The sequence below is a fragment of the Labeo rohita genome, unplaced genomic scaffold (genome assembly GCF_022985175.1).
Source record: "Labeo rohita strain BAU-BD-2019 unplaced genomic scaffold, IGBB_LRoh.1.0 scaffold_103, whole genome shotgun sequence".
In the NCBI taxonomy this organism is placed as follows: Eukaryota; Metazoa; Chordata; class Actinopteri; order Cypriniformes; family Cyprinidae; genus Labeo; species Labeo rohita.
The window spans coordinates 210,638-282,726 of NW_026127153.1; the positions used below are offsets into that span (position 1 = coordinate 210,638).

Consider the following 72,089-nt stretch of genomic DNA (forward strand, 5'->3'; position numbering starts at 1 on the left):
AGCCCCAGACCATGATGCTACCACCACCATGCTTGACTGTAGGAGAGACACAATTATCTTGATACTCCTCACCAGGGCATCACCACACATGCTGGACACCAACTGAGCCAAACAAGTTTATTTTACTCTCATCAGCCCATAGGACATGGTTCCAGTAATTCATGCTCTTGGACAAGTTGTCTTCAGCAAGCTGTTTGCGGGCTTTCTTGTAAGCCAGCTTCAGAAGAGGCTTCCTTCTCGGATGACACCAATGCAAACCGACTTGTTGCAGTGTGCAGCGTATGGTCTGAGCACTAACAAGCGGACCTTCTGCTTCTGCAACCTCTAAAGCAATGCTGGCAGCACTCATGCATCTGTTTTTTGAAGCCAGGTTCTGCACCTGATGCACAGAATGAGCACTCAACTTCGTAGATCGACCCTTGCAAGGCCTATTCTGAATGAAAACCGTCTTGGAAAACTTCTGTATGACCCTGGCCACAGTCCTGTAACTCAGTTTCAGGTTGTTACTGAACCTCTTATAGCCTAGGCAATCTTTGTGGAGAGCAACAATTCTAATTCTCAAATCTTCAGAGAGTTCTTTGCCATGAGGTGCTTTGTTGAACATCCAGTGGTCAGTATGAGAGAACTGTACTCACAGCACCAAATTTTAACTGCTCTAATTCAAGATACACAATTTTGTATGGTCCTGTCAAGCAGACAAAAACAATAACATGATGAATAGGACATGGGGCTTTGCATGGTTAAATGACATAGTGCTGTTATCACTTAGGGTGTACTCACTTTTGTTGCCAGCTATTCTGACAATAATGGTTGTATGTTGAGTTATTTTTAAAGAGGGAAGAACCGCAGCGCGGGCTTCCGAGTCCCGAGAGAGAGCCGCGGGGAGCTGATGAGGGAGTGTGCGAGAGTGTGGGCTGTCAGCTCCCTCGAGAGTGTAGGGTTAGGGGTTACTGTCCCCTAAAAATAACTCAACATACAGCCATTATTGTCAAAACAGCTGGCAACAAAAGTGAGTACACCCTAAGTGAACTTGTCAAAACTGTGTCCAAAGTGTCAATATTTTGTGTTAGGACCATTGTTATCTAGCACTACCTTAATCATTCTGGGCATGGAATTCACCAGAACTGCACAGGTTCTTGCTAGGATCCTCTTCAAATCCTCTATAATGTCCTCTATAATGGATGTTAGACACATGGTACTTCTCCACCTTCGACCGTTGCAAGGCCTATTCCGAATGAAACCCATCTTGGAAAACTTCTGTATGAAACATTTTCATAAACTTAAACCTCTATTACTTTTTTATATTGACAAATGGTTAGGTTTAGGGGCAGGGGTTGGGTTATGTGCTCATAAATGTGTAAATAATGTTATGTAAATGAAACTATTGCGAGTGTGCACATTGAAAAATCACATATATGCAATAATGGCAACATTACTACCCAATTTTTAATTGAATCATGATGACAACATTGCCAATGCCTTTCGCATCAGCATATTGACGCCAAAGCTTTCTTATTTAACACTCTGGTTGTGTTCGGATTCCTGTCACACTTGTGGTGTCCCCAGTCAAAAATGATTGGACTCCAAACAATTGCTTATAAATCTCTCATTATGCTATATTTTCACCAAATATTGGATTCATTCTTTTTGTCACTTGTTTTCTTTCATTTAGGACTGGTTTTGTGTTTCTATTTGCATCTGATTAATCGTAGGCCTCATTTATCTGAGAGTAGGAATCTCGTTTGGAGTCCGGTCATTTTTGACCGGGAACACCACAAGTGTGAATTTGTGCAATTTTGTACAGTTTTGCCTACTTTCTGATAAATGAGGCCTACGATTAATTGGATGCAAATAGAAACACAAAACCAGTCCTAAATGAAGGAAAACAAATTGACAAAAAGATTGAACCCAATATTTGGTGAAAACATAGCATAATTACAGATTTATGAGCAGTTGTTTTCGAGTCTGGTCATTTTTGACTGGGAACGCCACAAGTGTGACTTTTTGCAATTTTGTAGAAAATAAAAGCATTTAAAAGCAAACTTCTTTATTAAACATTAAAGCACACTAGAGTGATACACAGTGCAAATTTCATAATTTTTTATGTCATATTGTGAAAATTATTCATAAAAAACTACTATTTTTTTTTCACTCAAAAAAACAAGGTACCTTCTCTCCGAAAAATGAGGTCTATGATTAATCAGATGCAAATAGAAACACAGAACCAGTCCTAAATGAAAGAAAACAAGTTGACAAAAAGAATGAATCCAATATTTGGTGATAATATAGCATAATTAGAGATTTATAAGCAGTTGTTTGGAGTCTGGTCATTTTTGACCGGGAACACCACAAGTGTGACTAGGTGAAATAAAACACAAAAAATTACGAAAATTCGAAAAAAAATCCAGAGAAGTACTTATACCCAGTGTGAACAAAATCAGTAAGTTTGAGTCCAATGTGATAACATTAACCAGTATTTTCGGGAAAAGAAAATCTTTTCCGGGTCAATTTGACCCGAACACAACCAGAGGGTTAAAGCAGAGGAGGACGCTGCACATCGAAAAATGATGCTGAAGGGGTACCCTGTGCCTCAAAAAGTGACATTACGGGTTACAAGGCCGACTCTCTATCCATTAGGCCACCACTGCTTAATGGTTAGAAAAGTAACTTCTTTTAGCCACCCTGATCTCGTTTGTCAGTATGTTTCTTGCCTGGCTGTACAGGATTTTGTTCCACAGACATGCAAGCAACCTCTTTGGCAAAACAAGGCTGTTTGAGTTTAGCTGTAAACCATGGTTTATTGTTTTTGAGTGCTGATAGTGTCCTATTAGAGATGTACATGCTGTAGCTTTAAAAACATAGCATTCGAAACAGGCTTGTAAATCCTGTGCATAATTAGTCCATCTTTTTACAGTAGTTATTACAGGTTTAGCTGATTTCTGCTTGCATGTCAGTATAAGACAAACTAGATAGTGTCCAGAGAGCCCTAAAGCTGGCAATCTTTGCATCATTTATTGTGCTGTAACACTGGTCCAGTATATTACTGTCTCTGGTAGGACATGTAATGTGCTGTCTGTATTTTGGCAGTTTTTTTTTTTTTTTTTTTTTTTTCACAGCCAGTTCAATCAATTTAAAGAAATTACTCAATATTTCACCAAAGGATGCTGAAACATGTCCAAAAACAGCATTACCCTGTTTACTTGCCAACCAGTTCAGCTTTTCCCCTTTCATATAGCACATATACTTTATAACAAATGTTGATGTTATTTTTAAGTCACTAGCATAGTAATTTAGTGTTCAGTTAAGTTGAGTACTTGGCCCTTGACGTGAAGCTTAATACATATTTACAGCACAATAATACTAATTATTTAAAGCCTGACCAAATAAGAAGATTAAACCTATTAAAGCCATAAGATTACACTTTTTTTTTTTTAAAAAAAATTACAAACATAAATGGGTGGGTTTATTTTCTTGCTGTTCATTTTATTTTTGTTGTTTTGTTTTCAAATGCTGGTGTATATTTTTATATTGTTCCAAATGCATATACAATAAGGTTAGCTGCTAAAATGTGTCCACGCCTTTTGAGAGCTAGAAATATAAACTAACAGTATAGCTAAGTTAACTTGTAGTATAGTTGCAATACTGAAAAAAACGATGCAAACTACTGTGCTAGTCAGAGTTTGTCAGAGATGGCAAAAGTACACACATCCTTCACTCAAGTAGAAGTACAGATACAAAATGCTCTGGTAAAAGTAGAAGTACTGATTACACTTTTTACTTAAAGTAAAGAAGTATGGGCTCACACATGTACTTAAGTAAAAAGTACCCATTACTACTACCTGTTTTAGTATCACACTGGTAACTGGACCTCATATCATACTGACACATTAATACAAAATAATTTATGTTTAAAATTTGTTAGCTAATGAATCTATGAAGGCTAAACAACCACCATGTCGAACAGGGCTGGACTGGGACAAAATTTCAGGCCAGAAATATCACACTCATCCAGGCCATCCCATATACCCACAACAAATTCTGAAACCATGGACCACCCTATTTTTTTGTTTGGCCATCACATTTAAGTAAATGTTTAAAACCTTAAAGGCTGGGGCCATGCAGAATACGAAAAAGGCTCTCTATTGAACTGCACCTTCACTTCCATTTTTCTTTTCAGTCTCTTCATTTTCCGTGATATCTCTCTGCATCTCACTTTGTGTGTGTTTGCTTTTCTCACTAATTTTCTTGCACCTGTCACTTTCCCATCAGCCATTTACTGTTATGAGCAGAACTGTCTCCACCTTCTTGCAAAACAACCACCTCATTATATTCTATTTGGAGTAACTATTTTATTTATGTTCAATTTAAAGCATCACATTATGACCAGGTGTTGTTGTTTTATCTTAAAATGGCTTAAATACTACAGATTTAAGAAAGCTATCTTTTCTAAATTACCTAAGTGTCAAAATTAGTACGATAATGATTACATCATGACAATATCTTTACAGAAAAATCCTAATACTGAACATGTTATTGCATTATCATGAGCATTTGCATTGCATTGCAATTGCATTTTCTCTTACCAAAATTAACCATGGTTTATTACAGTAAAAGTATAGTAACCATGTTTTTGTTTGTTTGGTTGCTTGTTTGTTTTTGGCGGATTGATCACACTCTGTTTTAATTTAACTACAACCATAGTTTTACTACACAGCTCATGGTTAGACTATGGTTAGTGTAGTATAACCATGGTACATTTGTGGTTACCATGGTTTAACTATAATAATCAAGGATTTTGGTTTTATTTTAGTAAGGCTTGTGTTGTTATCTGCCCTAGCTCCCTTTGAACACATTACAAAACAATGTTTTATAACATTTGTTTGCTAAATTACCAATGTAACTTTACAGTAGATAATAATAATATCCCTTAGCATCGAGTATTTTGAGTGATGATAGTAATTTAGTTTAGTTTCATTTATAGTACTACTGCTGTAGTTTTGGCTTTGTTTACTTAGTTAAGCATTCAACCGCTCGCAACTCTTAGCAGCTTGTTTACAGGTGAAACTGACCTGCACTTGACGTCCTGAACAGGTCAGTAGTTTTGCCTCTCTGATCCACCCGGGTGAAAAATAAATAGTGAAGTAAAGTACTGATACCAGAAAAATCTACTTGAGTACAGTAACAAAGTATTTGTACTTTGTTACTTCCCATCTCTGAAGTTTTTTTGCTGTTACATTAATATATGAAATGTTTTGCGCATCTCAGTACTTAAAGCAAAGATAATTGCATTAATAATATTATGATAATATTTCAATACCATTTCAATATTATGATATATAATGTTTCAAACATAACATTTTGAACATAAATATGAAATGATGGGTAATAAAATAAATTATGGATTTAAATAAGAAACTAAAACCAGCCGTAGGTGTTCTAAATGTTCTTAATAAAATAAAAATAAAAAAAAGAAAGAAAAGAAAAAAGAAAAGAAAAAACAAGAACTTATACAGACAGATATCACATCAGTCAGTGTGCATGAGAAAATAGACTTGTGGCGTCAAAGTGTTACAACAGTGTTAAATTGCGTAAGTGTCACACTGAATGTGTGAGAGTTGTCAGCCTTGCATTATACTTCTTTTAAAAATGCATACTTGGAAAGTATTTTTGTCAACTGCTTACACACATTTTCCAAATTTTGCCTCTATTTTTAAAACCTTTACACACAAATCCAAGAATTGCACACACAAAATGCAAAATGCCTTACATCTCTTGCAAAATGAAGCACTGCATTCAAAATATCACAAACACATCTTAAAAGCAAATATTTGTCATACATTGCAAACACCTTTGCCTTAATATTATATTTTTGGATGTATCATATACACACAGTTATTCAAAACCTAAAGCTCTTCTTTCATGAGCTAACTGGCAGAGAGATTCAGAGTAAACAAGAAAGCAAGACTAAAACCAAACTATTTATTTTATTATTATTATTTTTTAATGTAAGCATTTGTGGTTGTGAATACTATATTACACAGTACGAAAGAAAAGAAATACACAACCAGTCAAAAGTTTTTGAACAGCCTGCATTTATTTGATCCAAAGTAGAGCAAAAACAGTAAAATTTCCAATTATTTTTACTATTTAAAATAATTATTTTATATTTGAATATATTTAAAATGTAATTTATTCCTGTGATTTCAAAGTTGATTTTTTAGCATCATTTCTCCAGTCACACCTATAGAAATCATTCTAATATTTGCTGCTCAAAAAAACATTTGTTATTATTATTATTAATATTATTATTAGTATTATTATTATTTTGAAAACAGCTCAGTAGAATTTTTTTCAGTATTCTTTGATGAATAGAAAGTTCAGAAGAATAGCATTAATCTGAAATAGAAAACTTTTGTAACATTATAAATGTCTTTATCATCACTTTTAATCCATTTAAAGCATCTTTGGTAAATAAAAGTATTAATTTCTATAATTTCCTTCCCTGGAATAAAAAAATTTGACTCCAAGCTTTTGAATGGTATAGTGTATGATGTTACAAAAGCTTTTTTTTTTTCAGATAAATGCTGATCTTTACATCTTTTGATTCATCAAAGAATCCTGAAAAAAACGTACTCACCTGTTTTAAATATTTATAATAATAATAAATGTTTTTGAACAGCATACTAGAATAATTTCTGAAGGATCATGTGACACTGAAAACTTGAGTAATGATGCTGTAAATTTAGCTTTTTGTATATATTACAATATATTTAATTTTAAAATATATTCAACAGTGCTTCACAATAGTGACCACTCCAAGTCTGTATTACGTATCATGTGTGTTTCAGAGAGTCCTTGAGCTCTCTGAACTTCGTGGAGCACCAGTTCATCTTCATTGATGAGGATGGATTCAATCTCACAAAAAGACGAAGGCGGGGAAGGAATGTCATTGGCCAGCGTGCCATTGTTGAAGTCCCTGGCCAGCGTGGTGGGAACATCACAATATGTGCAGCAATTACCAACCATGGTGTCATCCATCACCATGCTACCCTTGGCCCCTACAACACTGCCCATCTGATCACATTCCTGGAAATCCTACACAACACACTCATTCCACCAGATCAGATAGATGGCCCAGAGCAGCTCAGGTATGTTGTCATTTGGGACAACGTAAGTTTCCACCATGCTGCTCTGGTTCATAACTGGTTCACTGCCCACCCATGTTTTTTAGTTGTTTATCTCCCTCCATATTCTCCATTACTCAATCCTATTGAGGAATTTTTTTCTGCCTGGAGATTGAAAGTGTATGACCGAAATCCACACACACGTATACCCCTTCTCCAAGCTATGGAAGATGCATATGGAGATATAGCAGTTGATGCTTTTCATGGCTGGATTCGCCATGCTAGGCGACATTTCCCCAGCTGCTTGGCCAGGGCAAACATTGCTTGTGATGTGGATGAGGATGATGAACTTTGTGTTGGTTGGGATGAACACTGTGTACAAAGTTTTTATGGGAAAAATACAGTAAAATATATTTGGTACCGTGTATTTGTGTGTTTTGTATAAAACAATATTCTGAAATATTTTACAATGCACTTATGTAGGCCTATGTACTGTCTGTAGTAAGTGTAACACTGAACAAAAAAAGGCTTACAGTAAGTCATTATGATGAATGGAGAAGAAGTGGTCATACATTAAGCACATCAGTGATCAACTGGTTCTTATAAATGTCTATTCATGTGATGGTTTGTGTGTGTCATTTGAAAACAAAATACCATTTTGAGAAGAAATTACATTGTTTTGAATGTAAAGTTTCATTTTGCAGGAGAATTGAAGGGTTTTGCCCAATGTGTGCGTGTTTTTTGATTTGTGTGTAGAGTTCTGACAATATGAGGCATGCTTTCAGAAAATGTGTGTAAACAATTGGGAAAAACTGTAAGTAAAACAATGAGTGTTTGCACAAGTGAGGATATCGTGTGAGGCACTGATGAATTAGTGTGGCATTTTGATTGGTTGTGTTTTTTTAAAAAAAAGGAAATCAAGATAATTCCTATTTGATTTTTGTGTGTTACATAGAGAATCGTGTGTTGTGTTTTGCAAATAGTGTTTTATGAAATTGAAAACTTGAGTCAAAGGCCGAGAATTAGCATATGGTTTTGCAGATTTGGTGTGCAGTTCTGGTGTTTGAGTGTCAGGTTTCAGAAATTGTGTGTCAAGAAAAGATTTTGTGTGTAAACAGTTGAAAAAAACAACAACACTTTTTTAGGTGGATGAATTGAGTATTACTTATAACAAGAGTTGCTCTAGGAGCAGTGAATATTTTAGATCAAGAAAAAAATATGATAAACTTAAGTATGTCAGCTAGTACACTGGTGACTCTTATTCATAATAAGATGAAGGATTTAGAAGAACATTTAGTTCTGAAAAAGGATAAGATTATTCAAAAACAAGAATTTTAAGGGGACTGAGAGTGTTTTAAATGTGGGAGTATGAGCTTTATATGCATTATTTGATCCATTGGGGAAGTGGGAAGTTTGATATACATTATTCTATTTTTACACATATTGTGCCCATTACACTACTTTAGGATGATGATTTAGCTATTAGTTAACTATTACTTAACTTATTTAATGCAAGTTAGGTTTTGGCATTTAATTAATGCTGATTAAGGATTGCCTGATTTTCCTGTGAACCCCTTGTGTGTAGTTCAGTATAGTTTATCTTAGATATACTGTTATCTGAGACGACTTGGTTTAGTAATCATATCTATACTGTATATCTATATACTACAGAGATATATATATATCCCTTGTAAAACCTTTTGGACATTTTTGTCCGTTTCAGTCTTGTTTTTTTGTGATCATTTCGCCCCTTACCAGATGCATACATTTTGGCACAGGTGTGTATTTTTATTGGAATTTTACTATTTCACCTTCATTTCCTTTAATAAATCTATTGTGCACTAGGTACAAAAACTTGTTACACTCAGCACCTTTTGGACAAATTGCAAATCACAAATCCAACCACTATGTGCACCAGCGGAGTTTTGCTGGCATCTTATGGGGGAAATTTGGTACTGCGTCTAAACAAAATCTTCCTGAAAGGTCATTTTTTGAGATATCAACCTCAAATTTGGAACACAGATTGTTTAGATTTATGGCTTTGATTTTCTAGCAGGTTTAGAGTTCAACATTGTTTCATAAAATACAGTATCTCACAAAATTGAGTACACCCCTCACATTATGATGTTTTATTAACAAGGTTCGGGAGGAGCGCGTCAGATACCTAGCCTAATTATCACAAGAGGAGCTCACTCAAGTTAATCAACGCTACAATTTAAATACAGCTGAACTTGCCTCTATCCATTTGATGGTTTATCAACATCTCGTTCACCGTCTGCTACCATGTCGCAAAGACAAACTTCGCCGTCTGAAGACGATTTCGACTCTCCTCCGGCCGGCCCCAGGACCGTGCCTTTCCCGCATGTCGCCCCAAGCGAGCCCCAGGCCCCATCTCGCGGCCGCCGCTCGGCCTGAACGGCCACGTGTCGCCAAGACGCCTCGGCCTACCCTCGCCTCCTCTGGCGAGAACCCCAGCCGACTCCACAGCATCCTCCTATCGATCGGTCAGACCAACAATTCTGCGCATAGAGAAAAAGACTATGGCGAGTCAGAATCTAGCGCTGGCCAAATCCGACGTCCAGCCTTAACGCAAGTTAAACAAAACAGAGTTTCATGAATTGTACAAAAATCTGCAACCAACTTACCGCTCCCCCGAGCCTGCTCTAGACTCAAAGGTGACCAAAAGGAAAAACAAACCTTCGTTGGCGCCGACGCCACCGTTTTTCTCCTGTTTAGGGCAAACACCAGCCACAGCTCAACCCTCCACAGCGGCTTCGCCTGCAGCCCAAGTGAGTGATTGGCCGCTTCCTCTGCCAATTCCAGCCCCGCCGCCAGTCTCTTTTAGCTCAAAGCTTACAGCCCAAGTAAGCGCTTGGTCACAACGGCTACTAGACTCCGCTCCCTGCCTGCCACTTCCAACTCGGAGCTCACAGCTCAAGCGAGCACTTGGCCGCACTGGCCACCATTCACAGCCCTGCCTCCCGCCCACGTTAGCTCGGGGCTCGCAGCCCAAGCGAGCGCTTGGCTGCACCGGCCGTCACACACAGCCCCGCCTCCCGCTCCCGTTAGCTTGGGGCTTGCAGCCCAAGTGAGCTAACGTTGCCAAATACAGCCCCGCCGCCAACTTCTTTCAAATCCTCTTTCATCACGTCTGCTTCGCTTCTGAGTTCTCCCAAATACTATAGTATACCAAAGATTTGTCACTCGTACAGTTTTGAATTGGGAAAAATGCAACGCTCATCATGGCCTTCTCAACAAAAGAGCCATTCGTTGATCACTAAAGTCAACGCGTCACTGCAGCTACAATAATAAGTCCCGGAAAAAAAATATATATATTTTTTTTAACGCTATTGGAGCATAAGGAACAATACTTATGAGGCAGTTCTCCTCAAGATTTCACTGGTGATTTCAAACATGAAATTTAATCGTAAGCTTGATGAACAGTTTTTGAGAACGTGATGCTTCCCCATTCAAAGATGTAGGAGCTGCACTTGCCTGCCCGAGAGGCATTTCAAAGATGGCCGCCTTTGGTTTTCCATCGCATTCAGTCATCCCACCAAGATCATCCGTTCAGCCTTCCCTATAGGTGACGCAAGCTCATTGATTATTTGTCGATTATAGTAGAGCTTGTGTTGTCCTGTGGAAGGGGGGGCATTTCTATACATACCGCAAACCTTTTATTTGCAAATGCGCAGTACAAGTCACTAAGTGGGATTTGGGATACAATGGCTTGAGAAATTCTACTTTGGCGTCCGTCTAATTTTCGATTGCAAAGCAGCCCCAAAATTTTCAACATACTATCAGAAGCCATTTGCTGGATCCTATCAAACAATTACCTTATTCAACTCCTAGACAATTTCCTCATCATTTCACCTACCGACGCAATCCCAGCTGCCCATATCCTCACAAAGCAAAGCTTGGGATCACCATCGCTCCACAAAAAAAAAAAAATCAGGTATCCCTCCCTAAAGAAAAGACTGATAGAATAAATCTCGTCTCCTCCACCCTCCTCGCCAGCCCAAGCTGTTCCAACACAAACTCCTCTCTCTGCTCGGGCACCTAAATTTCGCCATGTGCATCATTACCCAAGGCCGCCCCTTCATCTCGCATCCCCTCATTTGCGTACAACGTGAGGATAACGTTCCTTAAACCATGGAATCACTCTTTTATAACAACCTCGTTTCATCTCCCGTCGATGTCCAACTATTTACAGACGCAGCTACCTCTGCCGGCTTCGAAGGGTTTTACCAAGGTCGCTGGTCCACGTCTCTGTGGCCCCCCCATCTGCAGGGTTCCCCCAGTCCTCAGCCCTCTCCCTCGTGGTAGCAGCATACCTGTGGGGGAGCGAATGGGCTTCTAAAAGCATCTTAGTGCATTGCGACAATGCAGCAGCCGTGCAGTGCATTAATAAAGGCCGTTTTCATTCTCCTACCCTCACGCTTCTCAAATTCAAGATGCTGGCTCCAGAGGCGGACTAGGTTTTTAAATTTGATCCAAATACCAACCCTACCGTCTCAGGTTTAACAGTACTCTATAATGAAACAATTTCTTTTTAACCAAATAAGCAAGACAGACAAGCCAAAAGAGGCCATCTCATCTACGTCTTCAACCTCCCTTCTCCAGTCCAACCCTATCTAGGAAGATGATCATCTGAAGCCTTCCAAAGCTAATCCAGAACTAACCAGTCCCACATAAAAGATGCTCACCAAACCCTCATTGGCCGACAAGCCATGTAATCTCCCCACGTCTTTTCCCCCCCGCCTGGTGCAACGCCTGGAGTCTTGATCTCCCATCAGTCGCTGCGAGAGCCCTCCCAGGCAGGTTTGCCTTTCTCCCTATTCGCCCGGTGGGCCAAACTCCACATCTCTTCTCCCCGCCTGGTGCAACGCCGGATTCTTGATCTCCCAGCAGTTGCTGCAAGAGCCCTCCCAGGAGGGTTTGCCTTTCTCCATCCTTGCCTGGCAGGCCAAACTCCACGTCTCTTCCCCCCGCCTGGTGCAACGCCTGGAGTCTTGATCTCCCAGCAGTTGCCGTGAGAGCCCTCCCAGGCAGGTGTTCCTTCCTTCTTGCCTGCCCGGTGAGAGCCATCCCGGTCAGGCCTCCATACTTGCAGCCCACAAGCGAGACTCACCCATCCGATGCCACGAGTCTTGATCTCCTGTCAGACGTCTTGAGAGTTCTCCTGACTGGGCGCCCCAAACCACGCATTCCAACATCAGCGGGCGGCAGGGCCTACCCATCCGTAGCCTCAAAACGGGAGTATGTAGGCTCCTCCGGCCTCCCAACCAGGCGACTTATCGATCGTCAGCCTCCGCCAGATCTTTGCGCCTATTTTGGGGGGGGTCTTCAGTCTGGCGGCTGTCCTCCACTCTATTGCTTTTTGGGGGGTTCTCTGGGTTCCCGAGCTCGGAGCCCTTTCCCGGACAGCACGCCAAATATTCATTACTATACTCCAGCTAATTATATGTAAGTGTGAACTCGTGAAATGATGTTTTATTAACAAGGTTCGGGAGGAGCGCATCAGATACCTAGCCTAATTATCACAAGAGGAGCTCACTCAAGTTAATCAACGCTACAATTTAAATACAGCTGAACTTGCCTCTATCCATTTGATGGTTTATCAACATCCCACCACCACCCCATCTCCTCACTCCTCACACGAGTACTCACTACACCTAGGGGGGTTCTCTGGGTTCGGGCCATTCCCGAGCTCGGAGCCCTTCCCCGGACAGCACGCCAAATATGCATTACTATACACCAGCTAATTATATGTAAGTGTGAACTTGTGAACTATAATTTTAGTATATCTTCTCAAGGGACAATACTATAGAAATGAAACTTGAATATATTTAGAGTGGTCAATGTGCAGCTTGTATAGCAGTGTATATTTACTGTCCCCTAAAAATAACTCAACATACAGCCATTATTGTCAAAACAGCTGGCGACAAAAGTGAGTACACCCTAAGTAAACTTGTCAAAACTGTGTCCAAAGTATCAAGATTTTGTGTCAAACCATTGTTATCTTGCACTGCCTTAATCATTCTGGGCATGGAATTCACCAGAACTGCAAGGGTTGTTGCTGGGATCCTCTTCAAATCCTCTATAATGACATCATGGAGCTGCTGGAAGTTAGACACATGGTGCTTCTCCACCTTCCGCCTGAGGATGCCCCATAGGTGCTCAGTAGGGTTCAGGTCAGATCACCTTTACCTGCACCTTCCTCAGCAAGGCAGTTGTCATATTGGTGGTGTGTTTGGGGTCATTAACATGTTGGAAAACTGCTATTTGGCCCAGTTTCTGAAGGGAAGGCATCATGTTCTGCTTCAGAAATGTACAGTACATAATGGAATCCATGTTTCCCTCAATGAAGTGCAACTCCCCAGTACCAGCAGCACTCACGCAGCCCTAGACCATGATGCTACGACCACCATGCTTGACTGTAGGAGAGACACCATTTTCTTGGTGCTCCTCACCAGGGCATCACCACACATGCTGGACACCATCTGAGCCAAACAAGTTTATATTAGTTTCATCAGCCCACAGGACATGGTTCCAGTAATTCATGCTCTTGGACAGGTTGTCTTCAGCAAGCTGTTTGCAGGCATTCTTGTAAGCCATCTTCAGAAGAGGCTTTCTTCTCGGATGACGCCAATGCAAACCGACTTGTTGCAGTGTGCGGCGTATGGTCTGAGCACTGACAAGCGGACCTAATGCTTCTGCAAACTCTAAAGCAATGCTGGCAGCACTCATGCATCTGTTTTTTGAAGCCAGGTTCTGCACCTGACGCACAGAACTACCCTTGCGAGGCTTATTCTGAATGAAATCCGTCTTGGAAAACATCTGTATGACCCTGGCCACAGTACTGTAACTCAGTTTCAGGTTGTTACTGAACCTCTTATAGCCTAAGCCATCTTTGTGGAGAGCAACAGTGCTAATTCTCAAATCTTCAGAGAGTTCTTTGCCATGAGGTGCCTTGTTGAACATCTAGTGGTCAGTATGAGAGAACTGTACTCAAAGCACCAAATTTTAACTGCTCTAATACAAGATACACAACTTTGTATGGTCCTGTCAAGCAGACAAAAACATTAACATGATGAATAGGACATGTGGCTTTGCATGGTTAAATGACATAGTGCTGTTATCACTTGGGGTGTACTCACTTTTGTTGCCAGGTATTTTGACAATAATGGCTGTATGCTGAGTTATTTTTAAGGGACAGTAAATATACAGTGCTATACAAGCTGCACATTAACTACTCTAAAATATATCCAAGTCTCATTTCTATAGTATTGTTCCTTAAGAAGATATAGGCAAGGCAAGGCAAGTTTATGTATATAGCACATTTCATACACAAAGGTAATTCAAAGTGCTTTACATAAAAGGAAGTAAAATAATCATAAAAACAATAATCACAACAATAAAACAGAGAATTAAAAACTTTAAAAATGATTTAAATCAATTAAGACTAGTTAAATATAGAAAAGGATTATACATAGTGCAATCAGTTCGTATGTAGCACAGTGCTCATTCAGAAAAATGCACAGCTAAACAGATGAGTCTAGATTTAAATGTAGCTAATGTTTTAGCACATTTGATCTCTTCTGGAAGCTGATTTCAACTGCGGGCAGCATAATGGCTAAAAGCGAATTCCCCTTGTTTTGTGTGAACCCTTGGTACTTCTAACTGACTCGATCCTAATGATCTGAGTGGTCTGTTATGTTTTTATTCAGTAAGCATATCTGCAATGTATTTAGGTCCTAGGCCATTGAGTGGTTTATAAATAAGTAAAAGTACTTTAAAAACAATTCTAAATATAACTTTAAGCCAGTGTAGGGACCTGAGCACTGGGGTGATATGCTCATATTTTCTGGTTCTAGTCAGAATCCTGGCAGCAGCGTTCTGGATGAGCTGCAGCTGTCTAATGGTTTTCTGGGGAAGGAGACCATTACAATAATCCACCCTGCTGGTGATAAAGGCATGAACAAGTTTCTCCAAGTCTTGACTGGAAACAAAACATTCTTGCATTCTTGCATTCAAACAATTCTTGCAATGTTTTTGAGATGATAGTATGCTGATTTAATTGCTGCTTTAAAATGACTCCAGAATCACATCAAAATTCCTGACTTGATTTTTCGTTGTTTGACCCCTAGAGTCAAGGTACACATTCACCTTGAGAACTTCATCTTTGCTTCCAAATGCAATGACTTCAGTTTTCTCCTTGTTTAACTTAACGAAGTTCTGGCACATCCAACTGTTAATTTCATCAGTGCATTGGCAGAGGGAGTCAATGGGGCTGTAGTCATTTGGCGATAAGGCTAGGTAAATCTGGGTATCATCAGCATAGCTGCGATAGGCAATTTGGTTCTCTCTCATTATTTGACTCAGTGGGAGCTTATACAGGCTAAACAAAAGTGGCGCGAGATTTGAGCCTTGAGGGACGTCATGGACGCCCACTTAGACTGATGCTGTCCTATACTCACATAATAACCTCTCCCTTCTAAGTATGATCTGAACCAATTGAGAGCCATCCCAGAAAGCCAGACCCAGTTTTCCAGTCTCACTACAAGAATGTTATGATCGACAGTGTTTGGTGGCTGTGGTGCCCGCTATTTTTTAGTTGATATCTAGGGGCTTGCAGCAAAAGAGTGAGAGAGTCTGGTTCCAGCATATAACAGTTCCTCCATTTTCTGTGAGAAGCTTAGAAGTGGAGATGCTGGAGAGAGGGATAATGTGTCTGGTGAGCAAAGCTCTGGCTCTGGTGTTTCCGGTGGCTGAAATATGTTGTCCTGGCTTCCCTGGCTGTTTACCAGAAACTTGTCCTTCAGCGCTGACTCTTGGAGCTGTTGTAGTACGTCACAGTCTGTCTGTGATGAGCTCTGTGGGCAGGGCTCAGCCGGGATATTATCCTTAAGCAGTGCTTATTGTGGCTGTGTGGCATTGTCAGTGTCTTTGTAGGATGTGTCAAAATCCTTCTTTAGGAGTTCTGACTGCTCTTTCCGAAAATCATTCTTCCCCACATGGATGATGATTCAATTTGCAGTCTTGTGCTTCATTAGAATGTTCAGAAGTTCCTTGTTCACGTCATAGACGGTTGCTTGAGGAAAGCAGAATGTAGTTGTAGTCCGGCTACTGATATTTCTGATAATGGAGTCACCCACTATCAGAGTCCTGGACTCAGCTGTGCTCCGAGCTGAATGCCGCTGTCTGATCGACCTTGAGCGCCTGTTAGTAGTGATGTTATCCATGTTCAGTTACATTTGGGGATTCCTCACCCACATTCATTAGTGCTTCAAATCTGTTCTCAAGCCGTATAGGAGGTGGTAAAAAATGCCTTTGGGTCTCGCTCCCTGTTTGTGCCATCGATTAGTGTGTCGATCAGTTTCGGCTTTTTCCGCTACACTTATAAACTGTTGAGATTCACTAGATTCACTGGACTCACCAGCTGTATGCTGAGCGGGTCCGTGACGACGGTCTGCTTAGTGTTCCACCAGTTTCGGAAGTCCAGCAAGTAACTTTGTTTCAAGAACCACAATCGTTTGTAGAAGTCTGTGGCAGTTTGTGCAGCAAGTAGATTCCAGAAGAGGCATTTTCTTTCTCGTTTGTTGAAAGTAGGCAGCTGTATTTTCCCGTCTCCGGAATGTAAACTGCTGGCAGTGGGAGGCAAAGAATCTCCTTTTTTGTAGTATTATTCAAGTTATGAAAAGTTTTTAATTTAGTGTTTGTGCCAAAAATGTGTTGTTTGAGCACTGTGCTGATTTTGCTGAGGCTAAAATCTTAGAAATCTGAAAAAAAAAAGTATATAAACAGGGAGCAAAGTGCGGAGCAGTAAGCAAGAGCGTCCGAACAGTAGCAAAGCCAGAAGCAAAGATTGCCTTTTGAGGGAACATCGAACTGCGTCCTCTAGAGGTCGCTATGGGGGAGTGCCTCGGCATGACCGGTGTCTTGAAGCATATCTAAACACGACAATAACATTGGCCGGTGACAGCCAATGACGTCACTACGGGCGCGACCACAGTATAAAGGGGCGCCGGGAGAACACGTCAGCCTCTTCTTCGTCTTCACTGACCGTTTGTCTATGTTAGCAGAAGCTAAGCACGGCTAGGAGTGCATATTCTCGTGGAGGCTTTGCTCTGATACCCGCAGTTCACATAGTTTGCGGGCTGTGTGTGTGTGCATGGTAAGAGCAAGCGCGTTTGGTTCTTGAGGGAGTTGAATGCGCCTGTAGTATTACTTGCTGAAGCATGCCCTGATACCCACAGTTTTCACGTGGTTGGCATGTTGTGTGTGTGGTGAAGAGCAAGTGCGTTCGGCTCCCAAAGGGAATTGAATGCACCTGTAGTATTCATTGCTTAAGCATGCCCTGATACCCGCATTTCACATGGTTTGCGGGCTGTGTGTGTGGTGAAGACCAGGGGCGTTTGGCTTCCGAGAGAGTTGAGTGCGCTTGTAGTATTCATTGCTTAAGTATGCACTGATACCTGCAATTTACGTGGTTTGCGGGCTGTGTGTGTGTGTGGTGAAGAGCAGACGTGTTCGGCTCTTAAGGGAGTTGAATGCGCTCGTAGCATTCATGCTCTGATGCCCGGCTCGCACAGCTCGCATGTTGTGTGTGTGGTGCGTTCGCCTCTCGCGGGAATAGCGACGCATTCATGGCAGCAGCTCCATTCTTGTTTGATTTCCGAGGAAATCTAGCGTGTGGGAGGAGCGTGTTTAGCTCTCGTGGGAGCTGAATACATGGTGCGCGTTGCGGTTGTAATATAATTTCTGCCCTTTGCCCACGATTCACGGTTCATAGGGCAGTTCATGGAAAGGACCTGACGGGATATTTTTTCCCTTTCAGTAATTTCCTAATGAACTATACAATGTGGATAATCACATTATATGCATTCCGAGAGCCCTTTCTCTCCATGCTCAAGTGTTGGCTTGCGAGCCTCCATGATGCTTACAGAAGCCGCCACCACCCTTTCTGTCTACCAGGGTTGGGCAGGAGCCTCCTGCACTTGCATTGCAGTCTCTTATGTTGGACCTGCGCAGGAGCTGTGAAGGCGCTATATGGACCACTCGATCTGTTCACTGATTGTGGTGATGGTCTCATCCGTCGGTACTGGATGCAGCCTGGGTGATAGCCTTCGGCTTCATGCTTTCTGGATCATGCGGCAGAGGTGCTAATCTTCTGCGGGAGCCTCCTTTGCCTTCATGTCCCCAGTATAGCGCTGCAACCCCAGGATTCACGTATATGCTTTGTGATGTGCTCCCTGACGTCCTGCCTGAGGTTTGCTTCGAGAAGCTGCCCCAGTCAAGATGCGCTACTCATGTCTCACCTCGAGGGGGTTCCTGAGATGTGAATCATCCACTTAACCATCATGTACCATCATGTGAGCTCCTCCTGCTGAGGTGTTAAGGGGCTCCACTCCTTAACTACACACTGCCCTTACGGTCGAACCAGTGAATCGCCTCTCCGAGGAGTGGGCTTGAGTACACTGCTTTCCCGGAGGTGCGAGTGAGAGGTGTTTTTGCGGAAAGTCTTCATGAGCACTTTCGCTCTGAGGAGCGGTAGCTCTTCAGACATGTATGGACTGCCTTCTGGTCGAGCTAAGGTGTGCTCCCCTCACTGCGAGGGCTAGCTATGCACCTCCCGTTCCCACTTTGAGTCGTAGGGAACGCCTTAGTCTGAGGGCTGAGATTGCTGCTTCCAGGAACTCTTATGCAACCATACCGAGTTGAATAGGCTCATCCTGTTTGCCTGGAAATGCTCCCCTCACCCTAGAGGGTTATCTTTGAGCTTACCGTTCCAGGTTGAGCATCTGAGGACTCCTCCCTCCGGGCCCTGAACTCCTTGGAGCTCCGTTGAGCAGCAACCTCAGGTTGTTAGGCCCCTCTTGCCTTCCTGTTAGGTTGCTCTCTTGATGGTTGAGCTTGCAGTGCTCCGCTCACTCTAGAGGGTCACCTATGAGCACACCACTCCTAAAACTGAGCGTCTAAATTCCCTCTCATTTTGAGAGCTGAGTTCTCCGCTCACTAGAGCTCTGTGAGTCAGTGACCTCAGGCTGTTAGGCCTCTCTTTGCCTCCCTGTTAGGTTTCTCCCTTGCTTCTTGGTCAAGATAGCATTTCTCCCCTCACTATAGAGGGTCACTTATGAGCATGCTGCTCCCTTCTGAGCTGAGCCTCTGCCCTCTAGAGCTCCGGTTCGCAGTCATGCCAGGTTGGTGGGGGACCTTCTGCCTCTCTGGTAGGTTGCTTTATGATCAAGTTAGCATTGCTCCCCTCACCATGGAGGGTCACTTTGAGCATGCCACTCCCTTTTTAGCGTTGGAGTTTCCCTCTCATCTTGAGAGTTGAACACCGTGCAGCCATGCCAAAGGGTCAGGCCCTTTCTCCACTCTCCCCCTTAGGCTGCTCTCATGGTGAGTTCGGCAGTGCTCCCCTCACTCCGAGGGTCACTTACGGTGCTTCCCCCTGAGCATTTGAGTTTCCCTCTCATCCTGAGAGTTGAGCTCTCTGCTCCCCAGATCTCTGGGAGTCGGCAACTTCAGGTAGTTAGCCTCTCTGCCTCCCTGTTTAGTTGTTCGCTTTGCTGAATGAGATTAGCAGTGCTCTCCTCACCCTAGGGGATCACCTATGAGCATGAAGAGTTGAATTCCATGCTCTGTGGGTTCCACAGCAATGTCAGGGGGTCTGGCCTTTTCCAGCCTTCCCCCTAGACTGTTTTATGAGGAACGCAGCTATGCTTCCCCACTTCAGAAGGTCGTTCAGAATTTTCTCTCTTCTTGAGGGTTAAATTCTCAGCGCCCCAGAGCTCCGTGACAAGCTTTCTGTACATACAGAATCATGCTAATCTCTGTACACTTTCTAAAATCCATGTTGTGATAAGTGCGCATGCTAGTCTCTGTGCACTTTCTAAAATCCAAGTTGTGGTAAGGACACACATTAAGCATCTTGTGTTCTTTTCTAAAAAACTGTAAGGTATGGGTTACGCATTTGACCTCTTTCCCATTCTTTGGAGTTGGCTCAGGCCCCAATTACCTTGGGCCCCACTCTACCTATGTATCCCTAGTGATACCGACTTAAACAGGGTGTTGCTACCAAGGATTTGTTGAGACAATTCTTTGAGCAAGCTCATGCAGAGCTGGCAGTAGCCCCTGTGCGACAGGCTAGGGCCTAGTTACTTCCTAGGCGCTTGGCTGTATCCTTTTAAAGGAATCTCTTCTTCTGATTCCAAGCCTTTGAGCTCTACTCTGGGTCTAGGATATCTGACTCCTAACAGGTAACTCTTGAGGTATGCAGCTCTAGGCGTCCTTGGGGCAACTCTTAGCTTGGTAGAGTTGGTACTTAGTGCTCGGCTTGAGCCTGGCATGCACTCCCCTCAGCATGGCAGCGTGGGCATAATGTTCCCCTAGCAATCTCTAGAGGACGCAGTTCGATGTTCTCTCGAAAGGGAATGTCTCAGGTTATGTAACCATGGTTCCCTGAGAAGGGAACAAGACACTGTGTCCTCTAGAATCCTCGCCATGCTTCGGACACAAGCTTCAGACAAAGAAACGGCTGACGTGTTCTCCCGGCACCCCTTTATACTGTGGTCGCACCGGAAGTGTTGTCATAGGCTGTCGCCGGCCAATGTTATTGTCGTGTTTAGATGTATGCTTCAAGACACCGGTCACACCGAGGCATTCTCCCATAGCGACCTCTAGAGGACGCAGTGTCTCGTTCCCTTCTCAGGGAACCATGGTTACATACGTAACCTGAGACGGTTTTTGCATATACCAAAAAATGTTGCTGAAATGTGAGACTTTTGTGAGATACTGTATATATTTTATATGAAATATAAAATGTGCTTTAAATAAAAGCATTTTCATTAACTTAAACCTTTATAACTTTTTTTTATTTCACTTTTTAAACTTTTTTATATTGACAAATGGCTAGGTTTAGGGGCAGGGGTTGGGTTATGTGCTCGTAAATGTGTAAATAATGTTATGTAAATGAAACTGTTGCGACTGTTTACACTGAAAAATCACATAAATACAATAATGGCAACATTACTACCCAATTTCTAATTTAATCATGACGATAGCATTCCCAATGCCTTTCGCATCAGCATATTGACGCCAAAGCTTTCTAATTTAAAGCAGTGGAGGACCCTGCACGTCAAAAAATAAAAAAAAAGACACTAAAGGGGTACCCTGTGCCTCAAAACGTGACCTTACGGTATCCTGACCAAGCGTCAATGTGACGAGTTGGGAGTGAGAATGTGTTTGCTCCTACAGTGCTGTTCTTAAAAGTGAGTGGGGGTAATGCTGGGGTGTTTCTTTAAAGTCCATTATAATCGCTACAGTTTTAAAGCTTTCTGTCTTGTGTTTTTTGAAGACCTGACTCACATCCTTCACACAGACCATGACTGCAGGTTGAATAGCAGGAGGGCAGAGGAGGGTATGGGTTGAAAGAGATGTTGGTTCATGTGTGAACTGCAGATCAATGTGGGTGTGAGGCATGAGACTGGGCTTTACAATTCTACAGTAAATGCCATTTTTGCTGCAGCACCTAGGGAGCAGTTGGGGATTCTGGTCTTACCTCAGTCATGGTATTGAAGGTGGAATACAGCACTGTACATTCACTCCCCCAACCTACAATCCCTGTTGGTTACAAGGCCGACTCTCTATCCATTAGGCCACAACTGCTTAATGGTTAGAAAACTAGCTTCTATTAGCCACCCTGATCTCGTTTGTCAGTATGTTTTGTAAGGTTTACAGAACCTCATACACTTTGATCTTCTGAGACGGACAATACACACACAGTGTATTAAGATACAAACATTTGTTTCCACATCTCACTGAGAGAAGATGTGAGAAAAGTCCCTTTCCGCCTATTTCTTCCATCCACTTCCCCTCACCCATCTCCTCTCACTCAGCTCACTCAGAATGGTCAATATATGATATATGATATATATGATATAATGTTCTACATGAATACAAGTGAGATCCATAGTCATGTTTGGTATCATTTGAACTGTCACTGTGTGTCTGGTACAATGGTCTCATTCTCACAAGAAGTAAACTAAAAGGTAAACAGATCCTAAGAGTTCAGAGATATTTTGCTCACTGTTGAGGGTGTACTATTTCCCAGTGTCTTTCATGCAAATTACCATCTGTCCCCAAAAGGTGCAAACGATCATGTCTAGGACTTGATCAATGCAAAATCTAATTGTTAGTTCCTGTCTCTGTTTCAGGGGATGACTGTCTGGGTCTGAAGTACTTAAAGAAGTGGAGCAAGTGATCAGGGCGCTATCTGTAGCCAGAATGAACCCATGGTATGAAGTGTGTTGACACACTTCGTACTATGCATTTTTCTCAAGTCAGGTATTGTTACGGATCTGGTCTGTGTGCTGCGGACCGCTCACCACCAGATGTCGCTCTTACCTTATTCTCTCACATGGACTGTTGCACTACACCCCGGATTACATCTCCCAGCGTCCACCGCACTGATTGCGCCATACACCTGTGGCCAATCAGGCGTTCTATAAAAGCCCTGGACTTTCATGTTCTGGTCATGGAGCATTGTAGTTGTCATTGCGTAGTTATCATTGTAGTTATCCTGTGTTTCCTAGTTTCTAGTTCCTGTGTGTAGCGTTCCTGCCTGGCCATCTCATCTCGTTTGTCTCGCCGCCTGCCTTTTCGACCCTCGCGCTTTTCGCGGATTAATCTCTCTCGTCTTGCCCCTTAACGGATTACGGTCGCCGCTGGATTGACCCACGCCTGTTCCCACGGACTCTCTTGTGCCTCGCCTTGTTATACCTGTTTGCTATTGTGCCAACCCTGCCTGTATCAACCATGTCTCTGTCTCGTTCCTTAAATAAAAGCTTGCAAGTGGATCTGCTCGCCTCTCGTCTCACTCCCTCTGTTACAGGTATGCATCTTACTCTTAGATTCATCTTGGAGATCTTGATGTCTTTTATTGATTTGATATCTTTGAATTGCTTGTATAATTGGCATAATACATATTTACCTGACTGACAGTAAACTGGTACATTTGACTATTCTAACTTACTCTGAAATTTTTTTCTCAAGTAGATTAAGTGAAGGCATATGTTACCGCAAATATGCGTCCAGGGTTAAGTACGTATTAGATCTCAGGTTAGATGGAGCACGGGTGAGCACATCAGGTGATATTCTACATTTCTGACTAACTGCTTGACTTTAAGTTATTATGCAGTTGCATTAACTACGGGGGGCTAGACTATACTATTGGAGTACTGGCAAGGTTCGGGCATACTTCATAATACTAGCCATAACCTCTGGTTATTGCCTCAGCTTTATTCAAGTTGTTATGTAGTTAGATTAAATATAGGGGGCTAGATAAAAACACTACTGAAGTATTAGCATACTTCATAGTGCTAGCCATAACCTCTGATTATTGTCTAAGCTTTATTTGAGTTGTTATATAGTTAGACTAACTATAGGGGGCTAGATAAAACATGATCGAAGTATTAGAATACTTCATAACCTCTGATTTAGTTTAAGCTTTAACTAAGTTGTTACATAGGTGACTGTAGGGGGCTAAACAGAACCACTATTTAAAAAGTGACAAGCATGAGGCGGTCTATTAACCCTCTGGGGTCTGAGGGTGTTTTGGGGCCCTGGAGAAGTTTTGACATGCCCTGACATTGGTGCTTTTCTCAGTATCTTAAAAACATATTAATGGCTGAAGTCTAATTACATTGTAATCAGCACAAACTGGACTAAAATAACATGCAAGCAACATAAATGTACATGTTTGTGTTTTTGAGAAAACAATGTTTATGCGTGGTTAGTGAAAATCAATTTTTTTAAGTCACTGAAATAAGAAACACATTCAGAACATTTGTTCACAAGACTTGAGAACTGGATGTGGTAGGCTAGAGTTTTTTTCTACAAAATGATGTGAAAAGCATTTCGTTCAGTCGTTCACAAAAAACAGTATTTTCTAAGACGTGTTTTGTGACCGAAAGGGAATACGTGAGGGAGTGACAATGACCATTGAATATTTAGTGATTCACACCTGAGAGACAAAAGGCCCTCCTCTAATGGCCCATCAATGAGACTGTGACTGTCAGGTAAGAAACAAAACTCATCATCAGTAGTCAAGGAACTTGTTTTACCATTAGAATGGCAATGTAGATGAAAATCTGATGTTGGTACAGCACTCTCAGAGGAAAAGTTTGCAGGATTCATCTGTTGTGCAGGTATCAGATCACAAACAACTAAAGCAAAACAAAAAACATCTGTGAGCATGTTAATATTAGGAGCAATTTAAAGCATCCTTGCTAAATAAAAGCATTAGTTCTATAATTTCTATCCCAAAAAAGTATTCATATAGGTATCTGGTCACTAAAATAAATAAATAAATGAATAAATCAGTGAGCATGTTGATAGGCCTGGAGCAACTATATTGTTACATTAGCAATCACTAATATTGCCCATGTGATTTTATAGCTATCATATGCACACATGCTATGTATTTATTATTATACAGTATAAAAACAACATCTGAGAAACTAAATTATTATTAAGCACATTATGTACACGTTTGATCAGATATTTGCAGACAGAGTATTCAACAGTAAAGACTGGTCTAAGCATTCTTAGACATTACTTTTATATCGTCTAAACATTAGCCCTACTTTAATGTCAATTTGTTTATGAAAAACAAAACATTCCTGACTCCTTACAGATGCACTAAAAGTTGCCTATGATATTTCAAAATGTAGCACTCAATTTCACACATTTTAGTCAGGAATCATAGTTTTGAAAAAGTCAAACTAGTAAATGCGTTCAAGTTTATGTCACAACAACACATTATCTAATGCTAATAAGAAACATTACTTACACTGTATAAAAGATCCTCTCGTCAGCTGCCTGTAGCCGCACTCGCATTCTGTTTGTGACATAAACAAGCTTAGCCTGAAGTAAATACAAGGCTTTTTCATCTCAGCGCCTTCTTCCAAAAATGAAAGTATCCGACACAAACAAGTTGCTGCTTTGTTTACGAGTTGATGTGGGCGGTCATTTTGCGTGTCTCTCACATGGATGTTTGTAATAACAATAGCGCTGAACAGCGTGTGGGGCATGATCTAATTAGAGGTAATGAGCTCAGAGGGGAAAAACAGGACATGGCATTGGCACAGAATATGTGTTTTCGATTAAACTTACTTCATTTAAAAGTAGACATTTCAAGCTTTCAATCGATACAGCTCTCATGTTTGTGTGTCATGCATTTTAGTTTTAGTTCATTTTAGTGACGCATTTCAACTGGATATTCACAGAGACTGAGAACTGAAACGACACCCTGTATATTTTCTTAATTTTAAAAAACCACGAACATTTGTTAATATGTTGAGCGTACACAAATAAAAGTAAACTTTCTACAGATTCAGATGATGTATTACTTTTATGTGTCCAATCAAAATTGATGGAGCAATTCAAGTTCTTTTTGCTGTCATCTGGAAAAAATGCGAGTGCTCCTGTCGGCACCTTAGCCGACCCCAGGATGTCATGGTACAGACAGCAAGTATGTCTTCTGCATGTAGTAGCCAGAGCCTGGTTCCTTTCTAAAAGCTAAAGAGACCAGATCCTGGTCTGTACTTGGGTGGCTGACCAATATGACAAGACCTAGCGTGCTGCTGGGGCCAGTTATTATTTGGCCGACTAGCAGGGGGCGCTCATTCCCTGACATGTATGTAATCAACTTGACCTGCTGTTTAAGATGGTAGTGCATCCTGTCGGCCATATTGAGGCTATCAGGCTGCGCTACCCCTCTATTAGAGCACGTCTATCAGCTGTGTCCAATAAATCATTGCCTGCAGTAGCCAAAGTCTGGTTCCTCAGTAAATCTAAACAGGCCCCAGCATGGTCTGTTTATGGATGGGAGACAAATTAGAGAAGGCTTTTTCTGTTATTTGCTGTTTCAGTAATTTTTTTTTTTTTTACAGACTGTAAAAAGAATGGACCTTTTGATCAAACGGTCCTTGTAAAAAAAAGAGCGTCCTTCAGCTGAGGAAATAAACTAGCTTCCTGACAAACTGTTGTCCTTAATCCCCACCTTAATTATCAACTTGGCCTAGCGTTAAATAGTTATAATATAGTTAGTTATTAAATAGTTAAATAGAGGTTAGCCATAACCTCTGACTAATGATCAGACTGGAGGGTTTGTGACCGTGGGGCCCATGTAAAATGGCTGACGTGAGGTACCCTGAGTGACATAGATTCCTAATGAAAGAGTAAATTAGTAAAGTAAAAAAGAGTAAATTAAAGAGTTAACTAGAATAAGCAAATGTTAGAATAATAACAATTACAAATGGAGAAACAACCAATTCGTAAGACAACCTAAATTAGAGGTCATAATAAAACGGAGTCAGATTGAATTTAACTTCAATTAAATAACTTTGCGCACTGTAAAGACCCAACACGCAAGAAACCTTCATCCACCATTGGATACCTCCATTGAGCCAATTGCGTGGACCTTAGAGTTTCTTGCATGGCTGTACAGGATTTTGTTCCCGCTGACATGCAAGCAACCTCTTTGGCAAAACAAGGCTGTTTGAGTTTTGCTGTAAACCATGGTTTATTGTTTTTGAGTGCTGATAGTGTCCTATTAGAGATGTACATGCTGTAGCTGTAAAAACACAGCATTCGAAACAGGCTTGTAAATCCTGTGCATAATTAGTCCATCATTTTACAGTAGTTATTACAGGTTTAGCTGATTTCTGCTTGCATGTCAGTATAAGATAAACTAGATAGTGTCCAGAGAGCCCTAAAGCTGGCAATCTTTGCATCAGTTTAAAGCATCATTTATTGTCTCTGGCAGGACATGCAATGTGCTGTCTGTATTTTGGCAGTTTTTTTTTTTTACAGCCAGTTCAATCAATTTAAAGAAATCACTCAATATTTCACCAAAGGATGCTGAAACAAGTCCAAAAACAGCATTACCATGTTTACTTGCTGACCAGTTTGGCTTTTTCCTCTTTCATATAGCACATATACTGTATAACAAATGTTGATGTTATTTTTAAGTTACTAGCATAATAATTTAGTGTTCAGTTAAGTTGAGTACTTGGCCCTTGACGTGAAGCTTAATACATATGTAAAGCACAATAATACTAATTATTTAATGCCTGACCAAATAAGTAGATTAAACCCATTAAAGCCATAAGATTAAACTTTTTTTTAAAGGCTGTTTTTATACACATCCGCTAACTGTTTAGGAGAAGCACACATGTAAGAGGCTGACAATTGTGAAAATATGTGGAAAAAAAAACAAAAAAAAAACAACAATCATAAGGGTCAATTTTGTGAAATTGTGAGATTTATAGATCATCTGAAACTTTTTGAAAATCTGGAATCTGGGGGGGTGCAAAAATTAAAATATTGAGATTTTTTAAGTTCTTAGCCATGCATATTACTAACCAAAAATTAAGTTATCATCAATTTACAGTAGAAAATTTACAAAATATCTTCATGGAACATGATCTTTACTTAACTTGATGATTTTTGGCATCAAAGAAAAATCAATAATTTTGACCCATACAATGTGTTTTTGGCTATTGCTACAAATATACCCGTGATACTTAAGACTGGTTTTGTGGTCCAGGGTCACATATACTTGTGACACTTAGACTGCATTTTCTTTATTGCATTTATTCTTTAAAATTATCTGTATAACATGAAAGTATGTCAACAACTCTTACAGTGTAAGTGTTTTTGAATTGTCACTAAAATACGCCTGAAGTGTTTAAAGTATGATGACACCTGGGGTTTTAGGAGGCGTTGCTGCATGTGTGCAGTGCAGATCAGAGGGACTGTGGGGTGTGAGAGCGTGCTTTTTAAAATCTCAAAAAATCTGATGCATCATGTTACAGTATCGGTGAGTTCATCCAGATCAGTGGCTGCAGCTTTAAAAACACAATCAGTACAACTGAAGCAGGCTTGTGAATATCATTCTGCTTCATTTGTCCAAGAAAAAGTTTAAAGCAATCAGAAATTTGCTAGATGCAGTTTGGAAGCCACATTCATGTAGCTTAACCAATGTGCCGGTGCATTTCCACCGTTTGTGCGAAACGTCTTGATCACGCCCAGGTCGTGATCTTATTGGTTGTTCTGTAGGTGTGACTGCTTAAAAACACAAACCTTTTCCTAAACTTTGCAGAAGTGCTCTGTCCTCTCCTCAACTGCAATGAAGACTATTGTGTTCATTCTGCTGCTTGTGGCTGTGGGTATGTAGACCTCTCTTACTCTGGTAATACTTTTTTTCTGATAGACATTATACTAATTATAAGTAACATTGCAACTACATGTCAACTAACTCTCATTAGACTATTAGTAAACCATCTGCTTAATATCTGCTAACACTTTATTCTGATGCTCCTCAACAGACATTCTGTTGACTTTAAGAGACACAGCACGCATAAACACTTTTTTCATGCACCTGTCAAGTTTGAGATTTTAGGCTTTTTAGTTTATCTTTTTTTTTTTTTTTTTCTTCTTCAGACTAGTGGAAAGAAAACATCCAACAGACAGTGTAAAGTGTTTCTTTTTATAGAACTTTGTCTATTTGTATCAATAGATTTCAATTACAATACATATTTTTAAAGGCCATTTTCTCAAGATGAATTTCAAATTAAAATAATTAGTTACCCTGCTTCCTTAAAATGTTACGTTCAGTCAACTCAAAAAAGTTTAGTCAACTTGAAATGTTAAGTTGTACTAAGTGACAATTTAGATATTTGAGTTGACTAAACTAAAAATTTGATTTGTTAAACTTAAAAGCTGTTTGTTACCCAGCTGCCTTAAAATTTAAGTTGAATGAACTCAAATATCTAAGTTGTCACTTAGTACAACTTAACATTTCAAGTTGACTAAACATTTTTGAGTTGACTGAACTTAAAATTTTAAGGCAGCTGGGTAACAAATTATTTTAAGTTGACTCAACAAATTGTTGACTCAATACAAATTTAGTAAACTTGTATTACAAAAAATGTTTGCAACTATGAATGTAATCAACTGGGTAAGTAAGGTGATAACTATTAATTTTTTTACCCTATTCACCTGCAGTGTCTTGCCTTAGTAACTTTGCGAGTATCAACTTATTCTACTAACCTTAACCCTAACCAGTCTACAAATACTCTGAGTGTTAGTTGCATGTAGTTGCAAAGTTACTTACAATTAGTAGAATGTCTACAGTGGACTATCGAAATCATGTATATCCAGTATTCTTCATGACACTGACCTGTATTACAGAAAGTCTTTAACATTAATGTTAATAAAAAGATGACTTTTTTATGTATATATAAAAAGGTTTCAGCTCAGGTGACAAAATCATTGGAGGTTATGAATGTTCGCCCCATTCCCAGCCCTGGCAAGTGTACCTTAGTGATGGGAAAATATCATGTGGAGGATCTTTGATTAATAAAAGATGGGTTGTGTCTGCTGCTCACTGCTCATTCTTGTGAGTATATAACCTCACTTTTTTATCAGTCTTCCTTTTTCTTATAGAGTACTTATTTATTTAAAAAAGGACAAAATGACAATTATTAATAGGTTTCCTCTTTCTTAATATGTTCACTATAATTGCAGGATTTCTCATCAGTTCATTTTTGAATATTGTAGTTTTTAAATGCATTTGTGCACAGTATTTAAATGTGCCTCTTCTCTGCATTCAAGAAATAATCAACATACCACTCAGCATACTAATGCAGTCTTTGTCTTGTTATGACATATGTGACCCTTAAACCAGTCTTAAGTAGCACGGGTATATTTGTAGCAATAGCCAAAAATAAATTGTATGGGTCAAAATGATCAATTTTTCTTTTATGACAAAAATCATTAGGGTATTAATTAAAAATCATGTTCCATGAAGATATTTTGTAAATTACCTACCATAAATATATAAAAACTTCACACATCAATGGAAAGCTTGTTTATTCAGCTTTCAGATGATGTATAAATCTCAATTTGGAAAAACTGACACTTATGACTGGTTTTGTGGTCCAGGGTCACATATATCAATCAGACTACGTGAAACACATGTCAGACTATTCACAAACCTAATATGTACCTGATTAGAGCTGAGTAAAATATGAGTTCCTTGTCAAACAGACGTCATCGTCTCCTCATCCAACTGGGAAAGCACAATTTGTTGGTTACTGAATACACAGAGCAGTGGATCAAGGCAGAGAAGATCATTCCTTACCCGACATATAATAATCGGCCTCATAACAATGATGTCATGCTGATCAAGCTGAAAAAACCTGCCATCCTCAACAAGTACGTGAAGCCAATCCCTCTGACCAAGAACTGCTGTTCTAAAGGGAAGAAGTGCTTGGTTTCTGGATGGGGCAGAACTGCAGGTGAGATGGCAGAGTAATGAAAATATTATATATTTTTTATACAAAGTAAAAGTCAGTTCTTTGAATTCAGTGAAGTCATCATTCAGTTCAAATTCTATCTGTGCAATCAAGTTGACAAAAGCGTTGCAATTTAAGTGTCCTCAACTAGTGTTGTCAAAAATATCGATATTTCGATAAATATCGATACTGAAATATCTGAACGGTACCAATACTAATTTCCCGAAGTATCGATATAACGATACTAGCCCAGCTGTCACTTTCATTTCTCTCCAAAGGCGCGTTGACAAACACCACACGTGACCGCAGTGTCTGTCTCGTCTCATTCGCTCTGGTTAAATAGCGTAAGGGGCCGTTCACATATCGCGCCTAAAAACGCGTGGAAAACGCTAGGCGCACCGATTTCTCCTTCTTTCCAAAGCGCTCTGTAGCTTGCGCTCCCGTGGCGTCAGACGCGGAAGTTTCAAAGGACACACGGATTTATAACACTAAAAATCGCTTGCTGTAGCTCTGTTACTACATTTAATGTAAATAAACTTGTGCTTATTTAACTTTATTCAAAAAATTATTACTTAAATTCTGCAATTTGTCTTCATGTTGATCCAGTGAGCAACTGAGCATTGTTTTCGCGTGTGATGCACGCACGTTTGCATGCGTGGATCGGTGATTATATGTGAGTCCGGCATTAAAATCTGTTCATCAAATAATTTAAATGTATTAACCAGCATTTATGAACGATGAGCAATGCATTAGTTACAGTATATTTTAATCTTTGATAACGGTAGGTAATAAAAAGACAACGGATCATGTTAGCTCTGGTCCAATGAAAAAATATTAACAGATAGAACTTGGATTTTAATTAGTTCATGTATTAGTAAATGTTAGTTTAAATTAACTTTTACCTAAGATTAATAAATGTTTTGGAAGTATTTTTCATTGTTTATTCATGTTAACTGATGTTAACAAATATCTATTACCATTAGCTTAAGTTCTAAGATTAGTTAGTTCAGTTTATTTTAAAAGTGTGGTCTAAAAACAAAACAAAACAAAAAAAGTTTATTAAAGTTTGGCACCAGAAAGAAGATAAGACTCGACCTGCAACAAAAACAACACGCTCACAACCTACACTACCAGCTGTATTTGAACAGCAAAGAAAGTATGAAGCAAACTCAAATGAAGCTAAGAAGCTGAACAGGGGTGTAGCAGCGTAGTACCTCAAAACATTTTTGTTCATGTAAAATATACCTCATTGTCATGTTCTAGATTTGTTATATTTATCTTTAAATGAAAAAAAAAAGTACCCCCTTAATACTGTGGCAGTTTTCGTGGTATCGAATATCGATATTTTTCAAGGTATCGTATCGAAGTTAGAAATTCCAGTATCATGACAACACTATCCCCAACTAAGCAAGCAAATCGTTGCCCAATAAGCTTCAATAACCATTAGATATGTGGAAGATGAAGTTTTAACACTGTTCATATTCTCTTTCTAGATGGCCCTGCTTCTACCCTGCAGTGTTTGAATTTGCCTGTACTCTCAAAGAAGACGTGTAGGTATGCGTACGGTAGCATAATAACTAAAAACATGTTCTGCGCCGGATTCATGAAGGGAGGGAAAGACTCGTGTAAGGTGTGTCATCGATTTCCTTTTTATTTGTGCTGTACATTTATATACAAATAGATCTGTCCTCTTCATTTTCCGATTTTCTTCTCAGGGGGATTCTGGTGGCCCTGTGGTGTGCAACGGGAAACTGCAAGGTGTTGTTTCCTTTGGCCAAGGCTGTGCTCAACCAGGTTATCCTGGGGTGTATGTTAAGTTGTGCCGCTACAATAGCTGGATCAAACACACCATTGCTACTAACTAACTGCTTGTTCAGCCTGGTCATTTACGAGTTCATTATTCCAGTTACCTGTATTAAAAATTAAGCATGAGATGTGCACGTGTTTGTGTCTTTTCTTTTTATATGGACAGTATGTCTCAAATGTTGCTCCCCAGCTCTAGAACTGTGCAGATACAGCATCACAATGAACCCAATCATGTGCAATATCACAAAACCTCCAGAGTACTGACAACAGGGCCATCTGCTGGCTCAAAAAATTTATAGCAGCCATAAAGCCTGCAAATGCAATGCATGTTTCTTCAACTGAAAATGAGAAACGTTATGAACAATCACTTATTTAGGAAAATAAAAAGTTATCATGTAACGAGCTAGTGACTGAAAATGTCCACACGAGGGCGATGTGGTTTTGCGCTGTTGATTCATTTAGAGGCGTATAAAAGGAAGTGCATGTACACCTGTAGAAAGGACGTGTGAGATGTACCCAGGTATTGCTATCCCTAAACTGTTTTTGTATTGGTCGGGTGGAGGAGACCGACACTAAGATTGGATCGATTGCACAGAATCTGCGCACTGTGAGAACCGATCTTGTTCTTTTAAAGTAATTACGGACGAAACTCACCATGACCATAGAACAGATGGAGCTTCCCGATTCATAAACGGCTGCCGAATCTTCATGACTGAAGCTACGTCACATACAAGTATTTTGCTGTTTATGTTCTATATATGTGGGTAGCTGGGTACTATGTCCCTAAAACGTTTTAAAGATGGGGTAGGTGTTGTTTGTAAAAACGAACTATGCACCAGCCGAATCTTCACGTGTTTGATGCCTATTCACAAGACCCATCATCGTTGTTGCACCTCTTATTTGAACTGCGGGCTCTTTTCTTTAAAAGCTTGTCTGTGTATAGCCAGTGCTCGTTGAGAAATTTGGGATGTTCGTATTGAGCTTTCGAACTGTTTGAGATGAATCATTGCACGTTTGAACTGTTTGAATTGAATCATTGAACATCCGATCTGCTTGAACTGAGACACTGACAATTTCGAACTGTTTGAGATGAATCACTGCACGTTTGAACTGTTTGAATTGAATCATTGAACATCCGATCTGCTTGAACTGAGACACTGACAATTTCGAACTGTTTGAGATGAATCTCTGCACGTTTGAACTGTTTGAATTGAATCATTGAACATCCGATCTGCTTGAACTGAGACGCTGACAATTTCGAACTGTTTGAGATGAATCACTGCACGTTTGAACTGTTTGAATCGAATCATTGAACATCCGATCTGCTTGAACTGTTTGAAATGAATCATTGCATGTTTGAATTGCTTGAATTGAATCATTTAAGAGTTTAAACTGAATGAAATGAGTCCTTGTGGACAATATGTTTAATAGTCATTGAGCTCTGTTTAAATTTGATGATTGGTGTGACTGGTTGAACCAGACCTGTCTATAGGAAAAAGGGTTATATCACATTGCATTAATTATATTGTTAAAGATTATTTTTGGGTCAAAGAGGTACCTCTTCAGTCAGTTCAGTTGTGTGAATTTATTTGATTGTTTCATTGATTTTTTTTTTTTTTTTTTTCCTGTTCTGTTTATTTTTGTGAATGATTTCTTGTATAATAGGTCTGAATTTCTTTAGTGCATATCACGAAAGGAGAACAAATAGAACATATACTTCAATGCAAGTGAACTGAGGTATTCCTGTTTGTTTTTGTCTTCGGCTCAAAAAAGGGTTCTCAAGGTTTATTATTAATTGATTTCTCTTCTTTAATTCTTGTGAATCCTATGTAGAACTGACTTTATTTTTTTTTACTTATAAGTAATTATAAGTTGGCACCCCAGAGCAAATCAGTTCGTTACATAAAAAATGGCACCCCAGATGGGACTCAGTAGATTGAGATATGGGCCTTGACAACATTCAGACAATAGCATATATTTAAGTTTTGAATTCCAGTTTCTGCATAGTGGTATTATTTACGAAATCACTACCTGGCTATTTTTATTGCTAACTTGTTACTTCAGGTGATATGCATTCCTCACAGAGAATTAGTCTTTCTTCTGAACCGCCTACTTTGTCAGATGCAACAACACATTCTTTGATAGATATGGATTTGTGCTCTGATTCTGTGTTTTCACCGACCTTGATACCTAGTTTTGTTGATCTGCCTAAGCATGACACAGCTTATGTACAGGATCCTGTTGTAGACAAACTAGTTCCAACTCAGCTTAAAATGGCTCAAGAAATTGCTGATATTAAAAGTGATCAACAGCAATTGAAAACTGAGCTTATACATACTATAACAACTTTGCATCAAGATTTAAAATTTTTAAATCAAGAAGGACAGAAACATTTTTTTCAAACTGTAAACCAACAGCTTGAGTACCATCGAACTCAGAGTTCATCAAATGTAAGCTGGAGGTTGGAACGTTTGGAAAAACAAGTTAAACAGGACATGGAAGCTATCATAAAACCTCTTCAAACAGTTATTGAGAAACTACAATCAGATTTTCTTGATCAAACTCAACAGATTAAAATGGTTTCTCAAGAGTTGACTGCACTCAAACAAGATAGTATCAACCATACATCAGTGATTCCTATTCCCCAAATTCTTCCTCCACCTACTACGCATTTTCCTTCACCAGATAGAGCTCTTCCTCAGACCAATCCTGTATCGACCACCAAACCGGTATCCTCTTCAGTTGTTGTCAACGATGCTGCTAATGCCCCTTATGTGTTACAGTCCACCATGCAGCAGGGTGTCCCAGATCAAGGTTCATTTGGACCAACAGACTTGTTTATGACTGGCGGGGATATAAGTCGACGCTTTAGTGGAAGGATTCCTGTTAAGTTGGAGTTTCCTACATTTGGTAGAAAGGAAGATGATCCAGATCCGTTAATATATATTGAGAAATGTCGGGATTATTTAGCTCTGAATCCGCTTTCCAATGAGGAGCTGACCGCTACCCTTCGAAATGTGCTGCACGGAACTGCTCGTGACTGGTGGGATGTAGCTAGATTTTCTATCTCTACGTGGGTTGAGTTCCAGACTAGCTTCTTATCAGCTTTTTTGTCGGAAGATTATGTTGACGAATTAGCAGAGAGAATTCGTAATCGAGTACAAGGAGAAAATGAAAGTATCAGGGATTTTGCATACATGTATTACTCTCTTTGTAGACGGTGGAAACCGGAAATTACAGAAGAAGAGGTCATCAAACTCATCTTGAAAAATATAAATCCTAGCATTGCCAGTGAGTTAAGACGAAGAGTGTCCACGGTGGATGAATTAGTTCGTTTAGGACAACAGTTGGAGAAAGATAAACAAAATCAACAACAATATGAGCAGCGTAAACGTTTCTCTAATAAAATGACTGGCAAACCTGAATGCCAGAATCAACAGATTGTAGCTAAAAAGGAACAAGAGAAAGGCTCATTAGTGTTTTGCTGGAAATGCAAAGGGTCACATTCACCTGCATCTTGTCGTCACTACCCTTCCTCTAAAAACAAAGATATGTCAAAAAATAGTAATGCATCCAATTCTGGTCATCAGTCACAGCCTACAGTAAGTACTGTAATTCAGCAAAACGGTTCAGAGATCAAAGATCAGCATGTTGGTAAACATAAAAGAGATCGAGTTCCGTTACTGGCTACAGGTGATACTAGTCCGTCTCAGCTGATGGTTTCTTTAGTGATTCGTCAGTGGCAAGGAGATGCTATTGTAGATACAGGCTCTTCTTTCACGCTTCTTTCTGAAAAACTTTGGACTAGTGTAAAGTTGCCTGGAGAAGAAATGCAAGAGTGGGTGGAAGGGCCATTGTACCTGGCTAATGGGAAAGCCAAACACCCTTTAGGATGGACTGAGATGGAAGTTCAAATAAATAATCGCAATTGGGTGGTGCCCGTTGTGATTATGTCTGAAGAGATGCTTGTTTTCTCAGTAATATTGGGGCTTGACTTCTTGTTTTATAGCGGGTTACAGATTGATGTTACGACTAATACGTATTGGTTCAAACCTAATGAAAAACAAAGGTTTTCTTTCAATGGTGGTTCTCAGAAGTTGAATGATTGGGGACTCGAACGACCTGTTGCTTTGTACACGGCTATTCCGCCAACTCCAACTGTTCCAAGTTTTGAAGCTGAATTGGCAGACTTGGTAGAAAAAGCAGTCCAACATGCACAGTTGGAAGAGGAAGGGAAACGGATGTTGTTAGAACAGCTGCAACAAAATTCTGATGTATGTAGCACTAAACTTGGACACACAAAGTTATTAAGTCACCAGATCTTTCTTACCCAGGAGGTGCCTGTGAAACAGAAACCTTATCGAGTTTCTCCAGCTAAACTGAAAGCTATGAAAGAACTTATTGATGAAATGTTGGCTGCGGAAGTAATTGAACCTTCCTCATCTGCTTGGGCTTCCCCAGTGGTCCTTATCCCAAAGAAGACCGGGGGATTACGCTTCTGTGTAGATTATCGAAAACTTAATGCTGTTACACAGAGCGATGCTTATCCATTGCCCAATATTCAAGAAATTTTGGAATCTCTAGTTGGTGCTTCCATATTTACCTCACTCGATTTGAACAGTGGTTACTGGCAGGTGCATATGGCCCCAGATAGTCAAGACAAAACTGCCTTTGTGTGTTCTTTTGGGCTATTTCATTTTAAGACTATGCCCTTTGGCCTTAAAAATGCACCTTCCACATTTCAACGTTTAATGGAGAGAGTTTTGGGAGACCTTAGAGGAAAGGTTTGTTTGGTCTATTTGGATGACATCATAATTTTCTCCCCTAACAAAGACCAACACTTCCAAGACCTACAGCTGGTGTTGAATAAGCTGAGAGAAGCAGGACTCACAGTAAACATGAAGAAGAGTAAGTTCTTCCAGAGCACCTTAAAGTTCCTTGGACACATTGTGTCTGAAGAGGGTATACAAGTTGACTCTGAAAAGACTCAAGCCATCCGTGACTTCCCAATACCTCCCAACTTAAAAAGCCTCCAACGTTTCCTCGGTATGGCAGGTTGGTACCATAGATTCGTGCCGAATTTTTCCCAAATTGCTGAACCTCTGACAGCCCTGAAGCGAAAAGGAGCACGCTTTAAATGGACTGCAGCATGTCAGGATGCCTTTGACAATCTTAAACAACATCTGATGGAATCTCCTATTTTGGGGCATCCAGATTTTAATTTACCTTTGGTCGTTTACACCGACTCCAGTGATGTTGGCCTTGGAGCAGTTCTTTGTCAGCAAAGACGGCCAGGAACAGAAGAAGTTCTTGCGTATGCAAGCCGTACTTTGAATCGGGCTGAACGAAATTATTCTACTACTGAACAGGAGTGTCTTGCTGTAGTCTGGGCACTTGAAAAGTGGCGATATTATTTAGAAGGGCGCTACTTTACTGTTGTAACGGATCATTCTTCTTTGAAATGGGTATTTAAGACCAATAAACCCAGTACCCGACTGATGAGGTGGGCATTACGCCTACAAGAGTTCACCTTTGCTGTTGAGTATAGGAGAGGAAAATATAATCTTGTTCCTGATGCCCTGTCCCGAATTCCATCTGACCAGTCCAATCTGTCAACTTGTGCTGCAGTGTTGAAACCAACTAAGAAGGAACCTCCAGCCACTGTTTTTCCCCTCACGGATGAAGAGATATGGAGAGCGCAACAAGATGATCAAGAGGTGCAAGAAATATATCAAAGTATTCTGGAAGATGGAGAAAAAATCATCAATTCTGTAACAAAATTGACCATTATTGAGGATAAGGTTTACCGTGTAGTACAACTTCCCCATTGTTCTCTGTATCAGGTATGGATACCTGGGCCCTTGCGATCAAGGCTGATGAGTTTCTTTCATGATGATCCTCTTTCAGGACACCTAGGCCGATACAAGACATATAGGAGGTTACAAGCCTTGGTATACTGGCCAAAAATGAGTCAGGATGTGAAGGCGTATGTGACACGTTGTCAAACCTGTCAATGTTACAAACCTGAATCCAAGAAGCCAGCAGGTAAATTACAGCAAACTCAAGCAACAAAGCCTTGGGAAATGTTGGGTGTGGACCTTATGGGTCCCTTTCCCAGAAGTTCTCAGCTGAATTCCTATCTACTAGTCGTTGTTGATTACTATTCCAAATGGGTAGAGATTTTCCCATTACGAAAAGCAACTGCTGGGAGTAGTGTCTAAGCTGATGATTAAAGAAATCTTTACTCGCTGGGGTGTACCCGATTATGTGCTTTCCGATCAAGGACCCCAGTTTGTGTCTGAAACATTTTCAGAAACCTGTAAAGGATGGAATTCCACACAGAAATTCACCACGGCTTACCATCCTCAAACAAATTTCACAGAAAGAGTAAATCGTACTCTGAAGACCATGGTAGCCTGTTATGTAGGCTCTCATCATCACCAGTGGGATCAACATCTTCATGAATTTCGTTTCGCTCTAAATTCCTCGGTGCAGGAATCTACGGGTGTTACACCTGCTGAGTTAAATCTCAATAGACTTCTCAGAGGTCCACTGGACATGGTATTACAACCCCAGGATGTTGCTCCGGATACTGCAATATATAATAATATTGTTCAGCTTCAAGATTTGAAGGGTCTTGTTGAAAAGAATCTTTACAGAGCCCGCCTTCGACAAAAGAGGAATTATGACCGTAAAAGACGGGAACTTTCATTTAGAACAAATGACAGAGTTTGGATCCGTTCACATCCTCTCTCAAAAGCGGAGAAGAAATTTTCTGCCAAACTTGCCCCAAAATGGCAGGGTCCCTACCGAATTGTTCGTCGAATGGGCCCTTTAACTTACCAAGTGGTACAGGAAAAAACAGGGGAGGATTTACGAGTTATACATATCTCCCAGCTCAAAACGTGCTATCCTACTGCCCAGCAATTAGATGAGATCCAGCATCGTCAGTTGGTGGAGATATTCAAGGAAGAGGATGCTGATGAAGAATTCCTTGGATTTTCAGAAAATGATCTGAAAACTGATGAGGAAAAAACAGATTCGGCTTATTAGAAGGGGAAGGGAGTGTAACAAGCTAGTGACTGAAAATGTCCACACGAGGGCGATGTGGTTTTGCGCTGTTGATTCATTTAGAGGCGTATAAAAGGAAGTGCATGTACACCTGTAGAAAGGACGTGTGAGATGTACCCAGGTATTGCTATCCCTAAACTGTTTTTGTATTGGTCGGGTGGAGGAGACCGACACTAAGATTGGATCGATTGCACAGAATCTGCGCACTGTGAGAACCGATCTTGTTCTTTTAAAGTAATTACGGACGAAACTCACCATGACCATAGAACAGATGGAGCTTCCCGATTCATAAATGGCTGCCGAATCTTCATGACTGAAGCTACGTCACATACAAGTATTTTGCTGTTTATGTTCTATATATGTGGGTAGCTGGGTACTATGTCCCTAAAACGTTTTAAAGATGGGGTAGGTGTTGTTTGTAAAAACGAACTATGCACCAGCCGAATCTTCACGTGTTTGATGCCTATTCACAAGACCCATCATCGTTGTTGCACCTCTTATTTGAACTGCGGGCTCTTTTCTTTAAAAGCTTGTCTGTGTATAGCCAGTGCTCGTTGAGAAATTTGGGATGTTCGTATTGAGCTTTCGAACTGTTTGAGATGAATCATTGCACGTTTGAACTGTTTGAATTGAATCATTGAACATCCGATCTGCTTGAACTGAGACACTGACAATTTCGAACTGTTTGAGATGAATCACTGCACGTTTGAACTGTTTGAATTGAATCATTGAACATCCGATCTGCTTGAACTGAGACACTGACAATTTCGAACTGTTTGAGATGAATCATTGCACGTTTGAACTGTTTGAATTGAATCATTGAACATCCGATCTGCTTGAACTGAGACACTGACAATTTCGAACTGTTTGAGATGAATCACTGCACGTTTGAACTGTTTGAATTGAATCATTGAACATCCGATCTGCTTGAACTGAGACGCTGACAATTTCGAACTGTTTGAGATGAATCACTGCACGTCTGAACTGTTTGAATCGAATCATTGAACATCCGATCTGCTTGAACTGTTTGAAATGAATCATTGCATGTTTGAATTGCTTGAATTGAATCATTTAAGAGTTTAAACTGAATGAAATGAGTCCTTGTGGACAATATGTTTAATAGTCATTGAGCTCTGTTTAAATTTGATGATTGGTGTGACTGGTTGAACCAGACCTGTCTATAGGAAAAAGGGTTATATCACATTGCATTAATTATATTGTTAAAGATTATTTTTGGGTCAAAGAGGTACCTCTTCAGTCAGTTCAGTTGTGTGAATTTATTTGATTGTTTCATTGATTTTTTTTTTTTTTTTTTGTTTTTTCCTGTTCTGTTTATTTTTGTGAATGATTTCTTGTATAATAGGTCTGAATTTCTTTAGTGCATATCACGAAAGGAGAACAAATAGAACATATACTTCAATGCAAGTGAACTGAGGTATTCCTGTTTGTTTTTGTCTTCGGCTCAAAAAAGGGTTCTCAAGGTTTATTATTAATTGATTTCTCTTCTTTAATTCTTGTGAATCCTATGTAGAACTGACTTTATTTTTTTTTACTTATAAGTAATTATAAGTTGGCACCCCAGAGCAAATCAGTTCGTTACAATCATCTACCGCAAAAACATTTAGAAATTGTTTATGGAATGTTTTTCTAAAACATTTTAGCTTCAAATGTTGTCAAAGACCATTCATAAGTAACATTTCCACAAAGTTTGCAAAAATATAAAATTGCACATTCCCTATACTGATGTTTTTAATGTTCACATAACCCAAGGAAAAGGGAAAAAAGATTTAAACACTTAGCGAAATGTTCTTAGAACAAATTCTACTTATTTCAAGATTTCAACTTAAAATGCTCCATTCATATGGCCTTTTGTTTGGCTACCTGGACTGTCAGCTCTACTGAAAAAAAGAACAGTAAAACTATCACAGAAAATTCTAATGGTTTCCACTACAAATACCATTACAAACATTACACACCATCAACTTTTAACCATTAAAACTATTAAAAATAGCTTCTGTATTGTGTTTTGGGACATGTTCCATTAGGATTTATTGGTTTTAACAAGCCGCCAATAGAAGGTGACCAGTTACCAGTAGAGACCAACAGGGTCATTACAGGTTTCATTAAAACCAATACAAGTTCCATTATAACTAGTAAATCCATTACAAATGATGTGATGGTGTCTATTGTTTTTTTTGTTTTTTGTTTTGTTTTTTCAGCAGTGTAGGGGAGGAACAGAAACACCTCATGTTTCATTACAAGTATTTTAATTTGTGTTTTGAAGATTCAATGACAACACTGAGGTCTAGCCAGTAGCCAAAATGAATTTATTTACACAGAATCTGAAACTTACCTACATTCAGCACAAATACAAATGTTTCCCACTCGAGGCTCCAGAGAGATTGTTTGGATCAGTAGCCACGCCCCAAACTCTCGCTATTGGCTGGCGGAGGTGTGCCAATCATTTGATTACATCTTAGTTCTCTTGAAGTTCTCTTCACATGCTGATAGCAATAAATAATTAAATTATAATTACATTGATAGCTGAATAGCAATAAATAGTTATAGTTGGCTAAAAAAAAACTGGGAAAAATATCTACCCCACCATTATTGATTTGGAACAATATGAGGGTAAATGATGACAGAATATTGTTTTGTTGTTAAATTATCATTTTAAGTATACATCGTAAGATTTCGATGTATAAATGGTTATAAAGATATCGGAGCCAGTGTGAAGGAAATAATAACGTTATTATGTTGATACACTCATGCCTGATGAAAGAACAGCGTGTTGGTAGAATTCCACCAGAAAACAGTAGATGGAGACATTGAGCAGATCAAGAAGAGCCACAATGTTGATTTGAGAGATTCTTAACAGACACCTCTAATGACCTCAACTGAAATGTCACAACGAAACCCCTTGACACTTTTCCTCTTCTCTGCCTTTCTCTTTTAGTCTGTGCAATCTGTAGCAGGTCAGATGGTGTGGAGACTAATCTGTGTCCAATTTGGCTCAAAACATTTTGCACGACTATGTGCAGTTCAGACTTTTAATTTGCTCTGCTCACAGTTTTGCTTTAATTCTCTCACTCAGCTAGGAAAAGGCCAAAGTTAAGATCTAAATAGTTATTTGAAGACCACATAAGTATTTTCACTGATCAACTACTGGACCTTAGCTTTAACCAGCTTAAGCAGTGCTATTTGTGAGTCTCTGCTCCATGTCTGTCTCTGACTGGCTGCTATTTCTGCTGGTAAAACTTCTCCAGGGTTAAAACCCTAAAAATTATCACAATAATTTTTTTTTTCATATCAGTCGATATCGATAATTAATCACAATAAATGTCAAATCTTTATTTATTTTAAGTTTAAAGTCAGATTTTTTTCAAAAACCAGACCATTAATTTTCCTTAACAAAATAAATTTCTAAATAGAAAAATTAATTTCTGCATGTTCTAATGAGTTATATTGTTTCAAATCAAGAAACAGGTTTGGGTTGTCTGATAATAATAACAATAGTAATATCACTTTTTGCACATTTGGTAGTAGCTTGAGGATGCAGAGGTAAATTTTTGTTCATTATTAGTCAGCATGATTAGCAAGTTACTAGCATGTTGTTAGCATGATTAGCACACTGCTAACCTGATTTAAATAGATTAGAAATACTGGATGAGTTTGAAAGAATCTAAATGGATTAGAAATAGTACATAGAAAGGAGGTTTGACTCTCAAAGGATTCTTGGAGTTTAGATTTGAATTTTGACAATTGGAGTTGGCTTATTTGAACATTCTGTCAATGTAAGTCGATGTAAGTCTATTTTAACCAAGTCTATTTTTTTTCTTAGGGTACCAGCGATTTTGACCATGATTCCACTACAGCTGTTAGATCTTCAGATGTTTATAAGCTTTGGTTATATTGTTCAGTAAAGCCGTACACCCCAAAAAGCTATGCTTTACAGTCATTTCAGAACAGCTAGTCTCATTCGTCCAAGACTTTTCTTTAATTAATCAGTGGCGCTTTCCTCAAGAAGCAACGTCTAAATCTAAATAGTCCCAAGAAGCAGCATGCTCCACACAAAAAAATATCAGTGAAAGAAAGGTGAAAATGGCAATAAACATTTTAGTATTTTGGCCAGTTAACAACCTTATCATTAACCAGCACTAGTTTGGTCAAATTTTGTATTGGAAAATTATTATTGCTATTTACTCACCTATGTTATCCATAGACATGCATTTAAACAAACAAACAAACACAGTTTTAAAGGTTTTCATATCTGTACTTTAATAATTATGTTGTGTATAGAAATTGTTCAAATTAACCTGCAAAACCACTTGTGAAAGATTAATTAAACATTTAAGTTGATCTATGAATAAAACTGATAATTGCTTTGTGCACCAGTGTTTTATCAATAATAATATACATTTTAAATGTAAAGATGATTCATAAAATTCTGCACATAAACACAACTTGGCCATATTTCCACTCAGATGGTTTTCAGCTTGAACAGCTGCAATATAATCTTACATCACGCTATTATTTGTCAGAGTTCACCTGTGTCTGCATCTCTCTAGGACTCTTATTTTGAAGTACATTCTGTTCCACTTGTAGCACTTACTCTACTCAATTAACGTATAGAGATTTGTAATACAATTGTATAGACCCACGTCTCAGAAGAATAGACTCGCTGCTGAGAAAGATGCCACAACAACAGTGAACAGACCAGACAGATTTGTCTTTGACTTGCAATTTGTATTTTTTTCAGAAACACAACTGGTAAGTTGTTTCAATTTATAAACAACAACAGAAATGGAAAAAAAAAACAATACTTTCACAAATTTCAGTCACTCACTTTTCAGTTGTAACTATTGGTTCCCTTAAATCAATCAGTTTCCAGAATAAACAAACAAAAAAAAAAAAAAAAAAAAAAAAAAAACTGACATACAACTTCAGCTGTAAATCAAAAAATTAATCAACAGTTTTCAACAGAATATCAGCTCTCGTATTTCAACCCTAAATTTTCCCAGTCTCTTAGAAAACCTTTTTTTTTTTTTTTTCCGAATAGTCCATAGAAAAATTTGAAAGTCCTTTTATCCGTCACGAGGGGAAAAGAAAGTCTCCGTCCGAGAAGAACAGAAGAAGAGAAAAGTCATTAGATTTCCTACCATTCGCAGAATTCACAACTGGCCTTTTTGCACAGGAAAATCCAAGAACAGACTCAAGGGGCTCGCCAGTCCAAACCCTCCTCAGAACGAATGGAAGGCTGGGACAAATCCAGAATGAAGACTCCAGAACACCTCATCGCACGGAGATCAACTCAACATTGAAGGGACAGAACCACAACAAAAACCTGACCTTGAACAGACAAGGTCACAAAACAATCAATATCTTCATTTTTTAACTTAGGAAAATAAACTAATCCCAGTACATTATACATTTCACACAGAGCTTGAAAACATATACATGAATACTTCAAATAAAGAACATTTTCTTCATATGTGCCATGTCCGTGTCTTTTTTTTCCATGTAACATGCTTGTTTACACATGATTGACCACTTCTAGTCAAATTATTGATCACACAGTTAGCTGTTATTTCCCAATATACAGCTTTACACACGTTTACATATATAAATCACTCTCAGAGACTTAATTCTTCGTTTCCTCTCTTAACAATAATAACGATCTGATTTGTAACAATTTATAAGCGAGTTGACTTACCAAGGAGATCGCTAAACACACGAGGATGTACATCGTCCCCTTTAAATCCCTTTCCTTCTCCTTTTTAATCAAACATACACTCTGTAAACACTTTAGCAACTCTCTGATGCTAACAAGGTAAATGCATATCACCGTATCTTTTGATATTTATAAGGTGAATGTTCGTTCCACCCTAATTGGTAATATTAATTGCATGCATTCATAATACAACATAAGGTTCGTCATTTCACTCACATCAATCCTTCGACAAAATTCTTCTAGAAGGTTTTTCTTTCTTTCTCTTTTATGTCATGGAGCAAAACGAACACCAAGCTCATTAGGAATCAATGCAAGTTTAAGCGAGCTGCTTCTAACTCTACATGTGAACCTCGTGCAAATCCCGGAAATTAATTGTTTTTATTGCGCCGCATTCTGGGTTCTCATTGGTCCTTCTCAAGTTGAAGACGGCTCACTATTGGTCACATCAATAATCAATTCATAAGATGGGTTCGTATAAAATTAATATATTCTTTTATAAATTGACTTCTTTCGCATAAGTTTCAATACTTTTTTTTTTCACTATTAAATCATATATATATATATATATATATATACATTCTTTTGTCTGTTACTCTCTGGTAACCTTGGTTACACACTGTTTCCCAGTTCAGGTTTGCTTTGTTTATTTCCTTGATTCAGGATTATCTTCACTTGTGTCTAGATTAGCTCCCATTATCCTGTTTTTATGTTTTTATGCACTAGCCCTTTGTTTCTATCTTTAGCTGTCCAATCATCATGACTGAGTGATGTTGAGCTGTCGCAGTTTTCTTTATTAGTGTTTTCACCTGTTTGTAAATCACCTTGTTCATTTGAATTAAAGCTGCAATGGACTACTTGCACCGAGCCTCGTGACGCACTTCCGTTTTGAAATCTTACTTTTTGAAATCTTAACATTTACCAAATCTTGGTTGCAGAAAACCCAGGAGAGATACCTGCTCCAGTCGCTCCAGGAGTCCTTCAGCTTGACTCACCGCAGCCTTTTCCTGATCTTCCTGATCAGCCGTGTCACGTCAGAGCGGTTTTTCTTAATGGAGCGAATTTTCCACAAGTTGATATGATTCTTTAGGGTCTTAATGAACAGTGTATAACATGCTTTGGTTAAAAATTCTCAATGGTTGTGTAAAACAACATCCTTTTTACTTTGCCAAAATGAGCTCTGCAAAAATCATCCTGTTCTGGTCGATGTTGCTTTAAATGTTAATGAGCTCTGCTCGCCCCGCCCCTCTCTTCTCTCTGTGCAGTGACGAGCCTGTTTACTTTAGCCGCATTTAGTCACGTTTAGCCACTAAACTTGCTAACTAGCACGTTACTAGGAAAGGCGATCACAGAGATTCATAAAAAACCCTTATACTCACTTCAGCTGTAAGTGAAGCTGTTGGGTCATGCAACAGGACAATGATCCAGCAAATCTACAACAGAACGGCTAAAAAGAATAGAATCAATGGGCTGCAATAGCCCAGTCAAAGTCCAGACCTCATCCTGACTCGAATGCTGTGGCAAGAGCCTACAAACGCCTACAAACCTCAATAAACAATGTTGTAGAGTGGGCCAAAGTTCTTCCAGAATGATGTGAGAGAGTCATACAGAAAATGATTACTTCAAATTATTGCCGCTAAAGTTGATCTACAGGCAGTTGAATATGGCTGTCTTAACTTTGTCACATGGATTTACCATTTTGGCTTAATTTTTGTTAATTAAATAATAACACAGTGTGATATGTCATGTGATGTTGTTGAGGTTTTATTTTTCAAATTATAAGACTGTAAGATGTGAAATTCATGAATTGAAAGTCTGGGAACTCTGACAAAAACAGATGCCATGCAATAAAACAATAAAACTAATCTGGAGAAGAGATCTTCAAAGTGGGCAAAAACACCCCCCCTGCTCATTTACAACCCCCTTTCTTCCTCTCCTCTCCCCTCCCTGCATCTCACTCCCCCAAAAGATTTCACTGAATTTTCACCAAGAATGTCCATATACTACATGTGTTGCATCTTGTGAAGATGTTGAATTTTCCCTTTCATGTTTTATATCGTTCTAAAGGTCTCTGTGCGATTGGTAAAATGGTCTCAATTTCACAGCAGTCACTTATATTATGGTGAAGATTGAACACTTTTGTAGAATTGTGCTTTGCTGCTGAGGGGTGTGTTTTCCCCTTAGGGTCGGGTAGGAATCTCCAGCCAGGTGTGACCCTGGGTCATGAGATCTCCTGACGAACCAAAAGGTTTTTATGTTTTTATAACTGATTGGAAGATTTGTTTGTTTTGGTCTGGGTATATAAGCGAAGTGACAAATCACCAGGGGGGGATTCTGTATTCAGAAGAACCCCACACTGTGTGTGAAAGTCTCTGGAGCTTTGCCTCCAAAGCTCTTACATGCTGCTGTGTGTCTCTCTGCGGTCAGGTATGCATCTCCCACTCTTAGAGTTATCTTTGAGTAACTGATGTTATGTATTTATTTGAATTGGAACTGAATTATACTTTCATTGTTTAATTGTGGAATTGGCGTGATACATTTTTACCTGACAAATAAAACATTATATTTGATACCGCAAATTACGACCAGGATAGAGCAAACTGCAGGCTCAGGATTGAATGGAGCAGTAGGCACATCATCTGAGACCTCCTGATTTCTGTCTATCACTGATGTTAGCAAGTTGTACGGGAAGAGACTAAAGTAAACTACACTTTTTGTGAATGCAAGCAGTAGGCGGCTGTCAAAAAGGGTATTAGTCACCTACATACCTCTGACTCAGCATCAGACTGGCGTTTTTGTGAACGTGAGATCGGCGTAATCGGCCGGCGCCAGACTCTGAGCAGCATCGGGTCCCCAATGAACGAATAATTGAAAGTATAGCGAGTCCAAAATGATCAGATATCTAAATTAATACATAACTAATATTTGTTATCAGCCTAAAGTAAACACCTAAATTCTAACGATCGTATGAAATTGGAGTCAGATTAAACATGGAGCTAGATTAAAAATGAAACTAAATCCTGATAAATTAAGCGAACTTTGCAGAAGCGCTGTGAAAAGACCGAACATGCATTAACCTTCAACCAGACAACTGGACTCCGCGTTGGGCCAGTGGATGGATCCTTACAAGACCAATTTTTAATTGCCAAGGACCAGATAAATGATACAGAAACTCATGTTATTCAACAGGGTGTCCAAACTTTGTCACATGACTGTAAGTGACAGTAGTGTCGTGTGAATGAAAAAAATCAAACATACAAGATAATCCCATAAATTATATCAGCAGTAAGCCACCGAACTCAGAAAGAACATTTTCCCATCAGCATTTAAGAGATACTCCACCCAAAAATGGAAATGCTCTCATTTTCACATACTCATGCCATCCTAGAATCTTAAAATGGTTTATAATTTGAAATATTATTTTTTTTCTCCGTCTCATGCACACACCCCTATTGTTTAACAGAAGATATCAGTTTATCAACTGTGGGATCGTATGGATGTCAACTTTAGGATGAATAAATGAAAGAATTTTATATTTTTGGTTAACTATTCTTTTAAAGTGTCTTCATACAGACACTGTATATATATATATATATATATATATATATATATATATATATATATATATATATATATATGTGTGTGTGTGTGTGTGTGTGTGTGTGTGTGTGTATATATATATATATATATATATATATATATATATATATATATATATATATATATATATATATACAGTGTACACTATGAAGACACTTTAAAAGAATAGTGTATTTTTATATATATATATTTATTTGTTTTTAAAAGAATAGTGTTTCCCCGCCTTCTGTTTTCTCGTTTTTTTTTTTTTTTTTTTTTTTTTTTTTAATCTGTTTTTCTTTTTTTTTTATATTGGACATTGCGTCCATCAATGTTGCCCCGAGGAGGGGCAACACAATTCTTGATGGACTCACGACTTTCATTTTTCAAAATTGACGGTCTATAGAGGAATATGTGGAGGAGTTCTGCCTTATGGATGGACTTTGGTGTGGTCTGGACGACGACATCCACTTCGTCAAGTCCACTCTGGACTCTAAAGGATTACGTCAATTTCACACTGTGGGTAGAAGGGTCCACACTCACAGCGGATGAAGTGGATGTGGTCGGTGACATCAACGTCCAGCCACACCTCGCAGATGTCTCGCAGCATGACCCAGAGCCCAGCCAACCATCACCCCGATTCGCAGAGCATGAGCCCGAGCCCACCGTGGACGGAGAGCCGGAGCCCAGCGTGACCGACGAGCCATCGCCAAGTGGAGCGACAGAGCTGCGGATCGCCCAGGAGCCAGAGCCCATCCTGTCCCACCACGTGCGAGAGCCGGCCACAGAGCCCATGACGGTGAATGTTCCAGATGGGCGTGAGGGTGCTGGGGACAGCACCGCCCACTGCACCGCTGCTGAGGGTGAGCAATGCCTGGATCTGGGACTATTAGCTCTGGAACAAGATTCGACTGATTTCTTTGGAGATGTAGATGAAGACATGCCTGCTCTTCAACCATCATCTAAACTACCTGAATGCCTGGATTTCCCACCCACCTTCCCTTTGTTATCTCCATCTATTGTCTCTGCTGCCTCAGTCCCACCACCGCTGTCTCCTGGCAGCCCATCTGCTCACCCTCAGCCCGCCAGCCAGTCTCCATCGGTGTCGTGGCTGGAGGATCCCTCATCTCTGCCTCCTGCCTCCCGGACTCCGTTGTGGACCTCAGGATCTCCGCCTCTGCCTCGATCACCAGAGCCTTGGCCCTCCAGATCCTCAGTGTCGCCCAGGATCATCGGCTCTCCGTCTCCGCCTCGGGCTCCACCTCCACCTGCTCCGCCGCCGTCAGTCGGCCCCCTGGAGTTGTCAGCCCTTCCTCCACCATGGCTCCTCCCTCCGTTGGCTCCACCGTGGGCTACCATAATGGCTGCGGCCTGGGTCTCACTTGGCTCCTCCTGCTCCGGATCCCTTCTGTCTCCTCCTTGGCTCCTCCCTCCGTCTGATCCACCCTGGACACTTCTGTCTCATCCTTGGCTCCTCCCTCCATCGTCTCCACCACGGACTTTGTTTTTTTGTCCTCCCCCTGGGAGTCCATCCTCCACCTAAGCCTCTTCCGACCATGATCTTTTGTTGCCATCCCACGTCCACTCCTTTGTTTTTGTTTTTTCCACGGCACGAGGTCGCGCCTTCCGGGAGGGGGGAGTAATGTAACACCCCACTGGACTGTTTATGTTGGTTTTTCCCTCGTGTGCCCATATTTGGTCGTTCCTGTTTCCTGTCCTCGTTTAGTCATCATTAGTTAACCTTGTTTCACCTGTGCCTTAATTATGTTCATCATTATCACCTGTCTTTATAAGTTGTATTCAGTTCTATGTCTGTGTGCTATCTCAAGGTTATTTTGATGTGTGTTCTCCTGCCCTTCATGGATTTACCTGTTTGGATTTTATTAAAAATACCTGTCGTATTATCGTCTTTGTGCGCTTCCTTGAAACACACATCCGTGACAATTAGATTTTTTCCAATTTATTTATTTTTTATTTTTTACATTTTATTTTGACAGTCCACTTTATTTTGATAAAATTCATTTTGATAGTCCACTTTAGACATTGTACTATATGTAACTTTGTAACAACTGCATGTCAACTAACTCTCATTAGTGTTACGAATCTGGTCGGTGACCTGCGGTCCGCTCACCACCAGATGTCGCTCTCACCCTGTCACAACACGCAGACTGTTGCACTACACCCCGGACTACATTCCCCGTCGTTCAGCGCGCTGATTGGGTCAACACCTGTGACCAATCAGCGGTGCTATAAGAGCCCTGGTCTTTCCCCATGCAAGCCACGGTGCATTGTTGTTTTATTATTGTTTCCTAGTTTCCTCGTTTCCTTGTTCCCTAGTTCCCTCGCCTGGCCATCTCGTCTCGACTGTCTTGCCGCCTGCCCACTGGACTCTTGCTCGTTTATTGGATTATTCTCTCGCCTCATACCTTTACGGATTACGTTCGCCTTGGATCGACTCACGCCTGTCTTACGGACTTCCATTGTGCCTCGCCCCTACATACCTGTTTGTTGTTGTTTTGACCCTGCCTGTATGACCATGTCTTTGCCTCGTCCCATTAATAAAAGCTTGCAGATGGATCCGCTCGCCTCTCGTCTCACTTACTCTGTTACAATTAGAGTATTAGTAGAGTGTTAGTAAACTGTTAGGGTTAGGGTTAGTAGAATACGTTAATTAATTTTTTTTTTTAATCTTAGTTTTAGTAATGTGTGTTTTTGTCCTTTATATAAGTATTTATTACTTTTTCAGTATGTCTGTATTGGTTTTATTTTTAATTTATTTAGGTTTAATAATTTTAGTACTTTGAAAAAAAGAAGGATATTGTGTTAGCCACAGTTTTTTTTTTTTTTTTTTTTTTTCATAAAGTTTTTTTTTTTTTTTTTTTTTTAAAGGTTTTCTACGTTTGATTTTATAATTTTGATAATATTATATATTGATTTTATATTTTAATAGGACCGGTTTAAATCTATTTGCCTTTTAAGTTGCCTGTTTAAGTTTAACTGATATTTGGTTAAGACCACATTAGATGAACTTGATAAAACAAGCTTTGTTAGGCACCACTACCCACTAAAACTGAGCAAATGAGCTTCCGCAAATTCACCAGACTCAACTTAAGCTTCACAGTGTGGGTTTGCTCTGTCATCGGCGGTGGAGTTCAGAGAAGTGAAGTGAAAGATGTAGAAATGTTGGTCACGGTTACAAAAAAGGCTTATATATACACACACACACACACATACACAAAAAGCGGAAAAAAACATGTCTGTTTTAAACACATAGGTTATCTTGCAAATAACATTAGAATAAAATAAGGCTAGACATTTTGTCTTATCATCTTACTTCTTTTTTACATTCTTGTTGCATTGCTCATTGTTATATGTGACCCTGGACCACAAAACCAGTCATAAGGGTCAGTTTTTCGAAAATTGAGCTTTATACATCATCTGAAAGCATAGCATCATCTGAATAAATAAGCTTTCAATTGATGTATAGTTTGTTAGGATAGGACAATATTTGGCCGAGATACAACTATTTGAATATATGGAATCTGAGGGTGCAAAAAAAAAAATAAATAAATATTGAGAAAAGCACCTTTAAAGTTGTTCAAATTAAGCTCTTACGAATGCATATTACTAATCCATTTTTTTTATATATATATTTACAGTAGGAATTTTACAAAATATCTTTATGAAACATGATTTTTACTTAATTTCCTAATGATTTTTGGCATAAAAGAAAAATCAATAATTTTGACCCATACAATGTATTTTTGGCTATTGCTACAAATATACCCCAGCGACTTAAGACTGGCTTTGTGGTCCAGGGTCACACATTATGTGTGTTCTTTTCAAAATCTTTAACACTATTTCACATACAGTATATGAGGTTAAAATTATGATTTTACGTTGATTCAGTTTTGGTGTCCATTGTAGTGGACATGAAAAAAAACCAATCTAATACTTTTTTTTTTTTTCGCTCAGTGGGTGAAAAAAATCAGGTTCCCAACAAATGGCAAAAGTGTATAAAAATTTACTTTATTATGTTTGATAACTTTTGTTTAGCTGTTACATTGGTGTTTGAGTACAGCAAGTGAAGTATTTTCAATTTCATTTCTGCATATCCCAGTATGTACCAGTATACACCTCAATAAATAAAAACAATGATAAAAACAGGGTTGAGACTAGTGCTGATAAAAACAATGTTATTGCACAGCTCTACAGACTCCATATTGTGTGATCTGAACTCTTACCTCTGCGATTGTCTCCTCGTCTCCACTTCCCCAGGGTTATTCCTACAGTCTTCAGTTCTCCCTCTGTTTACCTCAACAGACCTGTAAGACAAAAAAAAAAAAAAAAAACATATCCTTACCAATAAGTCTCAGTGACATTCTGGATCTTGGAGCAGCACACCCAATTTCAGACTGTTCATTATCCTCTGCTCAGCTGTTGCTCTGAAAAATCTTTGAGGATGTGTTTCCTAAAATACATACAAACATACTGGAATTAAAGATACAGAATGTACTGCCTGTTTGCCTAATGTTGCCCAACAGCATGATCTCTAATAGTACACATACTGTATCATATAACACACTGCGCTTCTACTACAGGTTGAGAGCTATAATTCCAACTATGTCAGTTAGAACTCTGGTTTCAGGAAATGCTGAATCACTGAACTACATTGAAAAGCCACAGGACTTGAGACTATATCTGGCAAGCCGTGCTTTTGGGAAACTTTGTAAAGAGCTTGGAGAGTTCAAATGTGGTGCTGTGAAAGGATGTGTAGGAAACTCAAAAGTGAAGTCCAGGAGACTCTGATGTTTCTTGAGAATGTGCTGTGTGGTGCTGAAGTCATCAAAGTCTGAATAGAGATCTGTAGTTTTATATACATTTTAAGGGGTTGAGCTACTTTCAGTGAAGTTTTTTCAGGGGTTGAGCTACTTCCATTTTAATGCTTCAGCATATCAAGACACTTTGGTCAGTGCTATGCTTCCAACTCTGTGGGAACAGTTTGGAGAAGGCCCTTTTCTGTTCCAGCATGACTAAGTCCCAGTGCACAAAGGTCCATAAAGACATAACTAGATTAGTTTGGTGTGAAAGAACTTGTTTCTGGCACATACAGAGCCCTGAACAACACTTTTAGGTGAACTGTAAAGGAGACTACAGGCCAGGCCTTCTCGTCCAACATCAGCGTCTGACCTTACTAATGCTCTACTGGATGAAGCTTTTTGTATTAAAAATGTCTCCCTTAATAAGGTTTCAAAACATGACATACATTTTATCTTTATATTAGAAATTACTTTTTTTTTTTTTTTTTTTTTTTCTACCTATTTAGAATGTCCACAGTCCTTGTTGAAAGTGTAATGTTCATATGAATAATAAAATTTTGTCCATACATTTTGTCATTCTCATAAATATCTATCTGGTTTTTTAAGTGTAATGTTTTTTTTTGGGTCACCAAAATCTGATTTTCAAAAAATTTTGTATTTAGTTCTGTATGTCTCCCTTAATAAGGTTTAAAAAATCACATACATTTTATCTTTATATTAGAAATGATCTTGTTTTTTTTGTTTTTTACGTGGCATCACCTATTTTGTCATGTCCAGACACAGGGCCTTCTTTTATAAATAATATTAATGTTGTGATATGAATAATAAAATTAGAAAAAGGTCCATACATTTTGTAAAGATAGAAAAATATTACTTATGAAAATGATCTTTTAGCAATATTCATGTTTTCTTAATATAAATATCATGTTATTCCTGTTATTTATACATTTAGAGCAGTGGCCATTTAGAGCAAAAAAATCACAACCCCGTCACACTCAACCCCCTTACTTATTTGATCATAACAGGGTTGTGAGATGAAGTTATCCAGTAATTTAAATTAATTATTATATTTGATCAAGAGTCTTATACCACATGCATATGTTGAATGTAGTAATGTAGTCCATGTTAAAGCTGTAAAAAACAACTTAAGATGTATTTGTCACATCAACCCTCTTACCATCTTCAACCCCGTTACCCAGTCTCAACTAGTGTTGCACGATATACCGGTACATAAAGAGTCACAATACCCTGCTTTTAAAAATGGTATGATTCCGCATTTTACTAGTACCGGTACTTTAAGAATGTATTTTAATAAGAGCTCTATTTCTGCGCGTCTGTGTTAGTGAATGGCGCAGACGCACAGTTTTGTTTACTAACGTTACACATACCCGTGACACTTGCTGTGTTTTCAGCCTCTGCTGCCACAAAATATGAGTACATGAACACATGAACATAATCTCTAGAACTGCTCTGAGTGTCACTTCATGAGCATTTTACAGTTTCTTTTGCAGAAATTTGGTCATATAATGAAGATCCTAAAGGTCTTTACAGCAACCCGTCAAAATAAAGGTTCGGTTTAACCTGACAGTCAGAAATATATTAATATATTACTTACTATGTAAAGATAGTACTACTACTAATAATCCTAACTATCCTTTATAAAGTCATTAGACATGCTATTGATTATTAAAATGTAATGAAACGATTAAAATAGAATCCAGAAAATTAATGGAAAACAGATTCACAAACAAAACTGAATTTGAGAAAATAATAAAACATATTTCATAGGGCCTTAAAAACATGTAATTTTTTAAAACTTTTAATAAATTGCTGTTAAATACAATTCATGATTTCAATTAATTAGACATGCTTTTTGATGAATATATTTTTAAGTAACCATTAAAATAGAGTCTAGAAAAATTAAAATGGAATTTGAGAAAAAATAAAACAGATTTCAGATTTCCCCCTTTATTTCATTTGTGTCTTTGTTTTATTGTAGATGTCCTTTAGTTTGTTACTTGCATCTAGGTTCTTATTATTAATAACAAAGATAAAATAACAACAAATGACTATGTCATGATATAAATTGTTGTTGTGAAAGAAAATTACTATATCATGAAATAAGATTTGGCTTTATCCTTTAAGCTAACTTACCGATATAGCAAAGATCTCTACATACCTGTAGGCTCGGTAGTTGTTCACCATAATCCTGTGTAGTGGCACTTGCATGTTATTATTATTACTATTTTTCTTTTAAAGGGGGGATGAAATGCTTTATTTTAATAGAGCCAAGCGTCTCAACTCCAGAGTTGTGGGATGGAGGACACAACGTCTCTGTTCCCTCCATCAGGGAACGAGGGTTACCACACGTAACCGAGACGTTCCCTATCTGTCGTACACTCCGAGTTGTGTCAGTGTACGACACTAGGGGTCCCTATATAAACATGCCACAAGTCTGGCCGCGTCACGAGTGATCGGCGCAGATAGTAACAAGCCAATGTGTTAATATAAGTGCAGCTCACCTTTTCGTGACCATCCAACATCCAAGGACTGACCTGTTACAGCAGTGTCCTGCAGCCGGACCTTCCTCAGTGGAGTGGCTGAGTGTCTTGAGAACGTAGGGAAAGTGCCTGTTTCCCGAAGGAAAAAGGCACTACGGAGATCACAACCTGCCCAGAGGGGGGGTATAAAGTGAACATCATTAGATATGGGACCTGAGGTTGGTCTTAACCCAGGGGAGACAACCAAACTCAGACCCTAGAGACAAACCTGTCTTCAGGGGAAAACACCGCACCACAGAGAGTTATAGGTGGAAATACACACATGGGGCCACATAAGGAGCCACTACATATGGGGCACAAATACAACCATGAATAAATAAAGGTGTTCATACCTTGTGTTTGAATTTTGCAGCGAGTTCCTCCGCAAAAACTCTGCTATGTCCAGAAGTGCCAAATGATGGAGATGGGCTCAGTTCGTTCCATGTAAATGTGCAGGGCACGGACTGGGCATAACAAGGTCAGGTTGGGGCCATCTTCCTGAGAAGAAATAGCTTGCAAGTGTCTAAGTGGTGCCCGCAGAATAACATAGGTTTCATAGACAATTGGACAAGTTTTTGGGGCAGACCTGACCTGTTGAAAAGAGATGGTCTTCATCCCTCCAGGGGTGGTGCCGCTCTTCTCTCTAGTAATATGGCATATAGTCTTAGAGTTTGCACTTGACTAACTGGGGCCCAGGTCAGGAAGAAGACAGACTGGCTAATCCAACCGTCTACTAGCCGCCTCACGTCACCAAAATCAGTTAATTCTCAGCACATACAGACCCTTTCACCTAGATAGCATGCTATAGAGACTGTGTCTGTTCCCCGAGCTAGACAATACAAAAGACGTTCAAACCAATTTAAGAGTAACAATCTATTCAACGTTCAACAAATAAAAAATGTACATAATACAGAGAAACAATTGATAAAACTTGGCCTTTTGAATATCAGGTCCCTCTCTACAAAAGCGCTTTTTGTAAATGATATGATCGTTGATCATAACCTAGATGTGCTCTGTTTGACAGAAACCTGGCTAAAACCAGATGATTACATTATCTTAAACGAGTCTACCCCTCATGATTACTGTTATAAACATAAGCCACGTCTAAAAGGTAAAGGGGGAGGTGTTTCTACAATTTATAGCAATATTTTCAGTGTTTCTCAGAGAGCGGGCTTCAAGTATAACTCGTTTGAAGTAATGGTGCTTCATGTAACATTATCCACAAGTGTTAATGATAAATCCCCCATAACGTTTGTTCTTGCTACAGTATACAGGCCCCCAGGGCACCATACAGATTTTCTTAAAGAATTTGCTGATTTTATATCTGAGCTGGTGTTAGCTACAGATAAGGTCTTAACAGTAGATGACTTTAACATCCATGTCGATAATGAAATCGATGCACTGGGAGCAGCATTTACAGACATTTTAAATTCTATTGGAGTTAGACAACACGTGTCAGGTCCCACTTATTGTCGAAATCATACTCTAGACTTAATACTGTCACATGGAATTGATGTCAATGCCGTTGAGATTCTGCAGCAAAGTGATGATATCTCTGATCATTATCTAGTCTCGTGTATACTCCAGATAACTAAAACTGTAAATTCAACTCCTTATTACAAGTATGGTAGAACCATCACTTCTACTACAAAGACTGCTTTCTGAGTAATCTTCCTGACTTATCTGAATTCCTTAGCATGTCCAATAGCTCAGAAAAACTTGATGATGTAACAGAAACTATTGACTCTCTCTTTTCCAGGACTCTAGATACGGTCGCTCCTCTGCGCCTAAGAAAGATTAAGGAAAACAGTCTGACCCCGTGGTATAACGAGCACACTCGCGCCCTAAAGAGAGCAGCCCGGAAAATGGAGCGCAGCTGGAGGAAAACAAAATTAGAGTTTTTTCATACTGCTTGGCGTGAATGTACCCTATCGTATAGGAAAGCATTAAAATCGGCAAGATCTGATTACTTTTCGACTCTTTTAGAAGATAACAAACATAACCCTAGGTATTTATTCAATACAGTGGCTAAGTTAACAAAAAATAAATTACCAACAGGCACTGACTATGCCCATCAGCATAGCAGTAATGACTTTATGAACTACTTTACTTCCAAGATCGATACTATTAGAGACAAAATTGTCACCATGCAGCCGTCAATTACAGTATCGCATCAGATGTGCTATAGATCTCCTGGGGAACAGTTCCACTCATTCTCTACTATAGGTCAGGATGAATTGTATAAACTTGTTAAAGCATCTAAACCAACAACTTGTATGCTAGACCCTATTGCATCTAGGCTACTAAAAGACTTACTTCCAGATCACATAGATCCTCTGCTAAATATTATTAATTCATCACTGTCATTTGTAACGGGGAGTGAGAGACGAGAAGCGAGCGGATCCAAATGCGAGCTTTTATTTAATGGACGAGGCAAAGGCATGGTCAGACAGGCAGGGTCAAACAGGAGCAAACAGGAATATCACAGGAGAGACGTAGAGAATAATCCAAAAACACGAGCGAGAGTCAGGTAGGCAGGCGGTGAGCAGTCGAGACGAGAAGGGCCAGGCGTGGGGACTAAACACTGGGAACTAGGAACTCGGGAACAACTAAACTAGGGAACGCTAACAATAGAACACAAGAACAACTCACTCCGTGGTTTGCATGGGGAAAGTCTGGGGCTTTTATAGAGTTGCTGATTGGTCACGGGGACAGATACAATCAGCACGATGGATACTGGGAGATGTAGTCCGGGGTGTGGTGCAACAGTCAGAGTGTCATGATGGGGTGAGAGTGACATCTGGTGGTGAGCGGACCGCGGAACACCGACCAGATTCGTAACATAGCCCCCCTCCGGGGTGTGGTGCAACAGTCAGAGTGTCATGATGGGGTGAGAGTGACATCTGATGGTGAGCGGACCGCGGAACACCGACCAGATTCATAACATAGCCCCCCCCCCAAGGAGCGGCTTCCAGACGCTCCAACAGCAAAACAGTCCTGGGGAGCAGTGGGAGGGCCAGGAGACTGAGGCAGAACCGGCAGGGAGGAAGCCTTCCAGGGTGGAGCAGGAGGCGCAGGAGCCCTCCATGGCAGAGCAGGAGGCGCAGGAGCCCCCCAGGGCGGGGCCAGAGGCGGAGCAGGAGCCCCCCAGGGCAGAGCCGGAGGCGGAGCAGGAGGCACCGAAGCCCTCCAGGGCGGAACAAGAGGCGCAGGGACCCTCCAGGGCAGAGCGGGGGCCTGCGTCATGGGCTGGGACCTGGGGAGAGCAGGGATAGAGGAGACAAACAGAAGAGCAGGAGGGGCAGGAGCCCTCCAGGGGCAGGAGCCCTCCAGGGCGGAGCAGAAGGCGCCGAGGTCCTCCAGGGCGGAGCAGAAGGCACCAGGACCCTCCTGAGCTGAGCAGGAAGCGCCGAGGCCCTCCAGGGCGGAACAGGAGGCGCCAGGGTCCTCCAGGGCTGAGCAGGAATCCGCATAATGGACTGGGACCTGGGGAGAACAGTGACAGAGGAGGCAGACAGAAGAAAGGGAGAAGCAGAGAGTTTAGAGGTTAACGCCCCCTCCATAAGAGGTTCTACAGCTGGCGCTGACACCTCTGGAGGCATTGGCGCAGCTTCTCCGACGGGGGAGGCCTCTGGAGCGAACTTGAGACCAGATGGGACCTCTGGAGCAGACTTGGGACCAGACGGGAGAACAGATGTGATCTCAGGGGCGGACTGATGAACAGACGTGACCTCAGGAGCACAGTGTGCAGACCACACACACCAAATGGCAACCGCCATTAAGGGAAGAGCAGTGGCGGGTGGCAGGACCTCTTTAAAGGTGGGTGTAGAAGGTATTGATGCCACTGGGATGTTCGCTGCCCTCACTGATGCTAGTGGTGGGTCCAGCACGCCGGCCCTCATGATAGGCCGTGATCTTGGGATGTCAGACAAGGCATGGCAAGGCTCTGGAAGGTCAGACGAGACGTGACTTGGCTCTGGACAAATAGACGAGACATGACGAGGCAATGGGAGGTCTGATGAGACATGGGGAGGCTCTGGGCCGTCAGGCGGGACGTGACTTGACTCTGGGCCGTCAGGCGGGACGTGACTTGACTCTGGAACAACTTCACTTGGCACATGAAGATCAGCTGTGGTTTGACTTGGCTCGTGAAGATCAGTAATGACCAGATTTGACTCATGGAGATCAGCTGTGACTTGACTTGGCTCATGAAGATCACCTGTGGCTTGACTTGATTTGTGGTGACTGGGTGAGGCCTGACTGGACTTGTGAAGATCAACTGTGACCTGACCTGGGTCGTGAAGGTCAGCCATGGTTTGACTTGGTTCTTGGAGATCGACAGTGACTTGACTTGGTTCGTGGAGACCAGTTGCAGCCTGACTTGACTCAGGAGGATCCGTTCTGACTTTGCTTGACACAAGAACCTCAGCCCATGACCGTACTTTGCTCAGGAACAGCGGTCCTGACATTAGTTGACTCAGGAGCGGCAGCTTGGTTCTTGCTTGACTCAGGAGCGGCAGCTTTGAATCGGTTTGGCTCGGGAACCATAGCTTGAACTTTGCTTGATTCAGGGACCCCGGCTGTGACTTGACTAGACTTAGTAGGAACAGCCGCTGTTCTGTGACTTGACTCAGGAACCGCTTCAGGAAGGGCGGCCATGATGGGCGCAGACTCAGGAGCAGAAGACCTGACGGGAACAGGCCGTGGCTTGGTTGACATGGCGTTAGCAGGCCGTGGCTTGGCTGACGAGGCGTTAGCGGGCGCTGGCTTGGCTGACGTGGCGTTAGCGGACGTTGGCTTGGCTGCCATCTTTGCGACCAGCTCTGGCGTGGCGGCCATCTTTGAGACAGGCTCTGGCGTGGCGGCCATCTTTGCGACAGGCTCTGGCGTGGCGGCCATCTTTGCGACAGGCTCTGGCGTGGCGGCCATCTTGTACGGTGGTTCTGGGCGCTCGGGTGAAACCTTGCTTGACCTTGAAGGAAAGAGCCCCGTGACCTTGCTTGACTCAGGAATGACGGCCTTGGCTTGACTGGACCTAGAAGCTTGACTGGGCTTGGTAGCTGGGCTGGACTCGGAAGCTGGGCTGGACTTGGAAGCTGGGCCGGACTCGGAAGCTTGACTTGACCCTGGAGCTTGACTTGACCCTGGGGTAACAGCCGCGACGTGAAGGAGCGCCATTTTAGCTGCCCATACAGCCATTAGGGGTGAATCCAGCACGTGGGCCATCATGACCACAGGGCGCGTCCGAGTGCTGGCTGAGAGTTCTGGGATGGTGGCCATCTTGTGGCATGGCTTGGAGACAGCGGCCATCTTGTGAACAGGCTTGGGGAAGGCGGCCATCTTGTGAACAGGCTCTGGGATGGTCTTGGCCATCTTGTGCAATGGCTCAGCTCTGAAAGATGGCTGGAACATGAACTTGAGATAGGGCTTGACAGCTCAGGAAACTCAGCTACTTGACTTGAAACTTGACAGGAAACACAGCTGCAACTTGACTTGACTTGGAAACTTGACTTGACTCAGGAAACACAGCTGCAACTTGGTTAGACTTGGAAACTTGAATTGACTCAGGAAATGTAGCTGTAACTTTATATGGCTCTTGTATGGCAGCTATGACGTGACGGAGCTCTGTTTTCGCCGCCATTTTGTGAACGAGCTCCGCCGTCGCCACCATCTTGTGCACGGGCTCTGTTGTCACCGCCATTTCCCGCGCGATCCAGGCAGTCAGTGGTTCCGTGGCGTTGCGCTCCTCCTCCACGACACCCACGGTAAACGGAGAGCCCACGCACAACAAAGCATAGTCCATAAACACGGCCAGAGACGAACGCGGACCCTCGCGTCTCAGTCTCACTTTTAACAGTTCATTTAAACCATCACAGAATATTTCAATGAGGATACAGTCCGGGAGGGTGGAATAGTTGGCAATAGCCAAAAACTCACAGATGTATTGCTCAAGTGTGCGTGGTCCTTGCTTGATCCTACAAAGAATTCTGTCAGTGTCCATATCGAAAGAATGTCCGGGGGTGAAGCTGCTGGATCCTGATGCGACGGAGTATTCTGTAACGGGAAGTGAGAGACGAGAGGCGAGCGGATCCAAATGCGAGCTTTTATTTAATGGACGAGGCAAAGACATGGTCAGACAGGCAGGGTCAAACAGGAGCAAACAGGAATATCACAGGAGAGACGTAGAGAATAATCCAAAAACACGAGCGAGAGTCAGGTAGGCAGGCGGTGAGCAGTCGAGACGAGAAGGGCCAGGCGTGGGGACTAAACACTGGGAACTAGGAACTCGGGAACAACAAAACTAGGGAACGCTAACAATAGAACACAAGAACAACTCACAATACTCCGTGGTTTGCATGGGGAAAGTCCGGGGCTTTTATAGAGCTGCTGATTGGTCACGGGGACAGATACAATCAGCGCAATGGATACTGGGAGATGTAGTCCGGGGTGTGGTGCAACAGTCAGAGTGTAATGATGGGGTGAGAGTGACATCTGGTGGTGAGCGGACCGCGGAACACCGACCAGATTCGTAACATCATTAGGATATGTCCCCAAAACCTTCAAACTGGCTGCTATTAAGCCTCTCATTAAAAAACCACAACTTGACCCCAACGAATTAATTAATTACAGACCTATCTCAAATCTCCCATTTCTGTCGAAGATATTAGAAAAGGTTGTATCCTTACAATTATCTTCCTTCCTACAGAAAAATGATATCTGTGAGGAATTCCAGTCAGGTTTTAGACCGCACCATAGTACTGAGACTGCTGTTATTAGAGTTACAAATGATCTGCTCTTATCATCCGATCGTGGTTGCATCTCTCTGTTAGTGCTACTGGATCTCAGTGCTGTGTTCGATATGGTTGACCACAACATTCTCTTAAACAGACTTGAAAATTATGTTGGCATTAGTGGTAGTGCATTGGCATGGTTCAAATCATACTTATCTGACCGGTATCAGTTCGTGGCAGTAAATGAAGAGGTATCATATCGATCACAAGTGCAGTATGGAGTACCGCAAGGCTCAGTGCTAGAGCCATCACTTTTTTACACTTTACATGTTACCCTTGGGTGATATCATCAGGAAATATGGTGTTAGCTTTCACTGTTATGCTGATGATACTCAGCTCTATATTTCTTCGCGGCCCGGCGAAACATACCAATTTGATAAACTAACTGATTGTGTAGTTGAGTTAAAAAATTGGATGACAAGTAATTTCTTACTGCTAAATTCTGAAAAAACAGAGGTGTTAATTATTGGACCTAAAACCTCAGCGTGTAATAACCTAAAACACTGTCTAATACTTGATGGCTGCTCTGTCAATTCTTCGTCATCAGTTAGGAACCTAGGTGTGCTATTTGATGGCAATATTTCCCTTGAAAACCACATCTCTAGTATTTGCAAAACTGCATTTTTCCATCTCAAAAATATATCTAAATTACGACCTATGCTCTCAATGTCAAATGCTGAAACATTAATTCATGCGTTTATGACCTCAAGATTAGATTATTGTAATGCTTTATTGGGTGGTTGTTCTGCTCGCTTAATAAACAAACTCCAGCTGGTCCAAAATGCAGCAGCTAGAGTTCTTACTAGAACCAAAAAGTATGATCATATTAGCCCGGTTCTGTCAACACTGCACTGGCTCCCTATTAAACATTGTATAGATTTTAAAATCTTGCTAATTACTTATAAGGCCCTGAATGGTTTAGCTCCTCAGTACCTGAGCCTGGTTTCTCCCAAGGTTTTTTTCTCCATTTGTCACCGATGAAGTTTTGGTTCCTTGCCGCTGTCGCCTCTGGCTTGCTTAGTTGGGGACACTTTATCTTCACTTTATCTTCACACAATTTTGTATTTTATTTTGTTGTATTTGATTAACTACCTTTTACCTGAAAATTGAGTGTTTACTGTTGCCTTTTGCATTGTTGATGTACTATTTCCTATTTAATACTGTACAGCCGCCTTGTCACAATTCTGTATTGTTAAAGGCAGTATATAAACAAAGGTGATTTGATTTGATTTTTGATTTGCAAGGTCACTACCTGATGTCTGAAGGGAGTGGTGGGGACCTTGGGCACGTATCCAGGCCGGGGTCTCAGGACAACGTGAGAATCTGCCGGCCTGAATTCCAGACATGAACTGTTAACGGAGAGGGCTTGGAGGTCTCTCACTCTCTTGACAGAAGTAAGTGCAGTCAGGAGAGCCGTCTTTAATGAGAGGGCGTCAAGTTCGACTGACTGAAGGGGCTCAAACGGATCTTGCTGTAGGCCCTGGAGAACCACAGCGAGATCCCAAGAGGAGATAAGATGCAGCCGAGGAGGGTTCAGTTTCCGGGCTCATCTAAGAAACCTGATTATCAAATCGTGTTTCCCCACCGATCTGCCACCCACCAAGTCATGATTAGCTGATATAGCTGCCACATGAACCTTGAGTGTTGAGGCAGATAGGTGCCTATCCAGGCCTTCTTGGAGGAAGGATAACACTGACTCGATGCCACATCTCCGTGGGTTCTTCCCTCGGGAAGAACACCGATTCAAAAAATGTGCCACTTCAGGTCATACAGCCGCCTGGTGTAGGGGGCTCTTGCCTGTAAGAGGGTCTTCACCACTGATGGTGAAAGGTCTCTGAAATCCTCCTGGTCACGTCCAGGGACCATAGGTGGAGGTTCCAAAGATCTGGGCGCGGGTGCCAGATTGTGCCCTTCCCCTGAGAGAGGAGGTCCTTCCTCAGAGGAATGCGCCAGGGAGGAGCTGATGCCAGGAGCACCAGGTCTGAGAACCAGGTTCTGTTGGGCCAGAAGGGGGCTACCAAGAGAATCTGTTCCTTGTCCTCCCTGACTTTGCACAGAGTCTGTTCAATGAGGCTCACTGGGGGAAACGCATACTTGAGCCGGTCCCTCGGCCAAGTGTGTGTCAGTGCATCTATACCGAGGGGGGCCTCGGTTAGACCGTACCACAACTGGCAGTGGGTGGATTCTGGTGAGGCAAAGAGATCTACTTGTGCCTGGCCGAATCGATCCCAAATCAGTTGGACCGATTGGGGGTGGAGCCTCCACTCGCCTCCGAGCGAAACCTGTCGAGACAGAGAATCGGCCATACAATTGGCTTCGCCCGGAATGTGAGTGGCACACAGGGACCTGAGTCTGTGTTGGCTCCACAGCAGGAGATGGCGGGCTAGTTGTGACATGCGAAAAGAGCGTACACCGCCCTGGTGGTTGATGTAGGCCACAGTCGCTGTGTTATCTGATTGGACCAACACATGCTTGCCCTGAATCAAAGGACGGAACCTCCTCAGGGCTAGAAGCACTGCCAACAACTCTAGGCAGTTGATGTGCCAATGCAGTCGGGGGCCTTTCCAGACCCCGGAAGCTGACTGCCCATTGCAGACGGCACCCCAGCCCGTCTTGGAAGCATCTGTGGTGACAACGATGCATCTGGACACTTGTTCCAAGGGTACTCCTGACCACAGGAACACAATGTCTGTCCAAGGGCTGAGTATCTTGCGACACCATGGTGTGATGCTCACACGAAACGTGCCCCGGTGCCATGCCCATCTCGGGACTCGGGTATGAAGCCAGTGTTGTAGCGGTCTCATGTGCATCAAACCCAGTGGCGTGACCGCGGCTGAGGATGCCATGTGCCCCAGGAGCCTCTGAACCTGTTTCAGGGGGACCGTAGATCCGCATCTGTGTTGCCACACACCTTAGCACTGACTGTGCGTGCTCTGGGGAGAGAGATGCGCAGACATACTGACCGAGTCCAGTTCCACACCGAGAAAAGAGATCCTCTGCACCAGGGAGAGTTTGCTCTTTTCCCAGTTGACCCGAAGTCCCAACTGAGCCAGGTGGTTGAGAACCATGTCCCTGTGAACACAAACCAAATCCCACGAGTGAGCTAGGATTAGCCAGTTGTCGAGATAATTGAGAATGCGGATGCCCACTTCCCTGAGGGGGCAAGGGCAGCCTCCGCTACCTTCGTAAAGACGTGGGGTGACAGGGAGAGGCCGAAGGGAAGAACCTTGTACTGATAAGCCCGTCCTTTGAAGGCAAACCGCAGGAACGGCCTGTGTCTTGGAAGGATCGAGACATGAAAGTACGTGTCCTTCAGGTCTATTGCCACAAACCAATCTTGAGCCCTGACGCACGTGCTTGAGGGTTAACATTTTGAACAGGAGCTTGAGTAGGGCCCAATTCAAAACCCTCAGGTCTAAGATTGGTCTGAGCCCACCACCCTTCTTGGGTACAATGAAATAGAGGCTGTAAAACCCTTTCTTCATTTCAGCTGAGGGGACAGTTTCTATCGCATCTTTCACCAGAAGTTGCTGTTGCTGCCTTGAACTGAGGTAGTGAGAACACCACGGAACTTGGGCGGACGACGTGCAAACTGGATAGCATAGCCGAGCCGAATGGTCCTGAGGAGCCAGCGGGAAGGATTGGGGAGACTCAGCCAATCCAAAAAATTCTCCGCTAGGGGTCTCAAAGGAGTTACATCCGACGTACCAAGGATGGGGGCACCGTGGCTGGGAAAACGGCGTGTGGCCAGAGGTGAGAAGCCCCGGAGACCACTGGCTGTTTTGCCCAGCGAGTTCGTGCCGTGAGAGCTGAGCAGAGGATTCCCCTGAGAAGGGAAATCGTCTGAATGAGCTCGCTGTCTCAGAACATGAGGGAACACAGTAGGTGTGTGACCACATGTCCTGAATGGAGGATACAGCATCTGACCATTGTGTAGAGGGTTGGAGGTGCTGTGCGTAACGCCCAGAGAAGAAGGAAATTGCTCTTTTATTGACCATGTGGTGGCTGTCCCCTCATCGAGTGTGGACCCGGACAGGTCAAACGATCCCTCTTCCCTGGGCTGCCTGTCTCAGGAATGCTTTGAAGCCTGACGAGGGTTCTTAGTAGCCTGAGAACGAGCTGGCGGTGCCACCTTCCTACGAGTACTGGACCGTTGGGCGGGTCTAGCTGCAGGACCGGCAGGTTGCGGGGCCTGAGCTGCTCTCGTAGGGGGCCTCCTCGGCGCGGAGCAGGCGGGGGTCGCTGCTTTGGCGAAGCTGGGCTGGCGCTCGCTGCATGCCGAGGCAGGATGTGTTTAATGGCCTCCATCTGCTTCTTCACCGTGGAGAACTGCTGGGCAAACTCCTCCACGGTTTCGCCAAAAAGACCAGCCTGGGAAATGGGAGTGTCAAGAAAGCGAACCTTCTCGGCACTCCTGGACCACCATAGTGGACATCGCCCTTCCCAGAGCCTGTGCCGTGACCTTTGTAGCTCGTAGAGCATAGTCGGTCGCTGAGCGCAGTTCCTGCAGCAACAGTCGGGAACACCCTCGTGCAGATCTTTGAGAACCTTGGCTTGGTAGACCTGCAGGATAGCCATGGCGTGCAGGGCGGACGCAGTTTGCCCAGAGGCCACGTAAGCCTTCGCTACAAGCGCAGACGAAAACTTACAGGCCCTGGACGGGAGTCTCGGGCGGCCCCTCCAGGAGGCGGCGTTTTGCGGGCACAGGTGCATCGCAATCGCTCTCTCCACCTGGAGGACCTCCATATATCCCCTCGCCGGACCGCCATCCAGGGTGGTGAGGGACGGGGAGTTGGCGTATCGAGAACGAGCCGACAGAGGGGCTTTCCACGATTTTGTCAACTCCTCATGCACTTCCGGGAAAAACGGGACCGGGGAGGAACGTGGCCTTGAGTCACATCCGCTGCCCAGGAACCAGTCATCCAGCCTAAAAGGCTCAGGGCTGGGCGGGGGAACCCACACAACCCCAATCTCCTTGGCTGCCCGCTGCAGTGCGGCGGCCATTTCGGCATCCGCCACTGACTGAGATTCAACCGCCGGAGCGGCGAATTCAGCCATGACGTCAGCCTCTGGCGGCTCGCGCTCTCCCTCCGATGCTGCAGAGCCTGCCTTTTCCTCAGCAGGAGCCCCAAACAAAAGATCCAGCCCATACTGAGACGAGCTTTCAAAATCGTCCAGAGACTCCATCGGTGAACACACAGGGTGAATAGTTTGTGAGGACGTACACGGCAAAACATCGCTCAGCTCCTGTCGCTCTCCCTCAACGCTGCGGCCTCGTACCCGGAAGTAGAAGGACCGAAGCGGGAAGCAGTTGAGGTGAGCCACGGCTTCTTTGAAAAGAATGCAGCTCTCAAACGAAGCGTGCTCAAGGGCATGTCCTCGCAAGCTTGACAACCTCCCTCAGCGAACGCTGCGTCAGCATGCTCACGCCCCAAGCAGTGAACACAGCGATCGTGCCGATCGTTAGGGGAAAGGTAGAATCTGCAACCAGTAGGACATGGACGGAAAGGCATAATGAAACACACAACACACACACCGTGCAGCTCTTTTAGAGAAAATTTGCTCAGTTAGAGGAGAATCTTCTCTTGAAGATCGCCGTCGACACACCCAGGGGAACTCTCATAACACAGCTGTGTTAGAGAGGGAGAGACCGCTGTCTGTGCCGTAGATCCAACGACAAGAGAGTCAAGAGAATGTTGCCGCTTCTCACACAGAGACGCTGCACTCGGCTCTGAAAAAAAGAACGAGTGAGCAGATGCACGCGCTGCCCTATTTATACCCAGATGGCCGGGGCATGGCCAGCTATGCAAAATCTGCACACCCAATTTTCATTGGCCTTTCTCAAAACTATCAGAGGTGTTTGGGCTCCCAAGAGTGACCCCTAGTATTATTCAATTACTTTTCCTGTTGTTCTATGTTTTTTTTTTTCGTAGTATTGGTTCAGTAGTAGTATTGTGATATTTTATTCCAGTATTGTCAAAACTAGCTTATCTCAACCCCGTCACACCTACATTTTTATTAATTATTTTTTACGTTTTTGAAAAAGTAATTTAATGTTTGTTGAATTCAGTCTGAAATGTTCAGAGTAATCATAAGAATACTGACTTTAGTTTAAATTCTGAAGTTAAGCCACTTCTTTGATCAAAAATGATGAGGTTGCTGTCACAAAAAAGTTCCATTTCAGGCTTTAGTATAGCAAAAGTGTTTTATGATTTTATGTAACTTTTATATTTGCAAATACTGAATAAGTGTGAGGGACATCTGATTACAGTTTTTCTCAATTGCTTAAACACATTTCTTGAAATTATGCCTCGCTTTTGCGAAACTCTAAACACAAATCCGTAACTTCTAACTCAATTCTCCGAACTTACTATATTCAGGTCAAAATGAAGCTCTCCACTCAAAACAACTCAATCTTGCTGAAAAAAACAAACTTTTCTCTTAGACATGACACACAAACCCTCAAAAACACACACACTACAACACAGTTTTACACACTGATGAGATCAGTTGAAAACAATACTACGAAAACTGGTAATAACTGTTGCTTGGAAAAAAAAAATGATGAATACAACAAATGTATGCATTTGCAAGTGTTTTAATCCTTAATTTATTGTACTGTAGAGTACAGCACAAAACAGCAAACAACAACAAAAATAATTATTCTACCCCAGCATCCATGTCTTTGGTCTGGGACAGGCCAAACAACCTCCTCAACATCACACTCTAATTGGTTATAACCCTGGCACGCATCAGCTAAAATATAGAAGACTGCTTGTTTTTTTGCCCTTGCCCTTCCTATTTCTCTTCCATGTTGTTGTCGTCATCCTCCTCCTTCTTCTCCTCCTCTTCCTCTTTCACCTCCTATTCTTTGTCTTCGAAATTGCATATTACTGTATGCGGGATATTGATTGAAAAAGACCAGATAGGATACACAGTTACACTTTTACTAGTGGTCTGACAAAAAAAAAATCAACATAAAAAAAAAGAAATAAAATATAAATACATTACAAAGTCATTGTGAAATAGAAAAGAGAAATATGGGCAAAGGCCGAAATATAAATTAGAAAGTCCAGAATTTGTAACTCTTGTGTTGTCCTCTGTCTATATATGCTTCCCAACTGAAGGTTCATGAGATGTTGAGATGTACCTTTGAGCTATTACAGAGAACTGCTTTATCATCGGTTGATCTGTAGTCTCTACATTAGTGAAAGTCAGTATTCACTTGAACAATTCATGGCAAATTTACAAAAAGTCTAATAGAAATGTGTAGAATATGCTTGACAGCTAGATCAAAAATGTAGCATTTACTGCAAAGACATATACAATGAGCTAATGACTTGATGTTTTGAGGGGAAAGACTATAGCAACATGAAAACCACAGACAAATCAGTTGCATAATCAGCTGCATGAATATACCAAAGCAAACGCAACTTGTTAAAAAAAAATTGCACAATGTGCACAAGTGACTAGATGATGTGGAGGTTGAACAAGTAGTTTTGAGAATTTCATTTCTGATCTGAGAAATGCACCAAACTAAGCTGACTTTGGCACTTTTATCTCCATCGAAGGTTCTGATTGGTGTGTGATAGATTTTGACTCCTAGTGTTTCCACTTGGGTAATTGTGTGCTAATTGAGCTCAAACTTTGCAGACTTGAGTGAACAATATTGAATGCTAGTGCTTTCTAAATGATCACATGGTGTAAGCACTGAGAAATGTAGGGATTTGTGTGTAGAGTTTTGCAGTAACAGTTCACCAAATCTGACTCATGTGTTAAAGCAGGGGAATAGTGTTTATAGTTCAGGGAAATGGGTGTGCTTTTTGAAAAATGGCATTATGGTTTTGAAATTTTAGTTCAAAAGACTGGTTGTAGTGTTTTAGCAATCAAGAAAAACTGTAATAGGAAAATGTTGATTTCATCACAAATACATTTTATAATCATATTCAGAGAGCTCCCATAGTGTCCGTAACAGGGTTGAAGACTAATAGTGCCCATATCTTAAAATAATGACCAATAATAATAGGGATTTGATGCCTGAGATGGGAAAATATGTTTTTCTGGAAGTTATATATGTCATTAATGTTGTGGGGTGTTCAGAAATGTAATACATTTTGGTAAAAAAATCTAAAAATGTGTAGGTCCAAAGCGTACCGGTTTCGTTGAATAACTCATTTTTGTCCAACTTCTACATACAGTATACTCACATAAAAGGATAAAAAAAAGCTCAAATGCTTAAGTTGTTTATATCACTGGAAAAGTCTCAGGATTTGGATTTTTGGCCAGCTGTGTTTGTTTTTTTGTCTGTTTGTTTGTGTCTGTGCTTGTGTGTTTGTGAGATGGTGTGTCCTGGGGCATGAATACGCACTCCTCTCTGTGGCTGATTGCTGAATACGAAGCACCTGTTGCCAATCAACTCATCTGCCTCCAGTATTTATACCTTGGGTCTTCAGTCATTCTCTGCCAGATCATTCAGTCTGCCTATGTGACCTCACTCCACTTGCATTGACCCTGCAATCTGCCTGCCACACCCGACAAACAAACTGCTCTCTCAGCTCTACCAATGCGTCTTTGGCCTGTTTTGTTTCCAGCTCACTTCAGCCAATAATCTTCAACAGCAAATGGGACATGGATTGTGTTGCTTGACTTTTGGCAATAAATTAATTTTTAACTGCATTGAGAGGGAATAAATGTACAGTAAAATTTGACTTGACTAGAACCTGTGAAAAGTTCACCTAATGCATCAAGTTAGCAAAATATTGTGTTTATGTTATGAATCCTGTCTGGTCTGCCTGCCACCAGAGGTCGCCTGTGCATTTCATTAACATTTCACATTACACAGACTGTTGCATCACACCCCGGACTACGTTTCCCATCACCCATTGCACCGATTACTCTACTACCTGTATCCAATCAGACACTCTATATAAGCCTCGGACTTCCCCTCGCATGTTACTGGGTATTGTGGACTTTTGTATTGTGGTTTGTAGTATCGTATTAAGTTCCCTAGTTCCCTGAGTTTAGCTTTCTCACCTGGTCATCTCGTTTTGTCCGTCTTGCTGCCTGCCTTGTGGATCTCTCGCTCGGTTTTTCGGATTACTCTTTTGCCTAGCCCCTTGGATTATGTTCGCTGTTCATCGACCCTCGCCTGCTTCACGGACTACTCTACGTCTTGCCTACACTGTACCTGTTTGCTATTGTCCGATCCTGCCTGTTTGTGACCATGTCTTCGTCTTTTTTATTTAATAAAAGCTTGCATAT

At 41.2% G+C, this 72,089-nt stretch overlaps 1 protein-coding gene across 1 annotated transcript; it reads left to right on the forward strand.

Annotated features, from left to right (window-relative positions):
• Window positions 1–28,277: 28,277 nt before the first annotated feature.
• Window positions 28,278–32,427, forward strand: LOC127157294 (trypsin-2-like). Its single transcript, XM_051100524.1, has 5 exons — window positions 28,278–28,363; window positions 29,445–29,595; window positions 30,246–30,496; window positions 31,987–32,123; window positions 32,209–32,427. Exons 1-5 carry the CDS (start codon window positions 28,324–28,326, stop codon window positions 32,356–32,358), a joined length of 729 nt encoding a protein of 242 aa, XP_050956481.1. The 5' UTR covers window positions 28,278–28,323; the 3' UTR covers window positions 32,359–32,427.
• Window positions 32,428–72,089: the final 39,662 nt, after the last annotated feature.

Coding starts and splice junctions, on each gene's coding strand:
- LOC127157294 (XM_051100524.1), top strand. CDS start 28,324: ATGAAGACTATTGTGTTCATTCTGCTGCTTGTGGCTGTGG. Junction 29,596..30,245: donor GCTGCTCACTGCTCATTCTT/GTGAGTATATAA, acceptor CTTGTCAAACAG/ACGTCATCGTCTCCTCATCC. Junction 30,497..31,986: donor TGGATGGGGCAGAACTGCAG/GTGAGATGGCAG, acceptor TTCTCTTTCTAG/ATGGCCCTGCTTCTACCCTG.